Genomic DNA, 66381 nt, shown 5'->3' with positions numbered 1-66381 from the left:
ACAATAACAAATATATTGAAACAGATACTTGATTAGTAATAGCACGAATTAACGTGTTAACTAAAAAAGCAAAACTATAAAATAAAGAGAATTATTCACATATATCGTATTTCTTACTGTACGCATGATAATTGGTTCGATAAACTAACTGTTCGCAACCTTATGATGAGTGTAATGCATGAACGACTGATGTCTGTTCTCTGGGCATTAGCAATTAGTTACCGATATCACCGTGTCTATCCAGTAACGCCGGAATGTGAAAATAACGCACGATTCGTGCAATAAGTAACGCAGAATTGTGCAATAAATGGCGGACACCTGACAGGATTTCCAACTCGGTAAGTAAACTGGCCAATGTGTTTTTTTATTTAACCGAACTGAAAAAAGGAATAGCCGCATACGGCAGCGAAGTTCCACGAAAGTGTTTACTTTTCAAGATCATTCATGGCTTGACCACCGTTTTGAGCGAGATGTTGGCTTTTTGTCGGCTCTTATAAGTACAACAATGCATATTATTCTGTATAATTTCGATTTTCGATAGGCAAGTGACATAAACCTTATTTCTTGTGATGTAGAAAATTGAAAATAAACTGATAAAATGTGATTCAAGTCGTTTTTATGAGGTAACGCCGATGTACGTGATTAGTGCTTCGCGGTAACGCCGGAAAATGCGATATTTTTCATTTATATAGTATGGAATTATTACACAGGTTTTTAACGCTAAAGTTTAAATGTGTCTATTTTCGAGTGCTATATAATATTTTGGAGTGCTATATAATATTAAAATATTTTGGAGTGCTATATAATATTTTGGAGTGCTATATAATATTTTGAGGTGTTACATAACCATACGCATATGCTATATGTAATTGTTCATTATTTTCACCATATCCACCGTGTATATCCAGTAACGCCGGAATGTGAAAATAATGCACGATTCGTGCGATAAGTAACGCAGAATAGTGCAATAAATAGCGGATATCTGACAGGATTTCCAACGCGATATGTAAACTGGCCAATATATTTTTTATTTAACCGAACTGATTATCAATATAGTTCCTTATAGTGCCCATTAGGGTCGTAATACCTTAAGTTCACTATTGCCTTGGATGTTTGTTCAAATCGAAAATGAAATTATTAAAACTATTAAATTCTTTCTTTTGCACGTCCTTGGTTTTATCCTAAAACTAACAACGGCAAAATCTGTCTTTCTGCAACCTTGTAACGCAAGGTTAACTGCTTCAGAACTCCTTTCTTAAGTTCATGGATTCAGAAACATTTTATTGGAATAAAACATTTAAGTGAAGAATGATAATAATTCAGTTATGATAAAAAGTTTACCTATTCAATGCAAAGAAAATGTTCAAGTTTCAGACAATGGGAATTAAATGAAAATTCTGTTTTGCATTTTCGATAAACTGCATACAAATTGAAGTCATTTACTTTAGATGTGAAAAAACAGAACAGAAAATCTACAGGGTGAATAAAAATCTTATAACAAGCTTTTAACATCAAAGGGAAGTTATATCTTGAAATAAAGGTGACAAATTATTTGAGTATTTTTAAGTATAAGCAAGGTACATGACGTCAGCCACAAGAAGAAACGGTGAGAACACCGGAACTGTTCAGCATGATCCTATTAAAGATAAATTAAAGAAGATTGATAACGGTTTTAAGTAATAATTACAACTGTCAAATTTTTCTAACCTTTTGCAGCGTACAGTTATCTTATCGTACCAAAACCCATCGTGCATATTGATTTTTGGACAACAAGTCGTCAATAAATATCTTTGCACAAAAGCATTTGCTATGCCATGCTTTAATAAGTATTTAAGTAAGTTGCAAGGAGAACTTACATTCACAATATGAGCTCTGATCTTATCATATTTTCTACATCGACACAAAAAATCAATTCCAGTCAATTTACCTTCAATATCCTTTTCACCATTGTTTCGAGATAATACGTGTAGGTCTGAGCCCCACTTGATCCACGTAAAATTTGCGATTTGATAGTAAATGACTCTAGCAATTTTATAAAATATATCCGCGCTGATGGGTGTCAACATGCTAAAATTCCCTATTACTCCGTATCGTACCTTTTCACCTCGCTTAAAAAAGTATCTTACATTTAACGTTTTATTATATTTTGATTAAATTTTTTCAGTTTGACCGACAATTTCTGTGATGCACTATTTCATGATTTATTGATGTGATACAAACTTGAACTGTGATTTTAATGTGATACAAACTTGGACTGTGATATATTGTGATCTCAACTAAATTATTGCAATTTAAGCCTTATCAGTAAAAGAACTTATTTCAATTTCATACAAATTAACATGACTTTCTGTGTCATGCCTCCAATGTCAGGGACCACAATGGAAATAAGAGGAATCCTTTCCTCTTTTTTGTGTTGTCCCTGGTATTGGTGGGCACTTCATGGCTCATATATTTATATTTTGTCGTATACTTATGTCATGTGATATTTCTAGTCTCTTTAATATTTTGATTATTGTTATATGTATTGTATCATTATGCATCATTATGTCATTGCCATGTCATGTACACTTTTACCGAATAAAATTATTATTATTATTATTATTATTACCTCTATACGTTCGACACCACCCTAAAAATAATAATAGACTGAACCATGAAAATTAACGGTAGTGAAATTCACTCATCTGATAATTCGAATTGGACAGATTAGAGCCGTGTGGAGATTTATACACTAGGAAAGTATTCCCATAAACAGATCTCAACATTGCCAACAGCAAAAGAAACATGTGATATATTGAATCGAATGTATTTGATTCAAATGACTTTGCATTGAATAGATCAGTTTATATTAGAGTAAAAACTATTCCCGCCAATATTAAATCGCATCGTCGTGTTGCTGTGCGGCGACATCGCAATGCCAAAGGCGAAAACATAATGTTACATGACAGGGCCATGTCATTTCACTTGCAGTCATTGAGGATTCTATCTTTACAGACATTTTACAAAAATAAAATATATTAAAAAACGCCCGCATGAATCCACCTTCAAATTGCGGTTAATAACTACACGGTGCATATCCATATCGGTACCCTCTTTGCGAAATCTGCTCAAACGGTACCCTCTCTGAACATGCACAGGTCATTCTCTGCTAAAAACAAACCAGCGATAGATACCAATCCAGTTAAATTTCATTGTAATAAGGAAAGGAGGTATGTCACGTAGAAAAGATGTATACCACGGAACCACTAGGATGTTTTATTTATGTGCTGATTTGTCATGTGCCCGATTTTCATGTACTGCAACTTCACAATAAGCTACAAAAAATCGACTAGTCTTGCTTCGCCCATCACCTCGACATATTTTTCGGGCTGAAATGAACCTGTGGCTTGATTATATATGCATCATACATATTTAATATGTTCATATACATATCATCTTCGGACAAATGGCAGTATAATGTCAAAAATAAATGTAAAATTCATAAAAACACCCTACTTTCGGCTGCAAAACCGAAAGTAGGGTGTTTTTATGAATTTTACATTTATTTTTGACATTATACTGCCATTTGTCCGAAGATGATATGTATATGAACATATTAAATATGTATGATGCATATATAATCAAGTCACAGGTTCATTTCAGCCCGAAAAATATGTCGAGGTGATGGGCGAAGCAAGACTAGTCGATTTTTTGTAGCTTATTGTGAAGTTGCAGTACTTGAAAATCGGGCACATGACAGATCAGCACATAAATAAAACATCCTAGTGTTCCGTGGAACACATCTTCTCTACGTGACATACCTCCTTTCCTTATTACAATGAAATTTTACTAGCTTGGTATCTATCGCTGGTTTGTTTTTAGCAGAGAATGACCTGTGCATGTTCAGAGAGGGTACCGTTTGAGCAGATTTCGCAAAGAGGGTACCGATATGGATATGCACCGTGAACTAGAGTAGTTCTATTTTTAAAGACCCAGTAACAACGCAGTGACACGATTTCCGTAGAATGTACAAACTTTACAAGGTCTTCAAATTATTAGAATATGCTGTGCAATTTTTGTAACTGGATTGTCTATGTTTTCCCAAAGACATATAAAATTAGCTCATTGGCTTTGCTTTTGTATTGATGTGGGCATTTTGACCGCCCGCTATAGACACCTCCGAATAACACTTACAGGGGCAAAGTGTTCGCTTTAACGAAAGTTACCGCGATGGCGACCATCAGTTTGACTATGGTTGAACCTAGACTCGTCTGATATAGGTCTTTGTTCTAATCTAGGCTAGTCCAGTGACGATGAGCACGTACAATCGAATACGTACCGAGCAATGGCGTAAAGTCAGCATGTCACCTGTATCAAGGCGAATTGCTCTAATTGGGCGGTTGATTTGGTATAGTTAGTGAACAAACATTATGCAGGTGCTATTTACAACATCTGATTATATAATTTTGAATCACTAGTCCTTCATTGCTTTTGGCTCAGTCCATGTCACAGCTTTGAATACTTTTCATGTGAGAAGTGCACAATAGAGGGACATATTTTTTATTTGTTTTGAAGTGACAATGGCACTGAAAATGGCATATGATGATTTTCTAAGGAATACTTCTGGTGACCTTACATGGCTTAGAATAGACACATCAGGCATTGTAGAAGTACCACTGAGATTCCGTTGGCTTGCTTCATTTAATCAAATAGCAGACGTTTCTGTCCAGTAATGAACAAACATACGGCATTCTTGCATGCCCAATATAAACAATAATATATTTAAGTTATTCTGCAGAAGCCAGTAATTTATAAGAGACAACAAGGAAGAACTTACAATATGAGTTGCATCAAAGAACAAGAGCACCGCTAGGCGGAGCATTATATGCACGAAAAGGAAATATAAAGGTCATTTGTTACTGACCTATGACCTTGTGACCCTAAATATAGATCTTTTATTCAATATAGGCAATCATCTTATGAAGTTTGAATATTGTGGGCCAAATGGAACAGAAGTTATGCTCCGGAAACACAATTTTTTAGTGTTAAGGTCATTGTGACCCTGACCTTTGACCCTAAAATCAATAGGGGTCATGTATTGGACATGGCTGTTCATCCTTTAAAATTGAACATGCTGTAGGTTGATTAACACTCGAGCTATTGAGCAAAAACCTTTTTCAGTTTTAAGGTAAGTGACCTTGAGCTTCGACCTTGTGACCCAAAAATTAATAGGGGCCTTCTACTCAATATAGACAATCATCCTATGAAGTTTGAATATTGTGGGCCAAATGGAAGTTAAGTTATGCTCCGGAAACCAAATGCTAAGTGACGTACGGACGGAGACGGACGGACTGACGCCAGAGGGTATAACATAATATGCCAAAAATTCTTGCTGGCATATAAAAGTACAGTTTTCATATAGCTACCTACCTATATAAGTGCAAGCACAGACAGACGGACATACAAACGGATGTAAAACGCCATATTATTAATATAATATGTCACTCTTCGGACAAAGTTCAGACAAATGAAACAACAGAAAACCGTTCAACAAACTCTGAAAGCACTTTTTATTTATCAAATTTGTGTAAAAATCAGAAACAAACAAAATAAACATTTAACTTGCCTATCCAAAAACTAAGTTTCATGTGCAATAAAGCATAGTAGAATTAAAAAATTAATCAATAAGAACTGATCATGTATAATAGAACTTTAGCTTGCACAAAAAGCGGTATAAAATTAAATTACGAATTCAAAATCAAATCTGGAAAAAATCATTATGTAGACAGTATAGAGGAAACCCTATGAAAGATATTTAAATCATCTCATTATAAAAAAAAACAAAAAACAAAAACAAAACAAAAACAAATCTGAATCATTGCATAATGTTATCTGTCACAGTACAGCATTTTCTATTCAGTTTTTTTTTTAATTTCATAATCATAATTATTCAATTTTTGCTCCAAGAAAGTAAAAAACATCACTTAGTCTGTTCATATTTATATTTTCCAAAAAACTTCTTTTCAAATCACGTTCAGCTGATTTTGCACCAAGAAGCACTTCTGTTGCCATGGAAATAAGCCACCAGTTGACCTGCGACCTTGATAATGTGTTGCTAGGTGACAGCCAATCAGAGGGACTCCACAAAAACACATGCAGAACATCAGCTGCAAATCTAGCTGTAGGTCTCTGTAGAAGAGAAAAAAAACCAACAACTAGCATTTATAATATTTCAGCAGTCTATCCATATAATCGGCTTTCCTGGCTAACTTACCATGATTTACCATTTTCTATGCAACCAAGTAGTAATCCCACAAGGTGTGAGACAAGTAACTGTTAGTGTAAGAATTATAGTTCTTAATTGTTAATTTATTTATTATAATCACATAATTTTCATAGTTTGGATTTTTTTGCATAGTAATTTAACTATTAAAAACATTGTTTGACTCTTTCAATATTTAACATAAAGCTTCACTATTTCCAGCTCAAACGTAAACGTCTTATTGTGGTTTCCCGTAAGAGAACGTCATTAAATTGTTTTACGGTGACCGTCATTAACTCGTTACTTTTGATATGTTGTTTTGCCTTGGGCGGAAGTGCTTAAAATTGTTGTGATGTGTTTTGTTTATTGATGTTTTCCATGGAAAGGATAGATCATAATCGGTAAGCAAGTTATTAACTATGTATGAAATTTAGTAGTAAATTCAATATTGTTTAAATGATGATGAACTTTTACAATATTTGCTGTGAATTAAATTAATAAACGGAATTATTTGCGGAAATATAAAATAACAATATTATTTAAATAATTTTAAGTCTATAATTGTAAAGGTGATATCGTATATTTATGATTGTATAAGCATTATTATTTTAGACAATTTATTGTATTTTATTTTAAATGCGTTGTAATCAGTATTTAGTTTGTTTATTTATTATTTTCAGAAGAATCGCATTGTTGTATCACATTGATATAATTTCCATGATATGAGAATAAAAGAAAAGTGTTGAAATCTGCGCATTCTTGACTATTTTAAACGGAAAACATTTACAATTCTCGATTTTACAATTCTCGATTTTACTGTGACGAAAATGCCGTCAACAAATAGTGCGGAAACTTGTAATCAGGAGTTTGTCAGTTTTGAAGAGATCAAGAAGTGCAAATGGCGCTCAACTGACGAAACTATACAATGAACTTGAAAAGAGCATGATGTCCTACAATAATATAGAAGAGGTAAAACTACTGAACAATAAATTATGTGAACGCTTTGAACATTTCAAATCAGTGCATTTACAATGTTTAGATTTGTGCGCGCAACCGGAAGTTGTTGCAGACTTGGAAGCGAACTTTGAGAGCTGTTTAAAGAACTTTGAAAATTCAGGGAAAGATTTTCTCAGTGGATCGCGGAGCTTTTGGACCGCATGATGGAGAAAATATTCCTGTAGAAAATGACGCAGAGTCAAATGTCAGCCATGGAAGTTCACGTACTTCAGTCTCGTCGCGCCGGAAATTACAAAGTGCTAAAGCAAAGCGTTTAGTAGCAGAACACAAATTAAAACAACTTAAAAAGAAACAAGAACTTGAACGAGCTCGCCGGGATCTTGAAATGAAACAACAGTTGTTAGATCAGCAGTCGGAATTAGAAGAAGCAGAGATAGAAGAAATGTGTGGTTAGAAACAACACAGGAAGAAACTGGGGTCATATCTAAAATCAAAATGCTCAGCCTGACGTACAAAATAATATGATTGATCATATTCAGGGCGTTGAACCAACCGTACAGATTCTGTGAGAAATATAACTTTGATAAGCCCAGACCGGAAATGCAACAGATCGTGTTTACCGGAATTGACAGTGAACATCGAACATTGACAAATCATTCAAAGATTGGCGTCAGCACTCCATGAAGGTATTCAACTTACCGAAAGCCAGAACTATTGACATTTGATGGGAAGCCTGAAGGATACTGCAAATTTATCAAAAACTTTGAAACAAACATTGAAAGCAGAATAAAGTGACAATAACTTAAAGCTAAGTTATCTCATTCAGTATTGTACAGGTAAGGCAAAATCTAGTATAGAAGATTGTGTTTTGTTAGAATCGGAAGAAGTGTTATAAACGTGCTAGGTCTATATTATTGTCTAGATTTGCACACCACATTTAATTGCAAGGTCTTACATTGATAACTTGGTAAATGGTGCTCAAATTAAAGCGTCCGATGTTGAAGGGCTATCTAAATTATCTTTAGAGATGCAGAAAATGTGAAATCACACTTTCTCTCAGTTAGGATTTTCCTCTGATATTGATAATACAGAAAATTTAAAGATGCATTGTTAGGCGGCTCCCAACACATATAAGAGTAAAATGGGTAGAAGTAGCACATTATATAAATGAGTCAGGTAGAGTGCCGCGCTTTTCAGATTTGTCTAAATTTGTAGACGAAAAATCACGTATCGCTAACTCCATGTATAGCTATGATCTTTGTAAAAACAATGATTTTATCAAGAAAGAAACCAGAAACAGTTCTGGCAAATATTACAGTAATGATAGACCAAAGGTTACTACTCTAAATACACATACTGAAGAAAACGGTCATGAAAGTAGTAAATGCATTTGTTGTTCAGGTAACTGTGCAGAGTTATCACTGTGTAACAAGTTCAAGTCAATGAGTCTCAATGAGCGTTATAAACTGGTAAGATCACTTAAATTGTGTTACAATTGTTTAAAAGGTAAACATTTTACAAACAAGTGTAGAAAACCAAAAATATGTAACCGTATGCGATACGCACTCGTCTTGGATGGGCTATACGCGGTCCAGTTCCAACTACGCAAGAATCCAACGATATTAACATAAATTTCTTTGAGTCACGTGACATGTTGTTACAGCAACAAATTGAGCGTTTGTGGACAACTGACTTTAATGATAAATCACAACAAGTGAAGAGTTGCATGTCTGTAGAAGATAAAAATGCTATGAAATCCATGGAATCAACTTTAACTTGTGAGGATGTCATTACAAGATTGGCCTCCCTTGGCGTGATGGAAATTCGTCATTCGTAAATAATATACCGCTTGCTCAAGCCAGATTACAGCAGTTGAAGCGCAAGTTGTCAAGTGACAATAATTTGCATTGATATGTACAGAACTACTGGTAAATGGTTACATTGCAAATGGCTATTCATCGGATGTAGATTACATGGTACCAGAGAAAACGCGTGTTTGGTATACGCCGCATCATCCAGTAACAAATGTGCATAACGCTTCTGAAACAGACAAATTAAATGTTTGGTTACATGGACCAACATTTCTTAGTAAAGGTAGGGAACACTGGCCTAAGTATTCAGGTAATTTTATCCCGGAAGTGAGTGAAGATGATGTTGAAGTAAAGAGATATGGATGTATTTTTTCTTGTTTTAACATCAAGGGCCGTCCATTTAGAAGTTACTCATAGTTTGAGTACAGATTCGTTTATCGCCGCATTGCAACGATTATTAGCCGGAGAGGTCTACCGGAAAAGGTATATAGTGACAACGGAACCAATCTAGTAAGTGGAGATTGTGAATTTGCGCAAGTTCCTTACGAGAGTGGAATCAATCCGAAATTGGACAATTCATGTTGCAGCGGGAAATCGAATGGAACTTTAACCCTCCATCAGCTAGTCACATGGACGGTATATGGGAACGGATGATTCGATCAACACGTGCAATTTTGAGATCGTTAGTCAAAGAGCAGCTTCTAACAGATGAACAACTTCTTACTGTTATAACAGAGGTTGAAAAAATACTTAATGATAGACCCATTACCCGAATAAGCGATGACCCAAAATACCTTCCAGTTTTAACTCCAAGCATGATTTTATTACTAAAGTCCAATACATGTATTCCACGTGGCATTTTTAGAAAAAAAGATACATATGCAAAGAGAAGGTGGAGACAGGCTCAGTATCTTGCTGATATATTCTGGAAACGATGGATTCAGGAATATATACCTACCCTACAATCTCGACAGGAAAATGGCTGAGACCACAAAGAGATATCCGTGAGGGCGATATTGTACTCGTGGCTCAGGAAAACATACCAAGGGGGCAGTGGCCGTTGGCAGCGTTTGAATCTATAAATGTGGGTCGAGACGGGCATACACGAAGCTGTGTGGTCAAAACTAGTATGTCACAATTTTTAAGACCAATAACTAAACTTTGCCTACTAGAATGTTCTATTTAAGTAAAGGTATACATTACAATAAGCTATTGTTTGTATAAGATGAAATCGTAACGTTTCATGGTGGGGAGTGTAAGAATTATAGTTCTTAATTGTTAATTTATTTATTATAATCACATAATTTTCATAGTTTGATTTTTTTGATAGTATTTACTATTAAAAACATTGTTTGACTCTTTCAATTTAACATAGCTTCACTATTTCCGCCAAACGTAACGTCTGATTTTGTTTCCCTATTATGTTAACGTGACTCCATTAAGCGTACCTTGCTATGTTTTTTGCCTTGGGCGGCAACCTGCCTTAAATTGCTTCGATCGTGTTTCGTTCTCACTCTGACTGCTTCTTCCACATCACTAACGTTAGACTGCCATATAACGGTTAACAACGTTATTAACCTAGTATGAATTTTAAATAGTAACGCCTTCTTCAATATTGTTTGAAATAGATGAAACTTTACAATATTTTGCTGTGATATTCAAATTACCTACCAACCATCAATCTAATTGTGCGGAAATTACACAATAACAATATATTTAACTAGATTTAATCTATATTGCTAAAAGTGATTCATCGTAAATATTATGATTCGTATAATCATTCAATTAATTTTAGACAATTTATTCATTTATTTGTATAATCGTTTGTAATCAGTATTTAGTTTGTTTATTTATTATTTTCAGAGAATTGCATTGTTGTATCACATTGATATATTATTCCATGAATGAGAATAAAGAAAAGTGTTGAAATCTGCGCATTCTTGACTATTTTAACGGAAAACATTTACAGTTAGAATAAACATGAGATATTTATTGTCACACCCTGAGAATTGAACTAGCAGTCCCTGGATTATCTCTAATGAGCTAAGCTGGCAGACTTGAAGATCATGTAACTCAATTTTTTTATGGTTTTATATCATAAATATTATGCTCAAATGAAGATTTATCAATATTGTAAGTTCCAAAAAGCATTATTTGCAAAGATATTACCGAATTTACATTTCATGTTAATAAAGGGAGGTAATTAGAAATTTATATTCCATTAAGTCTAAATCAAATTTTTCAATAACAAATGAATGCCTATATTTTAATGATGTTTAATTTGCAGTACATATTTTACATATTCTTCGATGTTTGAAAATTGTTTTAGAAGCATAATTATATACATATATGAAATTTCACATAAGTGTGGTAACAACCTTGATTACAACATACAGGATCTTTAACTTACAGCCAAACTGATAAAAAAACATAATTTTAAACTTAAAAAATTAACATGCTGGAAGAAAAAATAAGTTTTCTGGGAATTTTCAATGCTTTTCAATATGTAAGTGGGAATTTTCAATGATTTTGTCAACCGAGAAAAAGCCTACATTTTCCCTATATTTAATGTAATAGAAATCTGATGTACTGAAAGCTGAAATTAACCTATTTTTTTAAAACATCATTTACCTGGCTTGCTTTTCTATCTAACATCAAAGACACAAGTTGTTTTACCACCTCTGGAACATCATCTGGTAAGAGAGGTAACTCTTCCTTTGAGTATGTTCTACTGTCTAACCTCCCTTTGTTTGCATGGGTGTAAAATGGGTTGTCTGCCCCTAGAATTTCATAAGCCAAAGCCCCAGTTGCCCAGAGGTCTGATTTACTGTAATCCAGGTATGAAAACATACCAGGTTCTGCGGTCGAAATCTGTAAAATAAAAGGAACATTTGCTGCACTTAAAGTGTATAAAGCTATATATCTGATGCAAAAATTATTGTTTGAATTTTAAACTAGAACTCCGCGAGTCGGATGTGTCGCCTTGTAAACAATATAGTTTAGGAGAAATGGCCAGGATAAAAATGAAATATCAAAACTAACAAAGGGCAATAACTCAACAAATAATAAGTGCAGAGCAGCAGTTTCTGTGCACTGCACTTCTTATCAATAAGATCTATCATTCTATGAAGTTTCAAGTCTTTTTATCTTTTTTAATTTATGAGAAATAGCCTGGACAAAAATAAAGTATGAAAATTAATAAAGGGTAAAAACTCACAAATAAGAAGTGCAGAGTACCGGTTCTTGTACACTGCACTTTTTCTTAATGAGATCTATCATCCTATGAAGTTTCATGTCCATAGCTTTCATACTTGAGGAGAAATGACCAGGACAAAAATAAAGTAAGAAAATCAACAAAGGCCAATAACTCAAAAAATAAGAAATGCAGAGTATCAGTTCTTATGCACTGCACTTCTTCTTAATGAGATCTTTCATCCTATGAAGATTCAAGTCCATAGCTTTTATACTTTAGGAGAAATGGCCTGGACAAAAATAAAGTTTGAAAATTAACAAAGGGCAATAACTCAAAAATTAGTGCAGAGTACTGGATCTTGTGCACTGCACTTCTTCTTAATGAGATCTATCATCCTATGAAGATTCAAGTCCATAGCTTTTTTAGTTGAAGAGAAATGGCCCGGACAAAATTAAATTATGAAAATTAACAAAGGGCAATAACTCAAAAATTAAGAACTGCAGAGTACCGGTCCTTGTGCACTGCACTTTGAGTTATTGAAAGAAGCATGCATACCAAGTTTGAAGTCAATCAGACTTATAGTGACTGAGTTATGCTCCGGACAAGCTTTAGGGAACGCCGCCGACAACGCCGCCGCCGACAAAAGTAACCCCTATGTAGCCTTTTCAAGACAACACAAAAAGTATGCTTCCAAAATGCTTGTATGAAATAAATATGGTAATTCATTGCCTTAAAAGCGAATGGCGCATGCACAAAAGCATTGCTAAATGGATAAAACCCTACTTAAAATAGCAAAATAATATTTTGTTAAGAAACATTTTATTCTATTTACGTAAATTATTCATGTGTATTAAATAACAAAGGCATTCTATGTTATAACTTTTTCAGGAACCAACCATATAATAATGGAACCAATTTAATTTTACTGTTGATAAATTCTATTAAAATATTTCATAAAGGTGTTGATTTATACCCTTTAAGAGTAATTTGAAAATAATGAAATAATCTCTTAGTTTAATAAACATTCCATTTTTTATCTATTTTTTTTTCCAGATGGCCTCTTGATAGAGCAAAGCCTATTTAGTATTAAATTGAGAGGATTGTCAAAGAATGCAACAAGATTATCCCTCTATTTATACATGTGGAGCAGTAATGTTGTTTTAAATTTTTTTTTTAAATAAATGTGAAATGTTTTTTCTCAGAAATGAATAGTATGCATTACTTTAAACATGCTGGGGTTATTATGTTTCAATCAACTTATATTAAGATCTTATATTTTTTTTTACTTACAACTTACTACATTTGTATAATAAATGAGGTATGTAAGCTTTTTTTTTGTCAGAAAATCTTCATGGACATTACAGTACTGATTGGCAAAATAACATAAACTTTTAACACATGCCCACACTACAAGATCAAGTTCTTCCCTGTGCCTCATATAACAACCTACAATCTACTCATAATAGTTTGTGCTAGGTTTTAAGTGCCATGTTTTTAGTGCAGGTTTTTGCTGCCAGGCCCCAGAACTTCAATTTAACACACACAGCACTAGTTTCTGTACATGGCATGTACTGGCCAATATTTTATGGCAGATGACATTTGAGTCATGCCATGACAAAACCGACATAGTGCTTTTGCGACCAACATGGATCCAGACCAGCTTGCGCATCGACACAGTCTAATCAGGGTCCATGCTGTTTGCTTACAAACCCTATTACAAGTAGAGAAACTGATGGCAAACAGCATGGATCCTGATCAAACTGCGCGGATGCGCAGGCTGGTCTGGATTCATGCTGGTCACAGAAGCACTTTGTTGGTTTTGTCATGGCGTGGCTCATTTATTAAGATCAATATGGTACTAACCTCTGGTGCCATGAGTGCGGTGTTACCTCCCCTGTCCATATGTTCTGTAGGGTATGGAATCTGTAGACCATGACGATCATCTGCCAAACAACATCCAAAATCTCCTACAACTAACTGTGGTGTGCCAGCTACAATAATACAATTGCTTTTTAATTGACATTATGCTCCTTTTTTTGCTGTTGAGCTGAATTAGTAATATATTTCAAGAATGACTTTTGTAAATTATTGGTCATTTACAAACTATTGAATAAAATATAAGAACTATCTAAATCATAAAAGACAACTGCCCCAATATTTTTGAGAACTGAATGTAACCAATATATTCTGAACAATATTTTAAGAAAAGTCAATGTGACACATGGATTATTGATTACTTTTCTATAGTAAAATATAAAATTGTACAAACGCCACAATTATTTTGACTTTTACCTATGCACTCACCATTTACACTTGGATGGGCATAATCTCGCATTAATACAAGTGTCAACAGAAAACAGTCAAAAGCAAATAAATTTTGTTTTGCACAAAGAAACTTTTTTTATGAGACATAATTTCAAAATGCAACATACTAAGAAATAATTATAAAGCAGAATTTCTAAAGGACTAATACACTTGCACTTGTGGAGGCAGACCCAAGATGTCTCTCTCTGAGCATTATTTCAGATAGAAGCACTCACACTGGTGGATGTAATTTTTTTTTATAAGTTAACTTGCTAGGATTTCTCCATCATTGGCCCTTCTTACATGATAACTACTGCCTTAGATAAATACATGATCTCTTATCAATGTTTGCTGCCACAACATGCCACTGCTAAATGCAGTTTGCACTTCCGAATTCTTTCTTACTGGCGGATAGATTTTATTCATTCTGATACCGAAATCTCCCTAAACTGAGGAAATAAAATTCAAAGAAAAGAAATTTTCTTACACAAATTCCGCAGGGTAAAGTTTTAATAAATACAGATTTATTTTTCAGATCCCTGTGAATTATGTATCAGACTTACCTGTAGAAGTGTCAAGGAAGATATTATCCATTTTCAGGTCCCTGTGAGCTATACCGTGCCTTCTCATGTGACAAACAGCTTCTAAAAGTTGAGCCAATAATATCAACCTCTCGTGTAAACTGGGATTGAATGTCGAAAGATACTCCCCTAGAGTATTCTGGTACCTACAAGTAAAACAATAAATCTGTTATCAAATATTATAACAGCAAATAAATGGTCTAGCATGGACGCCAAATGCTTTCAGTAGCAGAAAGAGCATCGAAACACCAAGCTATCTGACTGTACATAGCTATATCCCCTCCAACCATGATAACAAATCAGCTTGCAGAGAGTTCCGATATTCTTTCTCTTTTGTATCATAGGCAAAAATAAAAACATGTTCCCTGTCGTCACAATATGAAACTCTAGATAAAAAGTAACCAATGCACGAGCATCTGAATATGACTTACTTTTCTATCATTATCCCTTTCTCTGTTGTCACAATAAGTAAATCCCAGACAAGATGAGCCACTCAATAAGCATGCTCTGTTTTTATTCCCTACAGACAGTGTGGTAACTCGAGTGTGGTGTATCTAATGTGGTGTACCTAATGTGGTGTATCTAGTGTGGTGTATCTAGTGTGGGTAACTAATACCTGTACTTCAAACGCATTGTGCTTAAACTGCTTGTATGGGTATATGATTTAACTCTGACACATTTTCAACAGAAGTCTTCAAAACTATGGCACAATAGTCATATGGAAAAATAAAAAATTTGCCCAAGAGTAAGTTGTAGGTGAACAGATCAGTCAATCCGTTAACCAACCAAGGTACTATCTGCTTGGCACCTACTTATGTCAAAATCATGTTTCCTTATAAGACATCATCATATACTAGTTGGTTCCAGTGAAAAGGAAAATAAAGAAAAATCAAACTAATGTTAATATCTAATCAAAATAGAATTGTTAATTCCCCATACTGTATGAAATTACCTACTTTTTCATGACAAGAAACAGTGTCATATTACGTCCAATGCCGTGTGGGTTAATACGTGCTGGCAGGGCAGCTGGGTAGTTGAGAAGACTGTCAGGGAGGTGTGGCACTGGGTCAACAAACACGCCCCACATCTCCACTATGTTTGGATGTGGTGGAAGCCTTTTCTTCCGAACTTTGTGCCTGAAGTAACATAATAAATCTATTTATATCTATACCATTGAAGCAAAAACATTTAATAGAATAGCTCAAGTGACCACAAAATCGTAACTCATCAGCTTCAAACTAATAAGTTGTCCAGTGTGCACATTACTTTTTATACTTTTACAATACTTTTAAATTTAGACAATTAACTCAAATAAAACTGGAACAATTTCAGACATATCTACAAATATCCATATGACATATTTCAACAAATAACCTGAAATGCCTTATGCTTTTTCGAATCAAGCTAAAAATTTCAAAAGCGATTATCAAAATCAGGATATACATACCCATTCTGCCATGTTTCCATCTGTCCATGTGACATGGCCAGTCTTGCAGGGATTGTCTCCCTTTCCATCTCTCTCATAATGGCATCAGCATTAGACTCCGCCCCATAGTTAAACATCATCTTAACAGCAAGGTTAAACTTCCCACATATACCTGGATTAATAAATAAAGTTACTTTTTACAATTTCTTTTTGAAAAACAATGAAATTTTGGCAAAGATAAATGAAAGTTCCTTTTTTTCTACATCAATTTTAATTCTATTTTTTCTATCTTGAGTATAAGACTTATTCAGCTTCACAGATGAGAAATACACTTACCTGATGAAAAACTACTATCTAGAGAGTTATATTCTTGTACATTTCCATCAAAGATTTCCCCTTGGTCTGATGCTTCATCCATTTTCCCCATAAATTTAGCCACTATTTCAGCACATGACATGGACAGGGACAAATCATTGACAGAATTCTGTTTTATTCCGATATTGTTGTCATCTTCTTCTTCATCTTCTTGATAACTTATGAGACTCTCAGTAACGTTAAAATCCCCTGGTGCCATACAAGCATACTCTACATCAGAAACGTCTTCAGGAGAACTCAAAATTGAAATTTCACTGTCAGAATCAGGAAAGTCGATAAAGTCATCTTCTGCAGTTGTAAGAAACTCAAGTGGCGCTTTTTCGGATTCATCCAGGTCATCATCTGATAGGGATAAGATTGTGATGTCGCTTCCGCTGTCACTTGTATCATCTTCAGCATCAGAGATATCTTCACGAACAATTGGTGACTCTTCTATGTCTGCTGGAGATGAATAGCTAGTGTTGTTTGATTCATTATCCTCTGCTTCAATAATGTCTTTATCTTCAGAATCTGATAGAGAACCTGAAAAAGTGTTGAATACAAGAAATCATTTTTCATCAGTATGCAATCAGCATATTATTTAAAACTCTTAAACTCAATTAGTTTTAAAAAATAATTCATCACTCATCCCCCCTGTCAAACATATGCAATGAAAAAAAATATGTATTTTTACCAATGTACATAAGTACAAATTTAAAAAGTCTTGGGAAGTGACGGAATAAGAAGCATTTTGAAAAAGTCCTGAGAAGTGACGAAATAAAAAGCCTTTTCAAAAAGTCCATGTCAAGATGGAACTCTTTTTTAACTGTATTAAAAGTTTATAGTTAAAATTATACAGAACTTTTGACACATTCCTACAGTTTTGCAGAAAAAGTTTACTATTTAAACAGTTCTGAGCGTCAAATGATGCTAACCTGTTTTCAGATGTGCTTCGTATACAGCCGCATTGCAACCTTGACCTATAAGCTGACCAAACTCAAACTGTTCAAGTGACAACTGTCCTATTTTCTCAAGTAGTGGAGATCTCACAGTGTCTGTAGCCTTAACAAAGTCCTGTTGAAAAAGAAAGATATATGAAAGAAGAGATAAAAAAAATTTTTTCTAGATTCAATTGGTAGTGATAGATTTTTATTAACTTAAAAAGTTAAAGCAATTTTAAAAGTGATTTATTGTGTCCGAAAGTAATTTAGTTGACTAAAATTATTGCATATCTGACATAATAATCTACTGTTTACACAGGTGCTAGAAAAACCTTTCTTGCATCTCAGACAGGATTATCTACCGTTTACATCGGTGCTAGAAAACTCTGTCTTACAACCCCCATGTAAGACAAGTCGCTTTTTTTAAATGACGTCATTGACGCGCGCCTTTTATGAATGAATCGCGTTCTTAGGATGACGTCATTTTTCCGTTATGAATGAAGTTGTATGTTCTTACACTACTATAAGAAAAAGTGCGTAATGAGAATATCAGTTTTCATAATACCTGTTCCGAAAATAATTGACATGTGATATGCAAGAAAAAGAATCAAACACCGGCTGTTGGTACAGACGGGAATATCTAGCTCTCGGGTAACTGTTAAGCAGAAACTTGGCAGAGCCTCGTTACCGCTGTAAACAGTTACCCTCGAGCTAGATATTTCGGTCTGTACCGGCAGCCAGTGTAAGATTCTTATAGTCTTACACTCCCTGTGTGAGGCAGGTTGAATGACGTCTTTCCATGCTCTTTTTATGAATGATCTGCAGTCGTAGGATGATGTCATTTTTCTGTTATGAATGCTAGAAGTTAAGCAATTCATAAACTTCTATGAGAAAAAAATATACATGGAAATATTAGTTTTCGTAATTTTATGGTGACTTTACCTAGATATAGTGATCTCCCCTCTAATGGGAAGTATAAGGATCTTACACTGACTGCCGGTACAGACCTGAATATCTGGCTCGATGGTAACTGTTTATGGCAGTAATGAGGCTCTGTCCAGTCTCAGCTAAACAGTTCCCGAAAAGCTAAATATTCTCATCTATATTTACAGCCGGTGTTTGTTTCTTTTTCTTGCATATTACATGTCAATTATTTTGGGAACAGAAATTACGAAGACGGATATTTTCATTACACACTTTTTTCTTATGTACAATCTTCATTCATAACGGTAAAATGACATCATCATAAGAATTCAATTCATTCATAAAAAGTGTGACTTGTCTTACATGGGGGGGGGGGGGTTTAGCACCAGTGCATATGGTAGATAATTCTGTATGATATACAAGAAATTCTGACCTAGAACAAAAATAAATGTCTCAGAATTTAGTTTTGTCATGTCAAAATATTTCGACTTATATTGGGCAGAATGTACATGTTACCTGAATTTTTCCAAGAATCTCCTCTTCCTCTTTTTCTGCATGATGAGCCATTACAAGACCAACAAATGAAAACAGTGGCACATTTCTTCCACATCTCCATGCAGCCTGACGACCAATCCGACTTGCAATGCTGTTGAAGTAGTATTTGGGTAGGATTTTTTGCCATACATTGAATAACTTATTCCTTGTAGCCTGGGATTGGTATGTGACAACCTGCTGAACAGTCTGGGTTTGTTTTGGTATTCGAGTGACCTTGACCCCAGCTTTCTGCGTTTGAGTTTTGACAATTCCTTGAAATACTTGTTTACCCTTCCTTAGGACGTTTGAAATTAAAGCTTTTGAAGTCATCTCACCTTGGTGTCTTGCAGCTTTAGCCCAAAAGGGCTCTTTTGCCGCTAAGAGCCTAGAGGGCAACAATTTTGCTGTTTTTTACAACTAACCAATAAAGTAAATATCTCTTTTGGGAATTTCCAAAATATATATTACACACTTCCGGTGGAAAAGTACGAAATCCATTTTTTTCCCGAAAAGAGGTTATTTTTCGAAAAGTTAACATTAAATCTGGAATGTCAATATATAAAAGCACTGGTCAGCCTACATGTTTTCAAAAATTTGATTGCGGCGTTAAGTGCAAATATTCGTAAAATTTATTCTTTTTAGAACATTTCTTCATTTCCCTGACGTTCCTTGTTTGGTGCCCTGTTGGACTCCGTGCCGGTGGCCATTTGCATGTCTGGTTGGTTTATTGAATCCCGTCGTTCCCTGTTCATCTTTGTTTTCATATTTTTTTAACCACATTAATAAATTTAAGTATGGAGAAATAAAGATATTTACACCTTTGATATAGTGTTACTACCCTAATTTTTCCATTTGCTTTTCTATTCCGTGTAACCATGAAACCCATACAAAGTAGTTCAATGAATAGTTTTTGTTCCACAAATTAATGAATCTATAGTAAAGAAAAACGTATTAGATTCAAAGCCTTCTGTTAAAAGATCTATTGAACTTTTGTTTTTCCAGTTTTATAATCCATACTGAAGACCAACCTGAGGAATGTTTTCTCCGTCACTCTTAATTAAGACCTTGCCAATATTCAAAGACTTATTTTAACGGATACTGTTCCCTTACTTTAAAACATCTTTTATTGTAGAAACAATTTATGAGATATTATCGTTTCCTGCCCATATTATTCGGTGTCCTAACACGTATTCCAGGGGGTATCCGTGCCTTTCAGGCAAATTTATAGTTTTAATTGAATGAACTATGGAAGAACCTTTTGGATTCTATTCATTTAGCTATAACAAACTAAAAAACTGATATTAAATAACTTCAGGGAATTTGAATACGTGTTGGAAGTAAGAATGATTTTGTCCAATTAAGTTTTAGAAATTTAAGTCTCCTGGAATTATGTTTGTTGTGTCTTTTGGGTATCTTGTTACATATAGTAATTTTTTCATATATTTAGTTCAAATATACTCTTTTCTGTCATTGTATTTATGTGGTTTTTAAACGCTATTATACAATGTGAAATGGTTTGTAATATTTTATCTGTAATCTTACCAATAAAATTTCAGCGTCAGTGCACCATCCCCCCACAAAAATAACCAGAGCATAACTTTTATGTAAGGCAGTGTTCAATTAAAGTACATCACCATTCAAAATATTATTAATCAAACAAATTAATAAATAACTCACATACAAGATATAATTATATAATATATGTTAATTTATCAAATGTAAAAAAAGAAAAAAGAGTTCTAGATCTAGCTAGATTATCTTAATTTTGTCATGTATATAATTTTGGATTCTTTTCATGAACCTCAACTGCATCTGGATAAAAAATGCTAAATAAGATCATCTATTAGAACTATACATAACATGACAGTCCCTGATAAGATTAAGCGTAGATTAAACAACTATTAATGTCTGCTATCATTGAGTACAAACAAAACATATGAACGATTATTTCGCTATTGATGTTATGTAATATTGGTCCACTTTAAAGACAACAAGTTAGTGTTAATTTTTTGGTCTTTGACAATTTAAGTATGAGGCATCTGGTTGATATCCTCCTATACATTTGTATTAAAAAAATCGCCATCATTGTTGTTTTATAATATTTAGCAGTTTTTGATCTTATGCATTTATCTCTATACGTTTACATTATTTTTATCAACCCTCATTGTTCTCAAGACAGAATAACATTTCTCCTGCATACAATAAAAGCAATTCGCATATTTTCTCACTGAAATCACAATGTATACTAGTATGTTGTAATATCCCTTGTAAAGATCTATCTGTTAAAGCGATGTTTTTGAATTCATTTTACCACTGAAGCTTGTCAATATTTGTTTTTACCACATGTTTTGAACTATCCTTTCCGGTATCGCAAAAAACGCCAGCTGTCAAAATTTCCCGCCAAGTACTCAGCATCATTCTTGACGTTTCGTCACGTGACTTGTCAATTAACTGCAATACAACACGGATGTATGAATGAAACACAATTTGTAATGGAGACAAATTAACGTGCATTTGTGTTCTTGGAGACTTCATTTTCGTTCAGAATTTGGATACATTTCGTAAGCTAAGGTTAGTTTAATTTGTTAAGCTTGATTTTACTATTATAGCAGACGAAAACTGCGAGAAATGTCAAAATGGCGAATAATACTTCGTATAGAGCAATATGAATCACTCCAGGTCCATGAGTCATCACTGTTCGATCGCTGTTACACTGAAATAGTGAATACTAATAAAGAAGGAAGTGCAACTAATATTTTGAGGAAGTTGTAAAGGTCATTTTGATTTTAATAACATATATTAGACGTTTCTTTGGTTGGTTCAAGCCATTGTTCATTTTATGATTAATTAACTGTTAGTTGTTATAAAGTTTGTTAACTGCTGTATAGGTCATGGCCTTGAAATACTATTAATACAGTTGTATACATACACAGATGTTTTCTTATTTTGTATTGTTAAAAGTTATATCGGGAGTGCATGTCATATAAATTTATATACAACATGTACAAGTGTCGGAAAAGCATTTTAAAAATTAAATGATTATAAATGTATATAATAATTTGCATTATTATTTTGAATATTTATTAAAATGTACATTTGATTAATAGTGCATAGTACTTTAACTTATCATCTTAATTATTAATTCTTAACATGTAAAGTTCTATATTACAAGACTATTGACATTTTTTTCTTTTTCTTCAACATTTTTGGACTCCCACCAACACCTTAAAAAATAAGACTAGAAAAAAGTGAATATTGGGGTAGCTAACAGAAACGTATATAAACAGATAATGAATAAAAGGAAATTTTTTAAAAATTTTGATAGCTTCAAGTTTTATATGTTCTTGTATAAGTAATATAATTGCAAGGGAAAAAACTTTTACAATGAAAATTTTGATAGCTTTTAGTTTAGTATTTAATAGTTCAATAACAACCTTAATGTAGACTGATAATTGGCAATTTTAAATGCTTTTCAATTGGGAAAAATGTAAGTTTTGGAATTGGGATGACTTCAGGTAAGTATAGAACTACTAAAATAAGGGATGGGGGCGGAAATCCTGTGGATATAACAACCCAAACTGCTTACAAGTAGCTTTTATAAACAGCAATATAGAGTTTTTCAGGTCTAGGTGAATTTCCCATGGTTTATTTTCTAATTTCTGTAAGCATCCAGGCTTGATTTTTAAATGAATTAATTTGTAAGAGCTAGTGATCAAGTTACTTGAGTCAGCAAGTCCCCTTTGATATTTACAACAAGGTCACTTAAGTCAGACATGGTCCTTGAATATTCAATAAAATGTAGTGCATGGTGTCTCTAGGTCACAGTTTATGTTCTGATCAATTTCAGATGGTGGAGTCTGGATGAGTGGTAATAATATATCAGGGTAATGTAGTTATCTATTAGGATTGGCAGAGTTGTTTCAAACCCCATCAAGACCAAGCTGTTGTTTTCTTGAGAAGAAACTATACACTCATTGCTAAATTCTGATTTGATTGAAATCAGTCATGAAATGTAAATGGTGCTAATATTTCGCATAGATAATTATATCCAGTCCACTTTTATCTCTGGTTGTAGTAACAAACACAGTATAAGAATTTAAGATTCATTCCAGGCGAAAAATGGCAGGCTGTATCATGGATGCAGAAAATCTTCATTTCGGAAAACCTGCAGTATAACATATTTTGTTTCAGTCTTTAATTCTAGCCCATAAATTTTAATATAAATTTTAATCAATGCACCCCTTAATACTTCTTTTAGGGTTGTGGGTTCGCATTGTCCCCATTTGGGTAAAGCAAGAGTGAACACTTCATATAGGCTCAGGTGAAAAATGATGTTGACTTTCAAACCAAAATCTTTGTGAAACCAGCTATTAGAGTGGTGCTATTTACAGGAATCCTGTAAGGTATAATACACCAAAATGCCCCAGTTCTGTAAGTACATCAATTTGTCTGCCATACGTGGCAGCTTAGAGTGGCATGCCTCATCTGGAAATTTTATTAAGCAGACATTGATATCAATTAAAATACGAGAGTAAAAGATGTTGACCATATAAGAGTGTATTCTACTTCTAAACTCCCAGTATGGCATTTCTTGAAATATATGTGCCAGCTGTAGTAAAAATCAATGCATACTTTCAACACTTAAATGTCAAATGTTTTATATTTAACAGATGTTGCAGTATTAAAATGGCTGCACCATATTAAAGACAAGGAGATAACTCTGTTGGCAGCTGGGAGGAGAAAAGACATATTTATAAACATGGCGTGATATTATACAAAGGTATTTAATACAATTTTTGGCACGCCATGACAAAACCAACATCGTGTGTTTGCGACCAGCATGGATCCAGATCAGCCTGCACATCTGCACAGTCTGATCAGGATCCATGCTGTTCGTCATCAGTTTCTCTACTTGTAATTATAGGGTTTGTAAGCGAACAGCATGGATCCTGATCAGGCTGGTCTGGATCCATGTTGGTTGCAAAAGCACTATGTTGGGTTTGTCATGATGCAGCTCATTTATTTTTCACAGCACATATCATATGCTTATGCATTGGGTCAGTCAGTAGACTAACTCCGGAATTAGAATATTTGGGATTTTCTCAGTTACTCCATAGAAACAAACAAACTTTAACTATTACAGCTTCAAAAATAAGTGCAATAGGTTGACTAATCTATTGTGACGGGCTAGTGCACCGTGAAGCTATAAGGGTAAAAAGTTTGTTTGTACCTACCGATAAGCTTGGAAAAACCCACATTTCCCGAGTTCCTGACAACATCTATTGTAAACAAGGTCTTACCCCACTCTTTCGATAATGGTATTTTAACTTTTGGACCCATTTGGGAACTCTGCTCCAACACTGTCAGTTTGACATATTCCCTGGGGTTACTTTGAACTGGTGCACAATTGAATTGAACATGTGTTGGTACACTATAGGGACAGCAGCTTTCTGTCTTTTAGTCAAATAAATTTATCAACTAGCTGATATTTTAAGTCAGCTGCTGTTAAGCCATGGTACTGGTGAAGAATGTGCACAGGGCATTTCAGGGGGAAATATAGCATTTCTAGGGGAAGAATTTTTATACCTATTTTGGACGGGTAGGGGAAACAACCTTTATTTAGGTGTAAAATATAGTTAAAAATTCACTGTAAAAAGTTCCATTATTAAATCTCTGATGAAGTTTGTATGTAAAGGCTTTTAAATTACGATTTAAATTCCTCTATATTTTAGGAAACTATTTATGATCTAAGAAAATCAGCACATGCTTAAGTTTTATTAACATATTTTGTTTGTTTGTTGAGGTATATACCTCAGTTGATGATGCAAGTGGTTAATTACACAAAGCATGGCAGGTGCCAACTTGCCACACCTACAGAAAATACGCTACATACATTCCATTTTCTAACTACTTAGGTTGGTATTTTGGGAGTCATTTTGTTTTGAGGAATTGGTTAATTAATTCTATATTTATCAAGTTTGAGCATTGAGAAGATTGAAAGTTTGCTGAAATGAGATAAATTAAAGTATTTAATTTTAATGTAGACATATTTATGTATTTATAATTAATGTTTTATACTAGGATTTGAAGGGTCCTGTGAAGCATGTATTGTACTTTATACTAGGTTTTTGTGAAATTTCATAGAATTTTAAATTTTAATCCATTACATTACTTTATTATTGTATTCCCTTAAAGAATTAATCCACAGTAGGGAATGATGTGACCAAAATGTTAAGAGTCGTTGATTTCATATAACATGCCCTTTCAATACTGAAGGTTTCAATCCTGTTTGGTAATGCAGGGCATTTTTTCTTTTACATGTATTGCAGGGGTCCTTTAAAGGGCGCTTCCTCTTTCTAAAGTTCTGTAAAATCATGCAGTTTTCCCCTAAAATTCAATTAAAATCAAGATTTTAACTCAATATTGTAAAAATACCATGTTATTTCCTCCTAAGTTTAAGGTTAGGGCCTCTTTTCCTTAGTAACCTAAAAATGCCCTGAATTGAATTATCCAATTAGATTACAGAAGGTCCATGGTTCCACCCAGGTGCTTATTTGTACCTGAAATAATCCAAGAAGGGGCACCAGAGGTCTTCCTTGATCATGAGTAAAGCTAAAAAATTGTCATTGGATCTTTACAGTATTCAAACAGTGACGTATTCTCTAAAAGCAGATTTTACAATTCTTAACCAAGTATTTAAAATGTCACAGGGTGAGAAAAATATGCAGCCTGACTGCATGGGACTCAAACCCTGCCAGGACTCTCGAAATACCATTTCGCAGCTCTACTGACTGAGCAATACGGCTGCTTACAGTCATCATCTCCCCTAAATGGTGAACAGTTTTGAACTGTGGCAATTTATACAGTGTCTATTCTAGGAATTGAAAAATAGGGGTGATTTTCCCCCCTCTATTTCAAAAAAGGGGGCGATTTTCAAAATCAAAGGGTGCCAATATAAACTGCCAATGTTAAATCGTCTGCATTAAGTTTACACTGAGGCGTTCAACCGATGAAATAATTAAAACGATAATATTTATTTAAGGCAGCAGAAGTTGTCCCCCCTGAATTTTTAAACGAAAACAAATTATTACAGAACTGCCGCGATTGATTATAAAGGGATTGGCAATACAAATAATCGAACTATCTTTCACGTCTAGATCGTAGCCAAGCTAGGAATTGCCTCATTTTTCTTGATTATTTACTACACTAAAATGGCGCCCAACTGTCAGACCTAGCACACTAGTTCCGGTCGATACGGAACATTCCGTTAATTTCCGTCAACTCACGTAACCAGTACCATACGGTACTAAATTATTATAATTAGCTTACAGTTACCTCCCTTCGGTTTTCGGTGTAAATGTAAACAAAACAACCAAATATAATGCGGGATGGAAGTTTTACGGTTTTATTAACTTTTTTTATAGATGCGCGATTTTTACGCACATGATTTTGAATTGTGCGCAATCTGTTAAATACTAGCGTGAATCGCGCAATCGCGCGTCCTAGAATAAACACTGATTTATATAGTAATTTCTTCCTTAAAAGTTTAATTAACTGAAATTTTTTTGGTATTGACACATCAGATAATTGTTTTCTTACAACTTTAGTCTGCTGAAATATGTATCTTCTTTGTCTCAGTATTGTCTATTTTGAAGTATCGATTCAGTATCGTCTATTTTGAAGTATCGATTCAGAATTATTGGGCATTTTTATTTATCGGATTTGCCAGACTCTCAGATCATGAAAATAAACATTTCAACATTTCTCAAAGATTTAATTAAATATCTTACATTAAATTCATATGCATATTGCAATTAACACTTTAGAGGCGGAGAACTGGATAACCTATATTAATAAATTCAAAGATTATTGGTTAATTATAAAGATTATATGTTTATTCAGTATATAAGGTTTAGTTGTATGCGTTAATATACAAGTTATACAAGAGTCATATAACAGTGCAGGTTTATATAGCAAAAATTGCTTCTATTTACCTGTGACCATATATCAGCAGTCTTGTCCCTTGTGGTTGAGGGACGTGCCCGGTTAAGGCATATTTCATTGCAATCACCGTTTAACCCTGCATGATCATAAGAGGGTCACTAAATGGGTTTGATTTACTGGAGTAATAAATGCATCTCTTATCTCCAGCATTACTTTGGTGAGGTGGTTAAATTGACCTCTGGTGTAATGCTTTAAGTTTGTAACACCCGAGGTCCTGTTTTGGCATCGTATGACTTTAATTGTGTTGGCGCACCGTAAAACCAAACAAAACAAAACAAACAAACATATATCAACAGTGACTTTTACATTAAACTTTATTATACTGCACAATAATTGCTTTCTTTGATTAAAAACCAAAATACTTCACAAATACATAGCAGCCTTTTATGCAGACATTTATCATATAAACAATACATATGTCTGATTATCCAATCAAAATTAATGTTACAACCATGTAGTATAATGATAAGTTATAAGTAATTATAATAAAAGAGTTTCATGTCACATATTTGCCGTAAACATTTAGATGTAAGTAGGTGTTTTATCCTTTTACATCTTTTAAATCTTCTGTAATGGCTTTGTTGTTTTGAATTTAGAATTGCTATTATTGATTTGAGAGACTTCAAGAGATGGAAATTTGTTCTAGACAGTTGCAATAGCCTTATGTTGTTCAAATACTGATGATTCCAGACTAATTCCACTCTTATAGATATACACAATATATCTATTGCAACCTATTGAGAAGTTAAGTGTAATATTATTTTGTCAGGGCATCCTTTATTGACGTAAATAATGTTTTACATGTCAAAAATTTATGATTTTAAAAATGTCTCCCTTAATGCATGTGTAATTCTTAGGACTAAAATTAATATTGACATTTTTTTAAAAATTACTTTTCATCGAAGAGTTTTAAAAAAATATCACCATTAAAAATTAAGAAAATATTTCCAGTTTTATTTTGCTTCTTTGATATTTAAAATAGTTTCTTAATTATCGTTAGTCGCCATATATTTTTAGCGTGGGAGTTAATACCTTGATGTTCGTTTTTTTACCTGCGTTATTTGATTATTTACCCAGAATTCAATGCAGTCAGCAACAGCTGGTGGTTAAATCATCATCATTGTATAGCAGCTTGTTTGCGTCATACCTTACTATCATTCAAATAGTAGTCTAAGTTATACGTACAAACTAATACAGTTGGCAAGGTGATTTTTTTTTATTTTTCTCAAAAAAAAATAATCATAGGGTACCTATTTATGTTGTTTTCTGAAAAAATTCCAGAAATATTTTGTTCTGCTGGGAAAGAATGTTCCTCTTCCTCAATAATAGAATCATAAAAGTGTTTTAAGAAACATTGAATTTTTAAGTTTAAACATATTGATTTAAGCTCGATTTGTTAAATTAGTTCATGATATCAATTTTGAGTGCATTGTTGTACAGTAATGCACAGTCTTAGTTCAAATGCTCAGGAAAATTATCACGAAGGCTGTGAGTGATTGATTATAAAGCATTTGAACTATAAACTGTGCATTAATTTATTCTAATTTTCATTGGTCAGAACCTGACACAGAATGTGCAGCTGACCAATGAAAATCCGGAGATTTGAGACGGAGCGGAGAAGAATGCTTAAAAAAAAATAAATTCTGAGTTCTGTCTCAAATCTCAGGATTTTCATTGGTCAGTGAACATTCTGATGCAGATTATGATCAACAGAATCCCTTAGATCTGAGTTTGAGCTTAGGGAATTTCTTTATAACCTCGACCCGGGTCTCGTGTTAGGAACAAGTAAGGGCTCAATTTTACCCATGAGGGGCCGTTATGTCACTTTAACCACTTTGTCACCACTCCCCCTCAACGACTCACCTAATAAAAATTATTCTGTTTCAATTAAAATGATACCTAATTAAGGTTGTATACTTAAAGTGCTAAATTTAATGGCACAGGACCGATTCATCACTTAATTGTGTAATTATTACCAATAATAATAAACATTTACATAATGTATAAGCTGGAACTCTGACTCATTTGATTATAAATCATGACTCAATGAATATGTCGCAAAAGCTCTACAGTGAGTGGAAACCCTGCAGCCAAATGAAATGTTCATCTAACTTCTATAACATTTGCTGTCTAGCATGAACATGTTTATAGCAAGCAGTTATTACTGATGACAGGCAATTAATACAGGCGACATATTGATTTCTGCAAGAGCTTGTCAAGACTGAATCAATCACGAGTCATCAAAAACGAAAAACATAATAGTCTTGGCAATAATCACGTTATCAGAAAATATGTGCAGAAAGAGTGAAATTGTCGTCTGTACAAGAAAATTATTTTCATACAAAATGTATTGTGTTAAAGTACAAAATGCACTAAAGCTTAAATATCAAACACTACGAGGACAGATCAGAAGCAATGGAAGTATATTAATTGTACTTTTCCTAACACAGAGTTCAAAATTATGATCAAGTGATTCAAAAACCATGTTTCTTTTCACACAGACAAATCTCGAATAATTGTTGGTTCCAACAGACTTACTGGTTCCAAGCTCATGATCACTTTACATGAGTATGATCTTAATGTATATACGGTAAGCATTAATTTGATTGTATGAGTTAACATGAGAATTGTACTTGTATGAGTAATATTCAAACAATTGGTTGTATGAGTTATACATTTATGTTGTGTGAGTAATACACATTTAAGTAATATAGTTGGATGAGTCACATGAATATTATTGGTTGTATGAATTGTACATTTAAGTTGTATTTTAATACAAATTTAAGTACCAATTGGTTGTATGAGTTGTGCATTTAAGTTGTATGAGTAAATACACATTTAGGTAATTGGTTGTATGAGTTGTGCATTCAAGTTGTATGAGTAAAATACACATTTAGGTAATTGGTGAGTTTTACATTCAAATTGTATAAGTAATAATTGTATGTATGAGTTGTGCATTTAAGTTGTATGAGTAAAATACAAATTTAAGTAACAAATTTAAATTAAGTAAATTTAAGTTAGAGTCATTTCGATTTCTTTTTTGTTACATTTACTGATTATATATTGGTTAGAGTGTAGAAACTTGTCATCAATTATTCTTTTTTATATCCATTTCATTAATAACTAACTGTTTTGTGAGGGAAATATACTCTGCAGACGACACTCTCATGTGTTTGCTACAGAAAACCATTTCATTTTGTTTTGGAAACTGAGATGCTCATTTTGAAATTGCATACTTGAAAAATTTATTGACCGAAACATTTGATCTGTAGACTAATAATCTTCAATAAGGAGAGGGCGAGATACATGCTATTTGCTAGGCTGGATCTAGATTTATAAAGGTTGTCATAAGGTAAACCAGAAACAAAAACAAATTACACCTTAACCCTTTGATGTCATTAATTTCTCTATGTTTTGCTATCTTAGCTCTTGCCAAGCAATGTTTTTTTTCTACCCTGCAATGATTCATATAATTTTTTTTAAAAGCTATTAAGCTAAAAGGTTGTAAACAAATAGATGGAAAATATTTCTGGAAATGAACGTTTCTCTAAATTTGTAAGAATTCAGTCATAGGCGATTATTTCTCTAAGGTGAATGATGTTTACCGAACAGCAGTGGCGGAAAGGTGTTGTCGGAACATACCTGGAAAATACCATAAGGCTGCGAGCTTAGTGCGAAAACCATTTATAGGTGGGCGTGTTCAGAGGAAAAAATATTTATTAATCTACAAGCTGAGTTGGATAATTGGTAATCAGTTGTTATGGATAAGACATTGATTGTTTCTTAGAATTTTCATGGAATTCTTTGGAATGGTTAATAGTGTAATATTTATGTGATTTTACCAATGGTATGTATTGTGATTTAAATTTGGAATTAATTTATGTAGATTTTTTAATTGCCATTTGTGACATTAAGGGCAAATTTATGGATTATTTTTGATAATACTAATGCATCATAATATGTGGTAGTAATGTATCAGAATATGACGGTGGTATTATAATGTATCAGAATATGACGGTGGTAATGTATCACAATATATGGTGGTAATGTATCAGAATATGTGGTAGTAATGTATCAGAATATGTGGTGGTAATGTATCAAGAATATGTGGTGGTAATGTATCAGAATATGTGGTAATAATGTATCAGAACATGTGAAAGTAATGTATCAGAATATGTGGTAGTAATGTATCAGAATATGTGAAATTAATGTATCAGAATAATTATGTGGTGGTTACAATGTATCAAAATATGTGAACGTAATATATCAGAATATGTGAAAGTAATGTATCAGACTATGTGAAAGTAATGTATCAGAATATGTGGTAATAATGTATCAGAATATGTGAGAGTAATGTATGAGAATATGTGGTAGTAATGCATCAGAATATGTGGAAGTAATGTATCAGATTATGTGGTAGCAATGTATCAGAATATGTGGTAGTAATGCATCAGAATATGTGGTAGTATTGTATCAGAATATGTGGTAAGTATTATGTATCAATATCTTATACTCATGTATCATAATATCTTATAACTGATGTATTGTATTATCTGAATAGCAAAATATAAATTATATACATCACTGCTGTCACCACTGCTTTCAATATGTTAATAATTTCTTTTTTCTCTCTAATATTAATTTAGTATCAACTATATATATACATGTATATGTATCCCAAATTGGACAATTGAAAGCATCTTATCTACATTAGTAAAATTTTGAATTTCCTCAATATATTTGAGCAATTAAATGTAATGGAAGTGATAAGTCTTTGCCACCAAAATACTGCCACTGGCTAGCCTTCACATAACTGCAGTCTGAATATTGGCTAATAAACTTTAATCTTTCATGTTGTTAACCCCAAAATTGATAATGAACAGTAAGGAAAAGTGTAAGCTGGACAAGTCCATTAAGAAACTCAGCATGTGAAGGTTTGCTTGTGCATTAATTCAGTACTTAGAGTTATTTCCCTTAACTTGGTAAAATTTGCAATTTTTGGACTATTGTCATGCAAAGCCCAAAAATACTTGACCTATAGAGTCATAAAACTATAGAAATGTTTGACAACTTAAGTATTTCTGCACCTGGGAGTTTGCTTGTTTTAATTCAGAATTTGTTGAGTTATTGCCCTTGACTTAGTAAAACCATTCCAAAATGTTGTGTTGTGTGACTACCTCTAAAAGTGCATGAAAGCTGTGCACCTGGGGTTTTGAATGTGAATTAATTCAGTTTTGTTAAGAGTTATTGCTCTTGACTTCGTATAGATTTTTGCAATTTTCAACTTGTGTGGTGTGTTAAGAGCTCAAAAACTATTTGACCAAGAGTCATGAAAGTTTACATTACAGGGTAACCGAGTTATTGGCCTGGAAAGTATAAGTAAAAGAAATGCTATTTTCAAGTTGTGTCATGTTAAATAGCCTCAAAAAATATTTTTTTACAGAAATGTCCGGCAGCTTGTGTACTTGTTAACCTGGGGGTTTGCTTGTATATTTATTCAGATTTGTAGAGTTATTGCCCTTACCTTAGTAAAAAACTGTTTCAAATTGTATTTGACCCAGAGTCATGAAACATTACTGGATTTATTGGTCAGCATGTGTAGTTGCACTATGTCTATCTGGGAATTTGTTTGTTTTTATTTTCTTTTCAGAATACTTAATGATATAAAATTGAGATATGAAATTTTAAATGGGAAAAATCAAAACTTTCGGGTGAAATGGACTCTTCCAGTGCTTTGAATTTTGAACTGATGTGGAAAAGCTGAGAGATATATGGTATCGCTTTTTGGTGTATATAATATTCAATTGCATACTGACTTTGAGAATATTTAGAAAATAAAATAAGTATTTTTATCTTAACTTTTGGACATTAATTTCTTGCTTTTTCCCCAAATAAATGAAAACTACAAAATTGAATTGCACGAAAATATTCATGTCATTTATGTTGCTTGAAAAATGTACCCATATTTGGTATGAAGAAAAAAAGAAGAGGGTTTTAATGTAATGTGCATATATAAGTGTACCCATTTACATTGTAAGTATTTATTTCATACATTCCTTTGGTGTATATATAATTAGTTATAAAATATGCTTTGTATAGTAGTTTATGACTGAGTCATAAGTCAGTTCAATGCAAGCATTTTAATATTGTATGGTATGCACATTCAGTATTTGAATAGGGTAATTAGCACCTGTAGTTAAGTTATATAAATTATTGTATAGTGAAGTGAAGGGGTGGGGAGGTAGGGATTGGGGGGGGGAATGGGCTTTAAGGATGTTAAATAGAGTCTGATTAGTAAAATGAGGTATAGTAAACGTAGTTAGATGGTAGATTGTATGGTAAAGATTTTTAGGTTTTTATCAAATACTTACTGTATATTACTATAGACTCATTCTGACAAGAGTAAAAACTTAGTGACCTTCTATTGCTTCTATCAATTTGGATTGACACTTGTTTATTTGAAAATTATTTTAGATGAAAATACCAACAAATACATTATGAAATTTGAATAGAAAGTCTATTAAAGGGCTCTAATGTTTTAAAAAAATTATTCCGATATATTAATATTAGCTGAGCATTTTACAACAATTTTATCACAGGAGAGTGGGTTTTTATTTTATTTTAATATCAGTATCAATAACTAACATATGAGAGCATGCCTCCAGAATGATGTAAAGCTAATTTTCATGAAAATTTTGAAGAATTGTATTAGGAAGTATAATATTGTGAAGTATATATAACCAAAAGGAAGCATTTTACAGATCATGAATGGCACTTGCAACCCTAGTAAATAACACAAAAAGGGCGTAATATGTAGAAATAGCCCTTACTGCTTATAATCAGTCATTATTTAATCACACATAGCATGTAATTATCCCCCGCCAATGGAATCGGGAGGGGGATATAGTTTTGGCGTTGTCCGTCCGAATTTCGTTTCCGGAGTAGTTCTCTGCAACTACTGGCTGTAATTCAACGAAACTTTATGGGAATCATCAATATCAAGAGGAGATGCGCATATCATCGGCTTGTTCCGGTCAGATACTTTAACTCAGAGTTATGGCCCTTGATTAGTTATGTAGTATGCATATAGAGTAAAAATCGTTTCCGGAGTAGTTCTCTGCAACTACTGGCTGGAATTCAACGAAACTTTAAGGGAATCATCAATATCAAGAGGAGATGCGCATATCATCGGCTTGTTCTGGTCAGACACTTTAACTCAGAGTTATGGCCCTTTATTAGTTATGCAGTATGCATATGGAGTTAAAATCGTTTCCGCGCTACTTCTCTGCAACTACTGGCTGGAATTCAACGAAACTTTATGGGAACCTTCAATACCAAGAGGAGATGCGCATATCATATCAGCTTGTTTAGGTCAGACACTTTAACTCAGAGTTATGGCCCTTGATTAGTTATGCAGTATCCATATAGAAAAATATTTGTTTCCTCGCTACTTCTCTGCTACTACTGGCTGGAATTCAATGAAACTTTATGGGATACTAAGAGGAGATGTGCATATAGTCGTCTTGTTCCGGTCAGATACTTATAACTCAGATTTATGGCCCTTGATTAGTTATGTAGTATGCATACATCTCATTGGCATTTCCAGATTTTACTATTTAACACAAAGTTATGGCTCTGTTATTGCCCTGAATATTTATCAAGTTCAAAGAATATTACTGTTTATGCCAATAGTAAATATACAATAAAAGCCTATATGCTAGAATAGCCCTTTGTTTAATAATCAGTTCCATTATTAATCAACAATGCTGTAAATTATTACTTGAATCTTGAATCTTTTTACTTTTCCTAAAATCTTAGTACATTTTTCTCAAGTTTGATTTTATCGAAATATTTTGGCTCATCTTGAGGAAGGTAGCAAATTTTATTATACATTATGGTAATATACACATAATAAAAGAATATAATGATTCAGAGTAATAATATAAATGAGTAACTGTAATATATAGTAGCTATAATACCACAAAAATCTTTGTGCCACTTGACTGACTTGTGGCTTATTATACAGTGCAATCCTTATAGATACTTCTTAATATACTTTATCCTATAATGAACCATGTGACTATGTTGCCGAAGTATGTAACAGAATTGCTCATCTTGAAAATGAACTAAAGGGCTTAGTAATTTTATAGGCCTTGTACTTTCCTATGTGCATGTTTAATAATTATGATAATCGCTGTGAACATAATATTATATGTTTTTTTGATGTTACTTATCTTGATAGTTGTGAATACGTAGATTATACAGATGTAAATATAATGATTATATAAGCATCGAAAAGTCTGTATCACTGAGTGCTTATTTTTTTCATGAGTGGATAATTATCTATTTTTAGAAAGAAAAAAAAATTGTTTTATTTTCACTTTTTACTGTTAGAGGGATTCAGCTAATTTATATAAACTGTATTTTTATTGCTTGCCTAGGTAAGTTTATTATTGTTGAATTAGCTATACACATTTTCAGAAAACTGGCTAAATATATCTTGATTGATTCTACCTGGTGAATTAAGCATTAATTAAGAAATGCATTGTTAAAATTATAAAATATAAAGGTTTAAGTTTCAGTTTTCTTTTCTCGGAATAAGTTGTTTTTTTTCAGTCATAATTGAATTGCTTCCTTGTTTATTTTCTCAGTTTGATACAAGTTTAAAATGTGAATTAAATCAATGTTGATAGATGATTATTTTTAGCTGATTATTTATGATAAGAAATCTGCTGCCATAAATTAGGTAAAAGTTGGGATTAATGTTGCACCAACACTGTAGAGGCCATATGGCAACACTTTGAAGCTTTAATGGTGGATGAATTTAAGACTTCAGGTGCCCCTCTGTGCATTATTTCAGGCACAATCAGGCACCTGAGTAGAACCATCAAGGCTTTGTAAGCTAGATGGATCTAAGCTTCCTCACAATTAAGAATCGTAAAAGCTACTTGCAGGCTTTGAATCCACAGTGGTGAGGGGCAAGTGGTTTGAATACAGTGACTTAAATCGCATGGTGTTACTGGTGCCTCATAGGGTATTAGGACTAAAAAACAAATTACTGTTTTAGGACATAACAGAAAAGTCAAATTTTCAATTTTTTTTATAAAAATAAGCATGAATCTAGAATAATATAGTGTTACATCAATGTGTGTATACATGATTCTGAGGTGGGTGGGGGATGGATAACTTTGGCAGATTTGTTTGTTCCTGGATTATTTTATACAATTTTGTTTAAGATTTGGAATAAATAACTCGGCAATGTTAATGAATAACAGACATTGGGTAGATTCCAGATATTCTTTTGAAGCTGTAATTTGTTCCTATTTTTTTTCTTCTCCCATTTTAATAGATTTCCTATAGACAAGGATTAAGAAGTACTAAAGACTTATTATATACCTGGTAAAATTAGTAAGAATGGGATTTATTTTTGTGATATTATTAAGAAAATATAATGTTTATTTTTTATGTGTAAATTAAAGTGTCTTTTGTTCCTTTACATTGGTATTTGTTTAATAAGTTTGGCTAAATGTGATTTAACACTTAACTCATAGTTTTCTTTATTATAAAGGAATAATTTTTCTGAGCAATTGATGCTTTAGCTTTTGTTAGAAGAGTCAGACTTGATTAGTCTTAGATTTCATCAAAGCTTTAACTTAATACAGGGAAGTCTCAGATTGATCTAATTTTATTGTTTTGTTAATTAACCTTATTAAGGTCATTGCTTTATATAAGATAAGATATTCTTGATTTCAGCATTCAAGATATATTTTCTGAGACATTAATATCTGTTTGGTTTCAATGACTAAATTTATCAAAGCTTATTTTATTTGTTTTCAGAACCGACCAGTATGGGGCATGTGCAATCAAAAAGGCGGAGGGATAAAAAGAGGAAGAAACTATCCCATTTGACAGAAATAATGAAAAGTGTGACGGCAGTCGGGGATTCAGAAAATATCCACAAAGTTGCCGGCCATAGGATATACCGTGATTCAGTGAACTTGGATCAGCTTTCGAACAGTAGTGGATATTTCTCGTCCAGTGAACCTTCTCCGAATTCTGTCGGAGTTGATGTGGATTGGGTTCTAAGGAGTGAGGGTAAAATGGGGAATTCGGCCGGTTTTAGTGATAAATGCGGAAGTTATGATTACGAAGGAAACGATTCAGGTATGAGTCCATTAGAGGAACTATGCACCTATAAAGGTCTCCCATTAGACGATCATCCAGCTTTGACTAAACTCCAGAATGAGCAAAATGCTCGTTTAGAAAGCATGGAGCAGAGGATGACGAGAATTCGGACAAACGCTCAACAGGCATACGATCGTAAAAAATTTGCTCATATGTTTCGTGCTAAAAAGGAAGATTCTAAGACGGATAAATTATTACAAGAAGCTCGAGATATGCTTCAGCAGAACATTGAAATGAGAAATTCAGGTCAGGATAAACAAACTGATTATGCAGGGGAGATAATCCCTGTTCAAATTGTGGAGTCAAGGGAGACAAGTGAACAGGAAGATGAGAGTTATCTCCATTTGACTTCTTTTGGATCTCTTCAGTTCAGTAAGTATGACGTTGTCATAAAGTTTGACACATTGCAATATTTATTGTACAGCAAGTGTTTAAATCAAGGGAGGTTACCAACTTTGAAAAAGTGGCAAAAAGGGAGGAATAAAAAAATTGTAAAGCTTTTTTTGTGAGAAGTTATTTTGGTTTTAAAAAAAAGCTTAAAAAGTTTTACCTTTAAACTTTGTTGCTGAAAATTTAAATCTTCCCAAAAATGACCGTGAGACTATAGGGCACATTGTGCCGGGAGGCCACCCTGTCATGTCTGCATGTTCACTGAGTTTTATACATTGATTTAATTCCTTTTAAATTGCTGAAATGTTTTGTCCAGATAAAAAAATATGAGCAACTCTATTTAAAATATTTAGTTTTATACAGACTGAGATTAAAATTTAATTCATGATATAGGTAAATTTTGCTTATATATGTAATATTCATTTGAATATTTATTATAATTGATGATCATAAAAATTATATTCAAAATAATGAGGTGAACCACTGTCACTCTGTAATAATGCAGAGGTTATCACATTTGAATAATTGACATAGTTTGGAAATGATTTGCTGAATAATTAATTATTCAGGTGAATATTTGGTAGGTTAAATATTTGGTTGAACATTTGTCTTAAGACTGAGTAAATATAAAAGGTAAAACTCTACCAATTTGCTGAGTTTTTGACATTTAGGTGAATACTTCTTTGAAAAATGTAAATATTTGTTATATTGGAGACAATTTATTATATTATGATTATGATTTACATTTATTTTGCCACATTCATTTGCATAACTGCATTAATTACTTGAGTTAGGCAAATATTTTCTACTTATTTCAAGGAGAAAATATGACTGTGATATTTACATGAATATAATTATGTAAAAGTCATCGTGACTTTGGTTATGAATATTGACATTTAGCTTTCATATCTGCTGTGATGAATAATTGTTGCTCATTTTGTTAAACAATTATTATTCATATTATTAAAGTGGCCTTCTGACAGCTGTTATTTTTTGTTGGAAAAACAACTATGTATTGTTTCATACTATGCATACAGTAATTTTATCTTGGAAAGCCAATCATATCCTTATCATTAAAACTTCTTCAAAACAGCATCCCTTAAGCTATTTATAGCATGTCAGTGACATATTGTTTAAAAATAGAAGATTGGGAAATAAATCGTCCACTTTACCTATTTACATATAGAGAGTGGACTGGTAGATTAGAGGTATTGAGAGGTTTCTTTATTGTTTATGTATTTTAGCCATGGCAAATGTCATTTTCCACCTTGATTCCTCTAGTTTGACAATTATATGAAAGGATTTATCCAAAAAATAACATATTTAATCTTTAGAAAAACTGAAGGCAGCTTTAAGGTAACTTAGATCAGTATTAATGCTACACATTTATTGAATTATTCCAATATATAGACTGAATACTGGCTCTAAATTATTGCTATTAATAGATGCTGGTAATATATGAGAAAACTTTTTTTTGTGAATATTAAATTTTGCAATATGATTTAGAAAATATATAGATTCATGTGGATATTATATATAGTACATGTATAATTATACATACATGTAAATGTAATCTTAATTAAGTAACTTTAGATGCCAGTGGTTCTACTCAGGTGCCGTCTTGTTCCTGAAATAATGCATGGAGGGGCCCTAAGGTCTTCCTCCACCAATAAAGCGGAAAAGAAGTGACCTTTTATGTGTTGGTGCGAAGTAAAACCCGACCCCAAAAATAAAATATATATGAATTTACATGGATATAATATTCCTGTGTACTATAATAGCTTTATATACAAAATATAAACTCAATAAGTAAAGTTAATTATGTTGTTTATTATATTTTCAGGTGAACCTGTGATGTTATTGATCCTACCCTTCTTGTTACCTCTATTTATCATTGTTGCAATCATTCGAGGCCTCTCCGAGACTTTCGGTTGGAAACAAACTGTGAAAGTGAAAAGTCGCCGGAATTCATAGTGATTGGTGCAGATCAGAAATTGTTTTTTCGATACCTCATTAAAGTTTCTTCATTCATAATATTTATTGGACAGACAATGTTTTGTGTATCTATTTAGATGTTTACCAAGACGTTTAAGTCACCAAGATGTTTTTTTTGACAGTGACCCCCAAAGTAAATTTTCTTCTTTATCTTTAACATGTTCCATGAGATATTTGCCAAATTCTTTGAAGTTACCCTGAAAAGTAATTTAGAATCTTTAAAATTTTTCCCGTACTTTGGGCAGTACCCAAATATTATTCTAGAATCTTTAATATTGCCAAGTATCTTTGACAGTGGACCCAAATGTAATTCTAGAAACTTTAACATTGACAAGTATCTTTGACAGTGCACCCAAACGTAATTCTAGAATCTTTAACAGTGAACCAAGATGTTTTCAGTGCACCTAAATGTAATCCTAGAATCATTGAATAGTGCATTAAGATGTAAAGTCTGAGAATCTTTGATGTTTTACCCATATTTTTGCCGAGAATCTTTGACTGTTCACCAATATATTCCAAGATATATTCAAGAGTTTGCTTTGGGTCTGTCAATTTAATTAATACTTCAGTTGCTATTGCTTTGTGTGAAATTCCTTTAACCAGAAATTACCTTGTTATAAAGCATAGATTTCATCAATCAACAAAACACATTTTGCAATATGGGGACTCACTTTAGTGCCTCAGGTTGCAAGTTTGTCCTTTGAAAGGCAGCAAATTATGATGGTGACAAACAATAACATAATAGCTTTGCTTATCAATACAGGGAATAATCTCTTTAATGAAATTGATAACCTCATTGATCTCATTGATATGAGATTTATCTTTATATATATATATAATTTCATTGATATAAGTTTTGTGATTGATACAAAGGTTTTCTCTTTGATATTTCGTTTAAACTGAGATAATCACATTTAAACTGAGATAATCACATTGATATAAAGTTTATCTAATTGATAGTGAGATAATCTCATTGATATGGAGTATATCTCATTGACATGGAGTATATCTCAGTGATATGGAATATATATCATTGGTAAGGAGGTTACTTATCTTATAACTAAAGGATATATCTCATTGAAAATGAAGTAATCTCATTGATGATGATTACTCTTATCAATATAGAGTTTATCACTTTGATTATCTCATTGATATGGAGTATATCTCATTGATACCGAGATAATAACATTAATATGTACTTAATCTCAATAATATAGAGTATATCTAATTGAGAATGAGGTTATTATTATATTATATCATTGATATAATGGTTACCTTATTTAAAAGGAGGTAGTCTAAATGTGAGGTGTTAATCTCATTTTCTAGTTGAATCTCAAAACTTTTATGACTGAGATCTCATTTCAGCAGTTAAATTGTTATTCTAGACAAGATTAAAATCTCCTAGAATAACCAGACCATGTAAACTTTCTTTTCGGCAGAGTTTGGCAAAAAAAATCATATTTCACCAAAATTTTGATCTCCTCTAAAATTTGAATAAGATTTCTGTTTCTGTAATACCATAATCTGTGACTTTCTTTTTATGTCTTTTCTAATTGTGGGTTGTTTATTTTGTGGGTTGGGGTAGCTGAAGTGAATAAGTGAGGAATATAATTGTAAACTTATGGGTAGTTATTTTAAAGCTGCACACCTCCAGATTAGCCAAAATATTTCAAGAAAATCTATATTAAGAAATATGGACTAACTTTTAAGATAGGTTAACACATTCAAGATCTAAGTTATATTTTTCATGTTATGTGGGTTTAAGACTGATTTGCAGTATTTAATCACCATATTTCTACTGCGATACTGACACATTGAGCCCGGGTGTAGATTTTCCAAGGTTTTTGGCTCAAAATCCTTGGAAAAAAACCTCGGAGTATTGGAACAAGAAAATGCAAAACTTTGCTATTAAAAAAACCTTGGAAAAATAGGGAGAGGGTGAAAAACCTTGTAAAAAATTTCCGAGTTTTTTTTAAAAAAAAAACCTCGTAAAAAGTATGACCTAGGAGTATTGGAACGATTTCCAAGGATTTCAGAATAAAAACCTCGTAAAATAATTTCCGACGGTTTTGTTTAGAAAACCTTGGAAAATGAGTGACCTCGGAGTATTGGAACGATTTCCAAGGATTTTCGAATAAAAACCTCGTAAAATAATTTCCGAGGATTTTGTTTAGAAAACCTTGGAAAATGAGTGACCTCGGAGTATTGGAACGATTTCCAAGGATTTTTAAAGTGTTTCCGTGGTTTGTTTTCCAAGGTTTTTAAATGAAAACCTCGGAAATTTTCTCACAACTGGGAATACTGTTATATTTTAGAGGATTCTTACTTAAGGGCATCAGAGAATTTTCCAAGGTTTATTTGAGCAAAAACCTTGGAAATTTCTAGAATATCCATGGAAAATCAGAAAATATAACATCCAATCAAATATTCTGAAAAGAGCAATTATATTGTCCTTTTTAAGGAATTAAGAAACTTCTTTGTAATAATACAGAGCAAAAATGATCACATGACTCACTGAAACATTTAATGTCAGTGTGAAGTAAATAGTAATGCACTACAAATGAAAAGTTAAGTTAGAAGTCTTTAATGGTAAATATTACACTCAAATGTTCAGTTATAATATTTTGGAATCCGGTTAAATTTTAATGTATTCAAATATCTATCTTTTGAATTCCTGTTCACTCTTCATGATTTTTAAATGTCCCTTAGTTTTTCCCTCACCATCACAGGGGTCACATGTGGAAAATGCTCCAGGATACAATTCCTGAAATAAATAAAGTTAACATTTAATAAAGTACAGCCATTGAAAGAAGTTAGAAAAACAATTATATAAAATCACCACTGGGCGCTTCCCTCTCCATTGGGGGCTTCCCTCTCCATGTGGTCAGGATCAAAGACTTCAAACTACTTGCCTTATATACAACATTGTATTTTTGACTCCTGAAGCCAGGATGGGCTTCTTCCCTCTGAGGGAGCTATCCAGCCCAGGATAAAGGAACACCTGTGGTTATACTCAGGACAGTTCAGTATTTGTAGGCAATCAGAATTACATCATTTAATTTCTTTTTTATTAATCAATAAAAAAAATGATACATTCCTTAAATGTTTCCATAGACAAAAATATCAGTTCACTGTTGATATTTATTGTTTTAAAAAATCAGCACTTTTGTGAAAAGAAATACATCTTTTGAGTGATCCAAAACTACTTGAATAACAAGTTGTTCAAGACCATTGATTAAAATGATGGCTTTAATATTTTCAAATGACCTTTTCTGTAGTTACTTTTAAATGTTTGTCTACTGTTTTGAAATAGTGAATTTAATTTTTTTTCATGTTGATTTCTTATTTTTCTTCATCAGTACTTAGTGTCAGGATTTCAAGAAAACTTTGGTAAGCAGTGTGACAATTCTGCGATGTTTAGAAAAGAAACGATGTCTGTTACTATTATTTTAGATAATATGTCATACTGGATGTTACAACCTAAAGCACTCTAAAAATATTGCAAAAAATAACGCTTTTGAACATAAGGTGATTCCGATTGCCTACACTAATTGTATCTGTCTGCTCAAAGTGACATCTGCATCATTAAAGCTGGAGAGTCATCATGTAACATTAATAGCATTTCCAACAAAGTATCAATAAAAAAATCAGTTCCAGAAACCTTCATTCATTCAAATTGAAACTTTCAAAACCTAGTTTTAAAACAAAAACATACTGTAGTATATTCCTTGAAGCCTTTCCTGGTCTACAGTTGGCTTCCTTAATCGATGCCTGGATGCCAATGATATACTATGATAAAACACAGCAAAGCTGGATTGCCATCTTCTTGTAGTTTGGAACAGTCTTGCAAACTTGCTTACAAGCTGACTCTGTAATTAAAAATTTGTAGATTCAAATAATAGATGAAAGATGAAAGTTTATAAATAATGTCATCATTATAGTTTCATGCACTCATCTTGTTCAATACAATCATAGACAAAAATAACATTAATACTCATAAAATATCCTCTAAACAATTGTATTTAAACTAGCTTACATTTAGGTTAAAAATATAGATCTAAAATAGTTTGTATTTAATACTTATTTGAAAAAAAAAAACAACAACAGATTTTATGCATAAATGTATCTAAACTTATTTACCTGAACCTTTTTACTATCATGTTTCTTTTGTTTTATCTCCTGTCCCAGGTCATTGATCTTTAGGTTCAATTACAACAACCAAACATTTCCTGAATCTTGTCACACTTAGATAAATGTTTTCTTTGAAAATTCCAAAATATGCTCCCTAACATTTAAAACAAGATATGTCCAAAAATTGCTTAAAATAAATCCAGGTTTGCACTACTTCCAACTATAACCACTTGACCCATTAATGTCTGAGATTCAAATTTTTCAACAGTATAACTGAAGGGGCAATCATAATGTGAAACAGGGGTGATCCCAAAATATCAAAGCCACCATCATTTTATTTTTACATTAATTTTATTGAAGGTACAAATATATCAAATGATAAATAAAAAGTAAAACTTGAAAATTATAAAAGAATCACAGTTGCAGTGTCATTTTTAGACTGTTTTGGATTGTATAAAAACCCAGACTCCCCCTGAATAATCACATGGAACATCTGGTCTATCCAGAATGCTCAATGAGAAGATTGATCATGCATAGATTATAAGAGGGAACCACCTGGGGTGCCATTAGTTTTATCTGATCTAAGTGTGTTATATTCTGTGTGTGAAAACTAATAGTGATGCAGTATTTATTTATCTTAATTATAAGAAAGTATCAAGCATACATATTTTACACATTAATTGTACATAATTATATATTTAAAAGGACAATTATAATAACTATTTATGTTTATTGTACACATAATTAATGGCAGAGTAAATTGTAATCTGAATGTATGTCACAGACTTGCTTAGTAGATATACTATTTTAAGATATGCATAAAAACATATATTAAAGATTAATAGCATTCTTATTTCAGTGTTGCTTACAGGCTGTCAAGAAACCCTAGGTTAAGTCTATATATAGAAAGAAACTGCAGGAAAAATACTGATGCATTTAGAAACTAATAGACATAAACACTGATTGTTTATATCTATTCTTAAAAATGGAGAAGATATCTAGTAACAATAATTATAAATAATAAAAAAAAATATGATAATAAAAAAAATAAAAAAATTTCAAGTCTTTCTGATCATCAGTTATTTTGAATAATCTTTATCTTATTATGATTAGTTTACAATACCTTTATAGCCATTAATAAAAGGTATTTTATGGCAACAAGGAATTTACATTGTATTTAACTTTTCATGTTTTCACACTTAAATTTTTTAATTGATTCCTCCCACAAAAATGGCTTCAGAAGATTAAAGTACAAATTTATTGAAAAGGCAGTTTTCATTGACAATGTCCATACTATAAAAAAATTGATTCCCCTGGACCAAATCTCTCCTTTCCATGCTGTTGGACAATTGTTTTGCTCTGACCATGGATTAAGAAATATCCATTGGCAATCTACAGTTGGGTTGTTATCTTAGTTTGCTTTAACTGTTGATTATTGCTTTTGATGCCCCATTATAAGTTAAATCATGATTATGTCTTAACATTTTCCGAGATGAAATTTAGTTAAGTTCAATTATCCGAGGTCATTTCCAAGCTAAATATTGGCAAAGTGTTTCCAACAAATTTTACGTAAATTTTCTAAGTTCTTTCCGAGCAAAAAAATGACAAAGTTCTTATTTCCAAGCTTTTTCCGAGCTGAATTTTTGGCAGAGTGTTTAATTCCGAGATAGTTTCCAAGGTTTTCTTTATTTCCAAGGATTTTTATACAAAAACCTTGGATAAAGTTTCCAAGGTTTTAAAAAAAACCTCGGAATTAAGAAAAAACCTTGTAAAACTGGTTTATTTCCAAGGTTTTTGAAGCAGTTTCCATGGTTTTTTTCATAAACCTCGGAAAATCTACACCCGGGAGTAAGGGCTGTTTTTGCATATGTTGACCACTTTTTGGTAATTTTCTTTGATTATGAGTGCCGATTGCAATATGTAAATGTATGTAATATTGATTTATTTGTTCACCTCACAATATTTTACTTTTAAATACATTTCCAAAATTTTCATGAAAATTAACATGAATCTGGAGGCATGCTGCTTTAATTCTGATATTTATAGAATGTCAGTGTTTTTAACATTCTGTGATGAAACAGGTCAGTTTGTTTATCTCTCTTCTTAATTAGAATTATACATGTATATTGCATTTAAATGAATAAAGAATGACAAAACTATTGAATAGATTTATGCATTGTAGGAGGTATTTTGAATTTCTTATTCACCTGAAATTGTTAATTCCTTGCAAAAATATTGTTGTAAACACCTCTTTTTGTAGATAACACAAAATATTTTGATTTGTACACAATTGTTTTTTTCACATAAAATTTTATTGATTTGTTCACAAATTCAAGGTTAAAGAAGTTAACTTTGAGACAACATGAAAATAATAAACATGGGGTAATTTATGGTATGTTATGAATACATTAAAAGAATATACATAGTGTAAACATCACATGGGTATTCTCTAAAGATTTTGGCCAAAATTGGCCATATTTGCTGTGTCATGGCAATGGTTATAGCAAAACAACAGAGAAGTTTAAATGCTAGCACACAAACAATGAAGTTTTTACAAAGTACAGTTGCTGGGAACTAAAGGGTTTCAGGTGTCATATTTCGTCATTTTCGACTAACTTGATTTGTAGAAGAACAAAAATGAAAATTGAAACCCAGTTACCAGCAAAAGTTAATGATATATGGTATTCTCAATGTCCCCTTCAGCTGTTCAGGATCTTATATTATAACCGAGCAATGACTTACAAAGGAATGATAAAAATACAAGAAAATATGTTTTAATTGTTTTAGTCTTATTATTGCATATAAATACAATTAAAGTTTGGATTTAAATGAACAGAAGTTACCTTATAACGATCAAGTCCGAGTACATCCACATATGTTTACATTTGGGTAATGAGTAATGATTTAACGAACATAGTTTACTTTGTTTGTTTATAATAATAACATATTGGTCAGATTTTTAAAGTAGATCTCGGCAAAGTTTCACTGTCTTTAATTAATTTAACTTTGTCACATGTAGACAGCTCTCGTCGAATTCTTTTCGGCCATGGAATAGAACTTAGTGCCTAAAAATGTCGTTTCCGTTGCGTTGTCATTTTAGGAAATGAATATACAAAAAACAACTCAGTAGGAAAATATTCGATTTTTTATTCATACTGATTTTAACTGATCAATTCCTCGTGCATTTTGGCATTTGTATAAAACGGTAACATCTATACCTTACAATAAATCAAACTGTGTGAGACATAAGAAACAAATCAGACAATCATTGTTCCGTTACCGCTCAATTAACGTATTAGCTAGGTTATTCACACATTCGGCGTCCGGTATTGTCAGGGTAATTGTCTATATAATTTAATTTGTAGTCCCCAATCAACCGTCCCATATTCGGTTTTTACAGATTCCGGTATTGTCAATGTTTAATACAATAGTTTAAAGAAGGGAAAATTTGGAACTGAATTATTCGTCCGGTATTTAGAGAGTTCCGATTTTCTCAGCGTCCGGTTTTCTCAAATTTCACTGTATAATGATAGCTAGAAAATAAGTAAATATGTTTCTTGATATTCTTGATTTCAATGAGGCCTTCTTCTTGTTTCATTCTGTAAGTAATAACAAATAAGTTATTTCTGGGATGTGCCAGTTTTGATTAGTCCTATCTCTGTTCTATAGTAGGAAATGCTCATTTTGTTTTTAGTATTATACTCATCATTCTTAGAAGGTGCAATATTGTAATTTGTACAATTATGTTGTTTTCTCATTCCAACTTCATACAGGTGTTCATTCTTATATCCTAATATTTAGAGGTTGTATTCATCTTTTCATTGCATTCAACCAACTTAGCATTCCCTTTACATCACAAATATTCTATAGATTCAATTTAGTATTGAATTATCATGTCCTGTTACATTTTCATAATCTTATATATAAAAATGTTTCCATATTCTTAGCTTTGAGACACTTTCTAATCTAAGAATGTCAATGTCCGATCAGCATCATACCCTGTCATTCTTTTATTGTAACATTCTGACATTTTATACTCATGCAGACATTTAAGCATCCAAGCATTTAAATATTATTGCAACATTCTGACATTCTGTCATATGATCATTCTGACATTACTTTATTCTGACAATTAGACATTCAATCATTTTTAGCTCGACTTTTCTATGAAAAGGGGAGCTATCCTACTCGCCCCGGCGTCGGCGTCGGCGTTAGCGTTGGCGTCACACCTTGGTTAAGTTTTTCGTACCACCCCACTTTATTTCAGAAGTATTACAAGTATGGCTTTGAAACTTACCATACTTGTTCACCATCATAACCTCCATCTACAGACAAGAGTACATAACTCTGTCAAGGTTTTTGACAGAATTATGGCCCTTTTTTGACTTAGAAAGTGTATTGAGCTTGGTTAAGTTTTTTGTACCACCTCACTTTATTTCAAAAACCATTGGAGGTATTGCTTTGAAACTGACCATACTTGTTTACCATCACGACCTTCATCAACAGACAAGAGGACATAACTCTGTCAAGGTTTTTGACAGAATTATGCCCCTTTTTGACTTAGAAAATACATTGAATATGGTAAAATCCACTTATTGCCTTAACCCTTTGAGATATTGCTTTGAAACTTTTAATGCTATTTCACATCATTACCCCATCTGTACGCAAGAGAAGGTAACTCTGTCAAGGATTTGTTTTAAAAATTAAGGCCTTTTATCGACTTAGAATCTTGGTTAAGTTTTTAGTACCAGTCCACTTTTTGACTGAACTGTTTGAGATATTAATTTGAAAGTTGGAATACTTGTTTACAATCATGATTCCCAAACATGTCCAGGAGAAGGTAATTCTGTCAAAGATTTTATTTGAATTATGGCCCTTAACTGTCAATGTTTTGTATTATAGGCAAGCACTAAAAAACTTAAAAAATCTAAAAAAATTCATTCCTATCCACTTGTTCACTTTACCATAAATTATGTCATATAAACATTGCTGTAATATTCAAGGGTATCAAACAACTAGTTCACTTTAAAAATAGTTACAGAGATTCTTGTATTGCCTTTTACTGCAAAAACTTTTTTTATTGGCAAGCAATAAAAAAGTCGAGCGCGCTGTCTTACGGACAGCTCTTGTAACATTTACCCATTCAAAACATTAAAAAAAATAACAGAATCTTCTGATCATTCTGACATGTTATCATCCCTAGACTAAGCAATCCATATAATCCTTCCAGTAATTTTAGCTTTTCTGTCATAATGTTCATCATAATTGTATATTTTTGGTTAGTTCTCTAACATACTATAATTCTTACGTTCCCTGTACAACTGGAGATAACCCAGGCTTCCATTTTACATTTAATTTCAGTTAGTTACTTCCCTTGAATTTCGTTTTGTTTTTCAATGTCCTGAAATGAATAAACAGTTCATTTATAGTTTATTTGTCAGATTGACCATAGCTTATTTTATATGTGCATGAATTTGCATTGTATCTATTAGATGTCATGATTGGTCAATATGTAGAATATTAAGATTAAAACTTATTCATTGTATTCATTTGCATTACATGTCCTTAGAACCTAAAGAACAAATGATTTTAAAGATATACTATACTCATCTTTGAACCAAAGAAATTTAATGAAATATATGACTTACTTAATATGTCTAAATAAAAGACTGAATAAACTATGTATTGGAAGCTGTGTTCTCTATTACAGGTCAGGTAAAGTTGGTATTTTCTTAAAAATCTGCCAGTTTATCTAAAGACACTATATATTGATATTGTGACCACCTATAGTGTGTAAAATGCTAAACATAACATATCTCCTGTGTGTGTGAAGTCAAAACATGTTTATTTTATATTGACAAAGATACTGTGTTGCAATTATCAAAATGTTCTTATCTCAAAGTTGAGCATAGTATATCTTTAAGTGTGTAATGTGATATTAATAATTCAAGTATATTCAATGAAACATTAATATTTATAGGAAACCCCTCATAAGTTTTATTCCTGCCCTAAACTAATTGTATCCCATTATGTTTCAATGTTAACATAAGAATGTGTTCTTGCTCATTATTTAAGCTTAAAGTACGAGTTTAACATACAAAACTTAGCATACAAAACTTAACATACAAAACGTTCCTCCATGACATTTTCTTTTTATATTTTGGGTATGGTGTACATAAAGGAACTTCTTCTGAGTTATCATTTGGTATGTTTTCTTTGAAGACGATGCCTGGATGTTTTTACATACAGGCTAATTGATGCTGTACTTTTTATGTGTTTGTTGAGTTCAGAATTCATGAAACATAGCTTGCTCAAGTAATTGTCACTCTCAGATATCCATTATACATGTAATTGTCCCTCCTTCCTTCTTTTCTGTATATCTAAAAAGGGCCTATATCTTTGATTAAAAGCAAATGAAATCTTTATCATTGCCAGTTTTCATTATTTATGATGACCATCTTTAGTAGTAAATCTTATACAAATATGTACTTTCTTTTACTTTTAAAGCTGTTGAATATGATGTTGTGATATGTACTGATAAAATCAGTTTTTGAACAGACACAATCAAACTGAGTGTGCATTATTTTCAATACTGCCCTTTTGGACTTTCTTTAGGGATTCTAGTTCTCTATATTTTACCAATGTCATATCTTTCACTGTTTTCCATTGTTCAGTATCAGATATGTAACAAGTTTCGATTTTAGTTTGTTTAAAAAGATATATAAAATAATGTAAACTGGAAAATGATCTTGCCATTTCATTTATAAGTCAAATTAAGAAAAACAAAACAAAACAAAACAAAAACAACTCTTATTGTGATAAGTTGCTTATTTTTCCTAACCTCATATTACTAAACTTTATATTGTCCATTGTGATATTTAATTTTGCCTCATGTTTTGCAAAGTTTTAAATTGAATGCAAACCTTAAAAAGCCAGTTTCCCAGGTTACAAATTATTATTATTATTATTCATTAAAAATGTATATTTCATATTAAAGAAAAGAATACACTCAGATAATAATTATAATTATATTGATACACATACTGTATAATGTTTATGGAATAAAATTTATAAAAAACTTTGTGTATGATTTTATATTTTTATTGTCATCTCCTTTATCCTGCTGAATATTCCAACTTCAGTTGTTCTAGTTTTTTAGTTCACCTGAGCACTATATATACTCAAGAGCTGAGCTTTTGTGATGGCAATGTGTTCGTCGTTCAGCGTTATCCATAATTTCTTTATAAAACAACTTCTTCTCTTAAACCACATGGTAAATTTGACCACACTTTGGCGTTAGGTAGCTCTTTTTAAAGTTATAGATTACCATTGTTCCAGTCTAATGAATAAGTAGGCCACAGAACCAAAAGGTACGTAGACTTTTAAAAATGAAATCCTTACAAAAAATCTCCCCCAGAAACTAAAATACCCAGAGCTAATTCAAGCAGAATCACCTTGTGGTATTTTACATAAAGTTGTAAATCATGCTCCTGGAGTCAATAATGGCCTCTTCCACGGTCACTTAGTCTAAAACGCAGGTTAGTCTTCTTTTTAGAAATTACAATGCAATGTTAGCCAACTAATGATGAAGTTTGGAATTTTACAATATATTGAAGTTTAAATGCAAACCCACGAACGATGAAGTTTAGAACTTGAAAATTACATGTCAGATACCGTCATTTTTGACCATGTTGATTTGTAAAAGCATACAAATAAAAATTAAAACCCAGCTTCCAGCGAAGTTTTGATTTATAGTTGTGGGAATGTTTGTCAAATTGAGATACTATGTCAAATCTGAGGGGTCTTGAATCAGAGTGGTCTTGTTGCCTTATTTTGTAAGTAATTTCAATAACTAGGGGATATGCCAGTTTTTATTAATTTTGGAGGGTAGCTCATGTTTAAATAATGCCTTATTTCTATATTTAGAAATGCTTATTTTGTTTTGATACTATACTCATTATAACTCAAAAGTTGCAAAATTGTAATTTATATGAATATGTCTTTCTCTCATTCCTAGGTCATAAAGTGTTTTATTCCTGTATTCATCTTTCATTATCTCTAACAATTCCCTGCGTCCCTATACAACTGGAAATAATCTACACTCTTATTTTACATTTATTTTTTAGTATGGTTGTTTCTCTTGAATTTTTTGCTTCAACAAAATTTCCTTCTAGTATGTGTTTTGAAATAAATAAGCAGTTTAGTAATGGTTTCTTTGTCAAGGTAACCATAGTTTGTGTTTACATATAAGAATTTGCATCTTTTTAGCATTGATGGGAAGTGACATTATTTATATGATATATATGGTAGAATAATACAGCAAAATTCCATGATTGTTTAATTATGTTAAATATAAGGTTAACAATTCGTTCATTGTATTTATTGGCTTACATGTTCCTAGCACTTAATGGAACTTGAAAAGCCTAAAAACATAGAATTTGATTTTTTTATTTTCCCCATAGATAAAGTGAAGGAAATGTCAGCAAAGGGTAAGACTCAGAATTAAATTGAAAATCGATAGTAAGTACAATTTCTAGCCCGATTTGAGTGACAAGCGATGCAACGATTTCCATTTTTAGGTCATCTTGCGCAAAAAAATGATTCCGGAAAAACGGGATAAGATCCTGATGGGAAACTGCTTCTTTTATGTTCTCATAATTTATTTTGCTTGCATCATATAAAAACTCCTAAATATACACTTTAGTTTATAGATTTTATTTTCGACTGGTTTTATTCCTCTCATAAGTGACAGCGATATGTTAAGATGTTTATTGTCGATTGTTTTAACGATCACATTCTTAACTCTATAACGATCGTACCTAATAACGTCTGTAAGTCAGTTTAGGATATGCATCAATATACGACAACATTAATGTAACAACAAGCAAAATTTTATTTTATACGCAACCACGACGAAATATGATAATTAAAAAAAATGTGTACTTCATTTCACACGTGTTGAAGGAAATCTTGAGTGCAAAATCTTTCGTCAAAGATCTCTGGTAATATCTTATTTATGAGTGTTTTAATAAATACATTTCCGAGTATTATAATTTTGCAAAATAAACACTTATGACCATGTGCATATTCCGGTCATAACACTGGGACCAAAAATGTTTGTCCCAGTTCTAATGTATAATGAAGACAATTCATCTCTTTATGATAATATACTTTTCGTAAATTTGCCTAATAATAATTAGTCCAACTAATTGTACTACGCGACGAAATATTGTGCTATTTTCGTGTCTGGGCAATATCTTCCCGTTAAAGCGAGATTCTGCCCCAGAACGAAAATATCTCAAAATCAAGCTTTTGTACGTCAATATATTTTGACTATAATAATAATACACGCCCGGCAAACTGTCGCTCCACTTCAAAATTGTGGTGTACGGTAAAACGAGCGAACGGCATTTCCGAGATAGAGCGGAAGGCCGATTTAAACGCCTAATTGTAAGTATTGTTTATGTTTTTGTCTTGTTATTCATTTAAGTTGTATTTTTTCGAAAAACAGAAAATGTAGTTCCGTGTAGGATTGATTTAGGCTTCCAATGATCTAAGCTGTTACAAAAACAAAATTATATTAAGCCCAGGAGAACTTTTCTCTCTGACGAAGCGAACGATGATTTGTAGAATATTGAACTTCCCAGCCATAAAAATGCCATACCCTTCGGATTTCTTGAAAAAGTGTATTAGTAAATTATCAACCCGTAATAAGAACTTGCCCTTCGTGCAAAATAAATTACTCCTGAAGGATTTCTTAAATTTGTAAATCGATATTTTTCGAAAGTAGTGGAGCGAAAGGGCAAGAGATGGAGCAAAAGGTTCGATGCTGAGCGCAAGGCGATATAAATTTGACGTTTTAGGAGGAGCGTAGTCTATGATTTTTTTATATATAAAAGCTATAGAAGTTAAAATAGACATGATCAAGTGTTAAGACCGAGATATATATACCTTCTAAAGACAACTAATAAAGTGTGATATCCTTTCAACGACTATAGCGTAATAAACGTAATCGCGAAGGTGTCACCTATGGCTGCCGTGTAGTTTCCATTATTTATGTTCGAAATTTGGATGAGGCCCGACCATTGAATCATACACATGTATGCATGGCATAATACAGGATGTCACTTATTCGAGGTCAATCACGATTTTTCACACGGTTATGTACATTTAAAAACGTGTGTCCGTGAAATTCGACAAAATTGAATATTTTCAGTTCTACCGCGAACAAATGTTTCCGAGGCGATTGTTCACGCCAAAATGTTATGTTTTTCGAAAAATTAGATATTCATGGTGCAGAACAGAAACAAAATTATGCCATGTATGGAACATATTAAATTTAATAGATCACTACTACCGAGTTCTGTTAGTCATTAATAGCTCTAACGTACATGTTCAGAGCAAACACAAATAAGCCACGTTTTCATGAATTTGTAAGGCGAGGAATCGCTATGAAAATGGTTGACAAAGTGTCAGTCGTTATAAGGATATAACACGTGTTTCAGTTATGTTTCAAGATACTTCCTCCCTTATTTGGCATTGTTGTTTAGTTTTTTTATTTTCCTCTCAAAGTGTAAATAGAAATTTCTACTATAACTAGGTCTATTATATTATTGATAATTTTAGTCCGTACACCGACTGAGCTCTGCCTTTTTTATTACGTTCGTTTTGTTCATAGATAAACAAACAAAATCTTAGATACTTATTTTAACTTAATTTTTTCTTAAACCAAGATTTGTACTGCAGTGTTTGATTATAAAAGTAAACATTTTCTATTTACACTTTTCTCATGCAAACAGAAATTGTACTTCCGAATTCGCCACAATGAGGTTGCACATTTGTATGCTCATTAAACTCATTTTGGTTGTCTGGGCACCAAAATTAGATCTGGAGTCGATATGTAACCCAATTTATTAATGAAATGTCGCTATTTCTTTTTTATGAATTTTTTTAATGTAACTTTAAAGATAGTATAATATGCAAATATCAGCATTGTTTATAATATGTGTTTATATCCTGGTTAAAAAATATCCTTTTTGTTTTGAGTTTAAAGGCATTTACATGTAAAACGTTGCACAGTATCCAAACAAATAAAAAGTACTGCAAAACATACCATCAAAAAATCAAACAAAGACTACGGAAGAAAGTTAATCTCTTTTATTAAAAAAAAGACAATGTATGAGACAGAAAACACATTATTACACGCTACTACCATAACATGTAAGAAGAGTGACAATATTACCATGCTGTTGTTGTCTTGGTTTTAATGTAAACAATACTGAGAATGAATCAAAAAGCCAATTAAATGTTATTAGACAATTGAAATGAATTTATAAATCCTCATTCAAGATCGTTTTCTTTTTCTCTTATAAATATAAGAAGTCAGTAGCTACATTTATATCGAAAAGTAGATGGTTCTAATTGTGAGTAACTTTACTTCCAATTTCCAATTTCCCGATGAGCTGTCTATTTTTTGACTGGCCATGCATACATGAAATACGTTTTAACCTACATAACCTTTGGCTGCTAGGCTTGCTTGCATCTTAATACGATAATCTCATGGAAATTGAGAAGAATTGAGGCACTCACTGCATATGTAAGTAAGATATGAAATATTTTCTCGGAATTTTTATTTATTTTTTAATCTTTTATATCAATTGAATTTGGAAGAATAAAATAGTTTAGAGACATTTCTGAAATGGTTGGTATATCAAACTATTGATCATGACCTAAATTGTTATGGAAAGTGTTCAACGGCTGCTCTGTAAAACAATATTTAATTATGACAGTGGATCAACAATTGCTCTTGAAGTATAGGAGCAAACTGCACAAGTGATTTCCCTTCCTTCAACATAAGGCGGACATTCCAGGGTCCCGCATTCTCCTTGAGCCGAAAGGAATTTCGTACCGGGTTTCTCACCACTACCAGAATTTCCTTTCTCGGGTTCCCGGTCCATACAAATATATTCTGATGTCCCAGGTTGCCCAAAATTACCAGCCATGAGATAGCCTGAATATTGTAAAGTGTAACCTCCTCGACAATTGTTCTGTCCAGGCACCATCATTACATTACCGTGCCTTATGCGACACACAACACATGGCACATCGTGGTTATGAACAGCATTGAATTTAGAAAGGGTATTTTGGGCCCAGTATTCTGCACCATAAATCCTCGTTCCACCTTGAAATCCGTCAATGTATTCATTCCACTCTGGTTTGTTAGAAAGACAAAGTGTGTTGGCAGCTGCCCCTGTGTGTAATGAATTTCCACTACCAGCACTGCCTTCGTATACCAGAACAGCATCTTTAGGACATGTTTTTCTCCCCCAACGGATGTAAGTCGACCCGTCTGCACGACTCAATTGATTTCGTAGCTCATCCATTGATCTTTGAGCACCTAAAAAAAGGTTAGAAATTGTGAATTCCACTGCAAATGTCAGTTTCATCGAAAACATAGTGGTTTTATGGAACTTCAGTCTTTAGTAGGTTTACTTAACTTTATCACAAAGGCTTTCCTTAAAGGCCCGGTCACACAGCCTTTCGCGTCTGTATCGCGGGTTAAATTTCCCGTTTTTTTTGCCCGCGGTTGTCCGTGGTGGAAAATGTGCAAAATTGGCTTAACCGCGGTTTACCCGTGGTATGCCCGCGGAACAGACGCCGGCGACTGTTCCGCGTCCTTATAGCGGGTGAAGCGCGGCGGTACCGCGGCCTACCACGGGTATAATAAAGCAGCCGAACCGGGCGGTAGAAATCATAACCACTCAAGACACAGTCCCGTGAAGATCAAGCTATGGCTCTGAAGAAGCCCACGTCGAGTTCCCCGGCCAAGAAGAAGAAGCAGCGTGCGAGCAAGAAGCCGAGGGCGAAGGCAGCAGATGAAGGCAGCCCAGTGCCAGTAGACAGGAGTCATAGTGGAGGTGCAAGCTGTCGTCCACCCTGCTGCCGAAGTTCCGAGTGATCGTGGCGAGGTCGAGGCCAGTCCTGCTGTCAGTCCAAGAGCTGCCAGTCTAGTTGAAGAGGAGGATGTCATTGTTCTGGAGACCCTCTCTGAAATCACTTGCATTGTAGATGTGGGCATCAGACGAAGACCCTTGCCGCTGACGTCTTTCCAGAGAAACTTGTAGTCAGATGTGACGACTGCCAGGAGGATGACACTGAAGAAGCCCTTGTAGTTGAAGTAGTCGGACCCAGTGTTGGCAGGAGATTTACAGGCAAAGTGCTTGCCGTCTATTGCACCAATGACATGCGGAAAGTTCCAACTGTTCATCCAATTTTTCGTAAGCTAGCTGGATAGCTTCCTCACATGAAAGAATCCTTAGTCCCAAGGCGGGATTGGTGCATACAGCGGTGAGGGACAAGTAGTTTGAACTCAACGACCTTAACAACTCGGCCACGGACGCCCCTTTGTTAAAAGTAAGTAAATAAAAACTTGCGTGTAGCTGGGACGGGCTAAATCTAATTTTGAAGGAATTTGTTGCCTTTGATATATACTGTTGTATTATATACTTATAAATGAACTTTAATTAAGACGTATTGATCAACTAAAATGCATTTTTGTCTTTCTTCTTGAGCTGTTCTTATAACCTGAATACTACCCAGTTGTACAAATTACGAATATGTCTTACCGTTTAGCTCCTTCTTTAGGTCCACACTGACTCGTTCTTGTCTCTCTAGGTTTTGTTTAAGAATAACCGTTATAACAGGATAACTGTTCTATAACATTGTATTCATATTCGAACTTATTGTAACATTGCTGTTCCTTTGTTAAAGCCACGCTTGGTAAATTAACTATGAAAGCAAGAACTGTGATAAAAATATGAAACACTGCCATCATTTATTAACGTAACTTATTTGTACGTTCAGGTGACTTGTTACAAACTGTTTCTATTGTGTAATAATCCTATTCAAAGTGTAAATTAAATAATCTGGACGAAGAGCTTAAAGGTAGTTAATCTTATCAACACAATATTTTTATCTTATTCATTTGAAATTACCAGTATTTTATTTTAGTTATTCCTATTTCCATCCTAACAGTAATTATCTCTCATTTGAAATATGTTGCTACCTGTCATTTAGGTTTGAAACACTCAAATGTAGATCTATTTTCGGACAGATTGTATTTCGTTTTCCAAAATATATTTTCTGTTACACAACAGAACAACACATGTGCCCGTAATTGTTAAGCAAGACTTAAATGTTGACCTTTCCTTGTAAGACCAAGCTGTTGAATGTGCTGAAATTACTTTGCGGATGTTAATGCACGGCAAAGGGAGCACTTACGCTCTTCTTGTATAAAATTCGTTATCGAATTCTCTTAATATAAATAAACCAGATTGACATGCCTTCAACATGCTAGTGCAATAACTCTTTGACATTTATGTTTTGATAATAAAAATATGGGGACCATCGTGACAGTACGCAATCTAAGTCAGGCATATTACAAATGTGCAAACAACGGCACGTGCTTCATGACTCATTCGTTAACGGATGAATATATGCCTGTTGCAACAATTAACCTTAAATAAATATGTTAAAATATTACATTTAAATGCAATCCGTAAAAAGGAGACATTGCACAAAATATCTTTCTGTCATCAGAAGTAGGCCCTTTATATCCCCATTGTGCGATTCATTTTCTTAAAATATAAAACTTTTGTTCATTTTCTTCCGTAATCCTTGTCTATGTTTTAAAAGGAGACATTGCACAAAATATCTTTCTGTCATCAGAAGTAGGCCCTTTATATCCCAATTGTGCGATTCATTTTCTTAAAATATAAAACATGTGTTTATTTTCTTCCGTAATCCTTGTCTATGTTTAAGGTGTGTTTTGTCCCTGTTTTTTCCTTTTTAGATACTTTACAATTTTATTAAGAGTAGACGAGTTTTGTTTAAAAACAAAACAGGTTATTTCTTCTATAAGGTTACAATAGACAACGATGTATGTATCACGCTATCAAAATACCCGATTTTTCAAACGTCACGGAGTTTTTTGTGATATGTCACAAGATGTCCTTGAGTTCTTGTGATAACTTTTGTTACTGTCAGTGTGTTTCGTGCGCTAAATCGCGGCATGTTTTAGCGTTTTTTAGTATTCAATAAGGTTATGAATCATTATGAAATCTAGTACGCACAAATGATATCACAAGTTATCACAAGAACTCTAGGGCATCTTCAGAGTTGTCAAAAGAACTCCGTGACTTTTGAAAACTCAGGTATAAATTTGCTTGCCGGGGCTTTATGTTTCAAATTTGCATTATAATAAGGTAATTATGTATGGCAAGGATGAATACCAAAAACAAACAGATGAATTCGTGCAAATTGGCAAATATTTGGAAATTTTACTCAGAACTACCATATTTTAAACAAGAGGCAATGAAATGTGGCCTATAAGAATTAGTAGAGATCATGTGTTCGAGCATTGCTCGGGTCCCGACCATGTTTCTTCATATGACACCAGTACTGGTTGGTTCATTGAAGAGGACTCGAAATTGATTAATATAAGTTGTAAGAACTTGATTCGCAATCGAGCTTAAATAAATATGTTTAAACCAAATATGTTTAATATGCAAAATAAATAAGTATAAACATCCACTTCATAACAATATTATTTCAATGTACAACGAGACAAATTCATCCTTTTTATAATACACTGTACTTTGAAATTCGTAAATTTGCCTAAACAATCACCAATTTGCATAATAAAAGTGTCCTTTTAGGAAGTAAGGTAATGAAAATGTCATTGTTTATCATGTTTATATTGTTAACCGAATATCTGACTGATGATAAATAAAATATGTTTTAGAAGAAATTGATAAAAATAATTTTAAATCTTTAGTATGACGCTAATAGATACTTTTAAACCAAACCAGCCATTGCCCAGGCTTCTTCATTAACCACCAACACTAATTTATAAACAAGTGGTTTGTGTGAATGAGGCTATGGGTCTGAAGAAGCGCCGGTCTGATTAGTTTATCTTTGCTCTCAAAATTTATGGTACATAAAATAGACCCTTGTTATGTTAAGAAATTTTAATGCTATGAAAGTTAATTTGTTTTGAAGTGTTTTCGGAAAAAGGTGAAATGAATAGCCGTCATTCTTTTGTGAAAGAAGTGCACCTACAATTTACGTCTTAGCTAGCAAGAAGAAACTTCCCAAAATTAAATATCCCAACTTCAGGTTAAATATTACATTTAGCACATTAATATTTCTACTGTCAATTGTCCCAAGGGAACTTAAAGATATCGTTCCAAGGACGAAATAAAAATTTAGTAAAATGATTTTATATGTAAAATAAAAAAACTTGTTGAGTTGATATTCCGCCCTGTATGATGGGCTTTTAAATTCAAAGGATCTCAGAATATCAGAATATGAAGGAAAGTATGTATGGTGCCCTTGTTGCATAAAATTAATATCGATACAATGCCCACAAATTGAGTATTTAAAAGCAAAATTACATTTATCATCAGGACATCCTTTGAGACATAATAACAATAGTGTTTAATCGTGCCATCATTTAATGTTGGGTCATTCATGTTTTTAGAATGATACTTCAAATATTTGTAGCATTTCCTGTCGAAAATTTCCTAAGATTATTTCAACTTAAAATTATGAAATGATATCATTCAAGAATACTACCATTATATAATGAGCACATTTTATTTTTAAATCGTATTAAATTTTTATGGTATAGAATAGTTTTTAATCTTGACTATCAATATTACTATTTTGGAATCATGAAATAATGCGAGAAAGCAGATTAACGATTTTGAAGCTTCACGAAATACAGCTCAATTCTAGAAAAGAACAGTAGTTTGAAAAAGGAAAACCATTCAGTCTTGATGTAGAACGGTACACTACACAAGATATATCCATTTCCATAGATGGACAGGTGCTTTTGGGCACTTTCGAAATTTCTTTTCCGAGATTATCACCACTACCAGAATTTTCTTTCTCGAAACCTCTGAGCTTTACCACAGTACCAATAAATTGAAGGACTTTTACTTAGAACGCGATTAATTAATCTACAATCATGCACATAGGAAAAATGTCATTACTTATATTGTTAAATGAATCTCTGACTGTTGATAAAATAAAAAAATGCATTTCAGAATAGAAAAATTCAAAATCTTTAGTATGATACTAATAGCTGCTTTGAAACGCAACCATTGTTATGGCCTTTTTATAAGTTGCCAAAACCAATCAATTTATAAAACGGTGGACTGCATTAATGAGGCTATAAGTCCGAAGAAATTTGATGATCACCGCCCTTCCGTGTTTATCTTTGTTCTCATATTTTATAGCACATAAACCGGACTCTTGTTAAGTGTTATACTTTCTTACAATTATTATATATTCTTGTTTATGTGAGTTTTTTAAATTAATGAAATTCAAAAATATTATATTATAGTTATTATCATCAATTTTACCTAAGACATTTATTTGAAGTATCTGTTTGACTTAAAGAAAGGAAGTAACAGGCCCTGGCTTTTGATATCTGGCGTGTTAATCAGTCTTAATCGAACCATTTTTATTGGTCAAATCTATAATTTCATATGTGATAAAATGTATTTTCATTGGCTATTATTTTCTTATTTTCTTGTTTAAGGGTAATTTTTATATTGGATCATTATCGAAACATGGGTAACAATTATTCTTATATTGATTAAAGGGGCAGAACTTTTATATATAGAACTATTCAGCCAGTCAGACAGAAAACATGTAAGTATCAAGTTTAGAGCTTTGGCGCCGCAGTTTTCTGCGGTGCAATTTAATATATATATATATATATATATATATATATATATATATATAATATATATATATATATATATATATATATATATATATTGTTGTTTTTCAACCGGTTGGAATTGTTGTTATAAAAATGGAGTAAAAAAACTATATAATGAAAACGAAAAAATGGACTAACAAACTAGTGACATATTTATAATATCAAGGGTAAAAATTTGGACTTTAGTGTAATACACTTTAACGGAATTTTATACTTCAGAGAAAATTACAACACAAAATATAATTACGAAAGACGAAACCTCCTCCAATACAGTATGGCAGACGAGCCAAACCACCCCTCACCCACCCGACGAAACTCAGCACCACATAATTAATTAAAGTTAACGTATTGGAGGCGGAAAACTTCGACAATATTTTTGAAGTTGTTAACAAAACATTGATAATATGTATGACCGACATTCTTTTTGAGAAAGGATTGCACCTACAATTTACGTCGTAACTAGCAGGAAGAAAGTATCCGAAATTAAAAATAACAACGTTAGATGACATGTTGCATTTACATAGCAATATTGAAACTAGTGAAGATAGTCCAGAGGGAACTTGAGAATGAATTCAATAATGATACAAGTCCAAAATAGAGCATTTCGAGCAAAATTACATTAAAAGTAAGAACAACCTTTTTAGATATAATATTATTAGTAATTCATTGCGCCATTCATTTATGTCCAGTTATTCATGTTTTTACAATTTTTCTTCAAACACTTGAAGCATTTCATGTCGAACATTTCGTAAAGTTACTTCAACTTAAAACTTAAGAAAAGATATTATAATAAGAGTAATATTAGTAAATGGCGGAACACATTTTATTTTTACATTAAATTCAATTTTCGTGGATATTTGTATTATTTTCAATCTTGAATATCAACATAATTGAATTGTAATTTTTGAACTATAAAAGAATGCAAGAGAGCAAACTCACAGAAGTATAAAGTTAAATTGTTTATGTCAGATTCATGGAATATATGTTTATTAAATATTAAAATGCTCTATTCTAACAAAATTCCACGTTGAGCATTGATACACATTGAAAGTCTTGAAATACAGCAGCACACTGCACAATACATTTCGCTTCACTTCATTTCAGAAAGATGGACAGGAACTTGAAGGCACCAACAATTATTCTTTTCGAGATTATCAGCACAACCATAATTTCCTTTCTCGAAATCTCTGAGCTATAATTAGTACAAATGAATTGCAAGAACAGTACTTCAGGTGAAACAAAATAAACTGCAATTTTTCAACCCCATCAAAGTAAATAAGCGAAGCTATTACAAACAACGAAAAAGGTTTTCATGAACGTGTTATTAATAAATTCAGACATTTGAAAAATGCACACAATTAAATATCAGGGATAGCACAATTTCATATTTTTGTATATTTTTATATATTATTTTCATGGAATGTTTTTTGCTTAAAGAATGTTTATTTTCTTCCGTATTCTTTGTTTTATTTTTTGACTGGTATGTTTTGCAGTACATTTAGTTGTTTAGATACTGGGCAACTTTTTCACTTGTAGACGCCTTTGAATTCAAAACAAAAAAATCTATTTGTTATCAGGATATAAACAACAATTTTGTTGTCTGCATAGATATATCTGCATAAATATATCATACTATCTTTAAATCACTATCCTCATTATCAGACCTGTAATGTATAAGACATAAAAAACATAATAAAGCAAAACCTCCTTTCAGTGTATTTTTCTTTAAGTAAAGTAAGTCTTGTTGTACTTGAATGTATTCTTTAAGATCCATAAGCAATTTACTTACAATTTACTAAGATTTTAAAAAGCGAATTATAAATGCCTTACTGAATTTGGCATTTTGGAATTGAAATTTCTTTTTTCACTTGAACAAAAATACATCATTGCCAACAGTACGTTAAAAATACACGTAGTAGAAATGTTTGTTGAAATTCAAGCATGTTTTAATGGATCTGTTGGAGACCTTCAATATGCATATTGAAGAAAGTCAGAATCACGTCATGTACATGTACCATAACGTACTAATATATCATTTATTTCATTTATTGGGGCGTCTGTGGCCGAGTGGTTAAGATCGTTGTCTTCAAATCACTTGCCCCTCACCGCTGTGGGTTCGAATCCCGACAGGGACTTTGGATTCTTTCATGTGAGGAAGCTTCCCAGCTAGGCTTACGGAACTGTGGTTCTACTAGGTGCAGTTTCGTGCCTGAAATTAATGCACGAAGGCACCCGAGTCTTTCCTCACCAGTAAAGTGAACGTCGCGATATGAACCTATACTGTGTCGATGTGACGTAAATCCCAAAACAACACACATAATTTTGCAAATGAAACAATTTTAAAACATTTAAACAACAAAGAATATGTAAAATATTACTGCAAATATGTGTGCATATTATATTTAATTATTAAAATATATGCATTCATTTCTTAATGTAACATTTGACTAAAACTTTATAGAAAATAATTTTTTTATTACCTCTCTTTATTAATATGAAATGTTAATCTTAATAAATTCTGCTTTTTGAAGCCTACAATATTGATAAATCGTCATTTGAGCATCATATTTATGATTTAAAACCATACAAAACTGTCTTACAGGATCTTTAACAATACTTGTTATATGCTTCATTTGATACAATTTAAAAGCTTTTCATGGTAAATGATTCGTGACTTGCTCGCATCTTAATTAGGTCTTATGTAAACGGAAAAAGAGGAATTATAACACAAACTGAATATATAAGTTACATGCGAAATACTTTCTTAGAAATGGTGTTAGTTTTTAATCTTAAAATTATACGAGTAGAATTAAATTTTGGAATAATAACATAGTTTAAGAGTACAAAATCACATTATTTCTGAAATGTATTTTATAGCTTTTGATCATGTTCTGAATTGTTATAGAACGTGTACATTGTAGTACTCTGTCCAAAACATTACATTATAACAGCGGATCAACACTCGGTCTTGAAGTATAGGAACACACCGCACAGGTGATTTCCCTTCCTTCAACATATGGGGGACACTTCAGTGTACCGCATTCTCCTTGAGTTAAACGGAATTCTTTCCCGGGTTTATCATCACTACCAGAATTTCCTTTCTCGGGTTCCCGGTCCATACATTTTTATTCCGATGATGCAGGGTCGTTATAGAAACCAGTCATAAGGTAACCTGAATACTGTAAAGTGTAACCTCCATGACAATTGTTCTGTTCAGGCACCATCATTACGTTACCGTGCCGAATGCGACACACTACACATGGCACATCGTGGTTATGAAGGTCATTGAATTTAGGAAGGGTTCCTTCGGCCCAGTATTCTGCACCATAAATTCTCGTACCACCTTTTAATTCGTCAATGTATTCATCCCACTCTGGTTTGTTAGAAAGACAAAGTGTATTGGCAGCGGCCCCTTCGTGTAAGTGATTTCCACCAGCTGCACTGCCTTCGTATACCAAAACAGCATCTCTTGGGCATGTTTTCCTCCCCCAACGGATGTAAGTCTGGACGACTCATTTGATTTTGTAGCTCATGTATTGATTTATGGGCTTCTGCAAAAAATTGTGAATTCCAGAGTTAATATTAATTTTGTTAAAAACAAAGTGCTTTGAATTTCAAATGCAGTTGATTTAAACATATTTATTTAAGCTCGATTGCGAAACAAGTTCTTGCAAATTATATTAATTACTTCGAGTCCGATTCCTGGAACAAATCATTACTGATGTCATATGAAGATACATGGTCGTGACCCGATTAGGGCTTGAACCCATGACCCCAGGTTTGTGAGGCAGACACCTTAACCACTAGGCCACCGCTCCCCTTTATTTGCCATCAGCATTAATTTTGTGGCGTTATTCGACAATTGTATGCTATGCATAATCAAATTTAATAAAAAATAAACGAATATAAGTAATAGACGCTAATAAGATTAAATATGTCGGAGAGTCGTAGAAGCGACTTGAGCTGATTATATTGATTTGATTAGATGTTTATAGATTTTACCTGAATACTACCCAATTTGTACAAATGAGGAACACATCTTACCGTTTAACTCCTTTTTTTAGGTCCACACTGACACGTTCTTGTCTCTCCAGTTTTTGTTTAAGAATAATCAACTGTTCTATTACATTGTATTCATACTCGAATTTATTGTAACATGGTTGTTCCTCTGTTAAAACCACGCTTGACAAATTAACTATGATGACAAGAACTGTGACAAAAATATGAAAAATTTCCATTATTAATTAACTTTAATAACTTGCACGTTCCGGTGATACTTGATTATATGGTGTAACAATCCTATTTAAAGTGTAAAAAATGATCTTGACGAAGTACCTTAAAGGTGATCAATCTTATCAACACAGAATTTTTCAGCTTATTCATTTGTAAAATTTTTCAATATTTTAGTTATTCCCTTTTCTACTACAACTTATAACAGTACTTATCCCACATTTGGGATATGACGCTACCACGTGTCATTTTGGTTTGGGACAATCAAATGTAGATATATTTTCGGACAGATTGTATTTTTTCCAAAATATATTTGCTGTTACACAACCGAGCAACACATGATCCCGTAATTGGTAGGCAAGACTTAGAATGTTCTTTTGTTGGGTTGA

General features: G+C 32.6%; 3 protein-coding genes and 1 long non-coding RNA gene across 11 annotated transcripts; 1 reads left to right on the top strand and 3 right to left on the bottom strand.

Annotated features, from left to right (window-relative positions):
• Nucleotides 1–5803: 5803 nt before the first annotated feature.
• Nucleotides 5804–19746, bottom strand: LOC132740834 (serine/threonine-protein kinase Pink1, mitochondrial-like). 2 transcript variants are annotated; one of them, XM_060728856.1, is made up of 9 exons: nt 19249–19746; nt 17803–17941; nt 16850–17410; nt 16535–16685; nt 16044–16223; nt 15070–15233; nt 14066–14193; nt 11641–11880; nt 5804–6168 (listed from the first exon to the last, which is right to left on the bottom strand). In XM_060728856.1, the coding sequence occupies exons 1-9, from the start codon at nt 19594–19596 to the stop codon at nt 5926–5928; spliced, it is 2154 nt and encodes a 717-aa protein (XP_060584839.1). In that variant the 5' UTR covers nt 19597–19746; the 3' UTR covers nt 5804–5925. The 2 variants fall into 2 exon arrangements, with proteins under 2 accessions (XP_060584839.1, XP_060584840.1); XM_060728857.1 differs by having other exon boundaries at nt 16850–17398.
• A 1931-nt stretch (nt 19747–21677) lies between these two features.
• Nucleotides 21678–39924, top strand: LOC132740833 (uncharacterized). 6 transcript variants are annotated; one of them, XM_060728849.1, is made up of 4 exons: nt 21678–21837; nt 23937–24046; nt 37108–37827; nt 39689–39924. In XM_060728849.1, the coding sequence occupies exons 3-4, from the start codon at nt 37119–37121 to the stop codon at nt 39817–39819; spliced, it is 840 nt and encodes a 279-aa protein (XP_060584832.1). In that variant the 5' UTR covers nt 21678–21837; nt 23937–24046; nt 37108–37118; the 3' UTR covers nt 39820–39924. The 6 variants fall into 6 exon arrangements, with proteins under 6 accessions (XP_060584832.1, XP_060584833.1, XP_060584837.1 ...); XM_060728850.1 differs by lacking the exon at nt 21678–21837 and adding an exon at nt 21930–22040; XM_060728854.1 differs by lacking the exons at nt 21678–21837; nt 23937–24046 and adding an exon at nt 30861–30960.
• Nucleotides 39925–42408: 2484 nt separating this feature from the next.
• Nucleotides 42409–44338, bottom strand: LOC132740832 (uncharacterized). Of its 2 annotated transcripts, XR_009627215.1 has the most exons (3): nt 43981–44338; nt 43556–43709; nt 42409–42604 (listed from the first exon to the last, which is right to left on the bottom strand). It is a non-coding gene; the product is annotated as an uncharacterized LOC132740832 (long non-coding RNA). The 2 variants fall into 2 exon arrangements; XR_009627214.1 differs by lacking the exon at nt 43981–44338 and having other exon boundaries at nt 43556–43971.
• Nucleotides 44339–55584: 11246 nt separating this feature from the next.
• Nucleotides 55585–57658, bottom strand: LOC132740830 (uncharacterized). The gene is made up of 2 exons (XM_060728847.1): nt 57597–57658; nt 55585–56368 (listed from the first exon to the last, which is right to left on the bottom strand). The coding sequence occupies exon 2, from the start codon at nt 56352–56354 to the stop codon at nt 55752–55754; it is 603 nt and encodes a 200-aa protein (XP_060584830.1). The 5' UTR covers nt 56355–56368; nt 57597–57658; the 3' UTR covers nt 55585–55751.
• Between the last annotated feature and the right edge of the window lie 8723 nt (nt 57659–66381).

The sequence above is a fragment of the Ruditapes philippinarum genome, unplaced genomic scaffold, assembly GCF_026571515.1.
Source record: "Ruditapes philippinarum isolate M1 unplaced genomic scaffold, ASM2657151v2 ctg7603_1_1_1_1, whole genome shotgun sequence".
NCBI classification, from domain to species: Eukaryota; Metazoa; Mollusca; class Bivalvia; order Venerida; family Veneridae; genus Ruditapes; species Ruditapes philippinarum.
The sequence above is the reverse complement of the archived record's forward strand: the minus strand, read 5'-3'. Positions and strand labels throughout refer to the sequence as shown.

Bases quoted from the DNA above. Each gene is read 5' to 3' on its own strand.
- LOC132740830 (XM_060728847.1), bottom strand. From the start codon at position 56,354: ATGGATGAGCTACGAAATCAATTGAGTCGTGCAGACGGGTCGACTTAC.
- LOC132740833 (XM_060728849.1), top strand. From the start codon at position 37,119: ATGGGGCATGTGCAATCAAAAAGGCGGAGGGATAAAAAGAGGAAGAAA. The intron at 37,828-39,688 runs GTAAGTATGACG...TTATATTTTCAG, and splicing joins TTTTGGATCTCTTCAGTTCA to GTGAACCTGTGATGTTATTG.
- LOC132740834 (XM_060728856.1), bottom strand. From the start codon at position 19,596: ATGACTTCAAAAGCTTTAATTTCAAACGTCCTAAGGAAGGGTAAACAA. The intron at 11,881-14,065 runs GTTAGTACCATA...TTTATTTTACAG, and splicing joins CCGCACTCATGGCACCAGAG to ATTTCGACCGCAGAACCTGG. The intron at 6,169-11,640 runs GTAAATGATGTT...TCTCTTCTACAG, and splicing joins TAGATAGAAAAGCAAGCCAG to AGACCTACAGCTAGATTTGC.